Source organism: Telmatherina bonti, assembly GCF_933228915.1.
Source record: "Telmatherina bonti genome assembly, chromosome: 22".
Classification (NCBI taxonomy): domain Eukaryota; kingdom Metazoa; phylum Chordata; class Actinopteri; order Atheriniformes; family Telmatherinidae; genus Telmatherina; species Telmatherina bonti.
This window is the reverse complement of record NC_136631.1, coordinates 15,737,547-15,788,062: the sequence shown is the minus strand read 5'-3', so window position 1 is coordinate 15,788,062 and position 50,516 is coordinate 15,737,547. Positions and strand designations below refer to the sequence as shown.

Genomic DNA, 50,516 nt, shown 5'->3' with positions numbered 1-50,516 from the left:
GATGTATGAGAGCGGATGAGCAGGGGCTAGGTCTGACACATGACTGACAGCTCATTTGACAGCCCCAGGAAAGTGTGCAGGGAAGTTTCAATCTAATCTAATGCCACTGAAGGAATGAAATTGTGGTGTGAGATTATGTTTTCATGTCATATCCCCTCTAGGACAACACAGACTTGATGGGATGAATATGAGGTGTACGAAGGAGTCAGACGGCACCAAGTCGAGTCCTCCTAACCAGTGACTCTTTTCCCAATGTACGCCAATCCTGAGAATCGGGTTTCTGAAGTTAGAACGAGAACCTGAAACCTTGCTCAAACCTATATCTGTGGGTAAACAAAAACATTTTTGTCATGCATTATCAATCAGCTGTCTCATGGGGCTTTCCAAGCAGGTAATCTCTGTCATTCAATAGCTCCACCGCAGGAGCTGGGTTCTCCAGAAACAGGATAGCCACAAAACAGACATTAATATTAAGTGCAATGGAGATCAGCTTCGGCCTGCTCTAACCTCTCCTTTTTTCATAAGAGCAGAATATCTTGGTTTGCCGCAAGCTTTTGCTTGTTGAAATCAATATTCTTAGTCTATAAGTTTACACTTATTACATTACACATACATATTCTTAATAAAAACACACAAACCCTGACCCACCTTTATTTTTTAATTTTTTTTTATACTGCATGCATTGCAATTGGCAAAAATAGCAATAAAATAGCAATATATATGTATATATATGTATATATACATATATATATATATATATATATATATATATATATATATATATATATATACATATATATTGTGTATATATGTGTGTGTGTGTGTGTGTGTGTGTGTGTGTGTGTGTGTGTGTGTGTGGGTGTGTTTGTGTGTGTGTATGTATATATATAATATATGTATATACTATAGAGGTCACAGAACCCTTCTTAATTACTCCAGAAATGTAAAATTATTTCAGCAGAAAACTATTAAAGCCCAGGAGACTCAAACTTCCCAATGCATGCTCCCACAATGATCAATCATAGAGGGCTAATTAGCCATTTTACAGCTATTAAAAAAAGACACTCAGCCCTTTTCATTATGCTCCATCTATTTTCTCCACATTATGGCCTCTTATTTTTCTGTCTAACTTCTGAAAGTTACTCAAAAGTTCGGCTGCACTTGTGAACAGAAAATTAATTTTCCACATTTGAAGCACCAGTCTTTCTTCCTCTCGGACTACATTTTATTCATGAATGAGGTCAGCAGTTGGCCAGCAAGCATGGAGTGTCAGCTGCTGTTTTTCCATTGAATCAGTCTATCCTCCGGTGTTTAGCCCTCTGACAGGCCTGACGTTGGTCTCCAAGTAGCCCAGTGACCACAGAAACTGATCTCGAACAGTCAAGTAACTGTGTCTGCCTGGTCTAAACACGTCACACACTCTTCACCTCTCCTGGCAGACCTGTCTTTTCCTCCATCCTTTCCCTTCTTTCTCTCTGTTTCAAGGCTTCAGCATCTGCATTTCCCTTTTAATTCTACGGTGGCTCTGCAAATGTTCGTATTGTCTAAGTGATCATTAAAATTTATGGCGAGCTGACTTCATCCAGCTTGCAAGGCCTCGCTGGCATAAGTCATCATTATGTGATGACACTGTAAGACGGAACGTCCACATTGGCCCCTTCATCCAGGCCAGTTAAATGATGTAATTAGCCCACCTAAGAGGTGAATGCTGCAGATTGGATAAGTTATTAAATGTTTGGATGAACCTGATCTCCATTTCCCTAACTATTGCTGTCTTCCTCTCATGCCGCCTTCCTCCATTAGCCCATTAGCAGTTATGTGATACTATATGCTGATGGGGCAGTGGACAGAGAAAGTGGGTAAATTAAGCCTGACCATTGCTTGTATTATGGGCTGCTCTTATAAGGTGCCACTGAAGGACACCACAAGACTAGAATGAGCAGCACATTAGTGAGGGACATGCGACCACCACAGACTTAGTGCTTCGGTAATGTGAGCTCAGCTGAGTTGTAACCTTCGTTATGATCCCACACCGCTTGTTATGCTGATTCATTAAGATCCTATAAAGGTCCTGTGGTTTACTGTTTTTAACCCACAGTGCTATGGAAAATGTCAGTCCTGTGCAACAAACACGGGACAAACATGTCAAATTTAACCCATCAGATTGCTCAATTTGTCCCCAGTTAAGCTGTAATAGAAGGCAGAGCTCTGAGGTTGACAGCACGCCTACTGCTGGGCCCTTGAGCCTTGGTGTGTGTGTGTGTCATTGTGTGCGGGTGTGTGTGTTGTGCTCCACCAGAGGGTGTCACCAAGCGTGACTGTGTGTTATTCACACTGACGAGTTCCACTGTTCACTGTCACCTCTCATTGTGAGGGGAAATAAGCCTGTGGAGAGAGCTGTGGCCGAGGGAGGGTGGTCGACGGAGCAGAGCCCCCTTACAGCTGCAGCACAAAGACTTGTTTCTCTTTCAAGGAGATGCAAGCCAAATATCCTCATATATCGACCCGTATTTGACACGGTGAAGTTAATATTCCTGCAAACTGCACAGTCTGGTTGTGTTTCCAAAACATTCTTCCAGACAGAGATGGAGGCCAAGCCGTTTGTGTGGCCATGTTTAGGGAGGGGTGGGTGTGATGGTGTTTGATTTGTTGTGAAAACTCAAGCAGTGGGACTCAGCAGAGTCCAGGTTGGCTCAGCAGGCCCGCCGAGAGTGACACTTCCTCTCTACGTCTCATCCTGCAGAGAGTCCTGACAGTAGGGGCCTGGTGCTGAGCCGCATCTCCGTTTATCATCACTAGAACCGACCAACCACCCACAACGGGCAGGGAGGGAGGGGGGACTGGGTTATCTGTGTCACCCCACTGTCCCTCCCCCCTCCGCCTCTGTCCCCCCTCCTGTTTCGACTTTGGCTTGTCTCCAGAGAGACCAAAAAGCCAGTCTCTCTCAGCTCGCTGATTGTTTTTGTTCCTGTGAGCAGACAAATAGAGTTTGGCCTCTTACAAAAGAAAATGCCCAAGCTCATCTGATCTTACTGCCCTAAGGAGTGGCCCGGCCTGAAGGGCTAGTGATTGGAAAATTACAGTGCTGCTCCAGCCATATTGTCAGAGTCTTGGCCAGACTCTTTCTGTTTGTATGAAATCAGCAGACAATTGTGAGCTTTTAGCCTTCACCCATCAAAACTGTGAAGGGACTGACTTCAGCTGAAGTGAACCACTCCACGTTTCAGCTCATATTTAGATTATTTTAACTACAACAGCAAAGCAAATTTAACTGATTTGTAAAGGACAGAAACATTTTCTTTGCATCATCTATGCACATTCAATAGTATATGAACTAGCCAGTAAATTCAGGGTAAGACATGAGTCAGAGATTTGGTCTTTTTGTGAGAATACCTGTTGCAGCTCCACAGAGAAGGCGAAGCCTCCTGTTTCTGCCTCACGAGTGGCTCTTTGATAAATGATTAGAATTGGGGGAGAAAGGAGAGGTAAAACAAGAGCCTTGTCAGCACAGACCCTCCAGATCTGAGGTCAATTTCGCCCCCTGATTGCGTCTATTTTTGTGATGTCTGTATGTGCTTGTGTGGGGGAGGGAAAGAGACAGCGAGGCGGGTGAGTTTACTGATGCCTCATTGAAGCCATCATCGTCATCGTCTGAAGAGCAGACACCGAAGCCTGATTTGCCTGTCTGTCAGTTTCATCCTTTTGTTTCTTCCCTTTCTAATATGCTTCCCCCCATCTAAATTTTTCCTTCCCATCATCCCTCCTATCCCTGCTCCTCTTCCACCCCATGGCCCTGGCCCTCATCCTACTTTTTCGCTCCCCCCCTCATGTTCGCAAATCACTTCTTCCCGTGTCAGCAGGTAAATTGTTTTGTCCTCCCATTCCCTGCTTTCATTACCTTGTGTAAATTAAGCGATATGTCGTCCACCGGTGCGCGCCAGAGCACTCACCGCGCCAACGCCAAAATCATGAGATTTGGCATAATAAATGAAGACAAACTGGCAGTAGCAGTGCTCCTCTCTGCACCGGCTCGCCTTCATTATTCGCTTAACTTGCCGGAGAAAATGACTTAACCCTGACCTGTGTATTACGTCCCATATTCACTCCAGATAAAAGCCTTTTTACAGCGCACAACAATTTATATTCTAGCAAAGAGGCTGCTTTTCTCTGTCAGTTTTCCAATCTCAGCTCCTGAACACACGTCATTAAACTTGTCTTGCCTTCCTGTATTTGTCCATCAGTCCTTCTTTTTACATAAAATCTGGCAGCATTATTCTGGGATTTGATGGCACCTACTCATTTTTTTCCCCTTGGAATGTTTGATTGGAAGAAATATAGCCGTGCTGGGGCTATCTCCTCTCTACTGTGGAATCATGCACTTGATGAAATAGTGTTCCCTCAGCAAGAATAATAAAAACAGACTTGTGCATTACAGGGGGCTCTCAATCTGCCAGCAGGCCTGAGCTGAGCGAAAAAGCCCACCCCTACCTCCTGACAGATTTTTATAGTTATTCCAGCAGATAAATGGAAACGGGTGACCAGACTGGGGAAGGCCACTCTGCAGTGGAGAGAGGGTGCAAGGCTGGACAATAGCAAGGTGTGTGTTGTAAACAGTAATGTTCAGCTGCAGACAAGGACGGTGATAATCCTAATTTTTTTTTTTTACTCTTTGCAGCATTTAGGGGGAGAAAACTATGAGAAAATAAACAAAATATCAAACAAAGATGTCATTCTTGTTCCCACTGTATTTGGGTTGCGTCAGCAGCTGTCACTTCTGATGATTACAATATAGAGTTAGCAGAAACTTACAGCTCCATGTAACAATGTGGTCTGGCTCCATTGAGACTTTACTGTTGAAGATGAAAAGGGTGATTGCAACTGTTCTCAGGGCGATGGGTATTCAGCTTTCCAGTTTGGAAGTGTCAGCATTACCACAGTATCCAAGCCAGCTTAAATGTAAAAGGCTGCAGATGTTTTGCATAAAGTGAAGCAGAGCCTGCAGCACTTCATTTTCTGAAGTTTCTGAATATCTGCTCTGTTTTACAGCTTAGCACTGTACTTTTAAATCTGTTGTTGAAGGCTTGTTATAAAGAGCACCATTATGTGCAGCTAACATTATTTTCCTTTTTTAATCAGCTTATTTAACTGGTTGAAGGATGGGATCAACTGTTCAACAGTATTTAGTTTAATAGAATATGTCATTGAAAGCGCTGATATAAAGCACAATGAAGGAATCTAGTAAAACACAAAGAAAGCAAACAGCAGGGAGCCCAGAGATTTTGTTTTATTGATATTAACTTGTTATACTTAATTTTATCTGATACTCAAAATTGTTATCTCTTAATGTTTTAGCTTGCTACTTTATTACTGTTTTGTGTAAAAACAAAACAGAATAAGAGAAAAGTTTAAAATTTTATAACTGAGAAAAAAAAAAAAGTCCACATCTAATTCACCTATAGAAGGCTTGTTTTGATATTTTTAAGAAATACTAAAAGATTTAAAACCCTTTCTCCACATCATGTACAAACAGCCTCTTTTGGAAACCAGACATGTAATCAGGATGATCAAAATTGAAATAAAGAAACAGAAATTCTGTAGGCTTAAATGGAGGTGGAAAAGTTTCACTGGAAATTGCACTTTACGGTTTTACGTTCCGCAAAGATAATCAGACATAAATGGTCCTCGTCTCCACCTAACAGGTCCTGATTAATCAGCCAAGCTGAGCGGGCTAATCAATCTACCTCTAGTGCTTTCTTCACTGGAAAGCTACATGGAGTCTCCTCCTCCTCCTCTGCTGAAGAGCAGTGAAGAGCAATACTGTTGTAAAGGCTGAACCTTAAGGGTCCACAGCTGCAATTTTGTAAAACGTTTCATGTTCTGTATTTACCATTTGAATAATACTCAAAAGTCTCTGTCAAAATGTTTATGTTTTTATGTCATTTTAGTATTAAATCCAGAAGGAATGCTGCTGTTTCAGCTGAGCTGTTTTAATGTAGAGACAAAGTGGGAAACAGAAAATCACAAATTGGTTTGAGATCAAATATTTTATTTTGAATAGTTAATATTTTAACATTTGTATTTGTGGATTTTCTTCATCTTTCCATTTTATAGCTTGGACATAATTATGTGTGTTTCCTGTAATTAACTCCTCTTCTCTCATGTTTTTGAAGACTTTGGGGAGTTCAGAGCTCTGTTGAACAGAAAACATCATGGATTAATCAGAATTATCCATTTTTAGTTAGTTTACTTTTGCCTTCTGAACTGGCTTAATTCCTAATTTCATAGATGCAACAAGGTGTTGGAGACAGTTTTACAAATTTTGGTCCATGTTAACATAGTAGCATCACTGGGTTTATGCAAATCTGTCGGTTGCGCACCCATGATGAGTCTTTCCCTTTTCACCACACCTCAGAGGATCTTTATTGGCTCTGGTGACTGCGGAAGTCATTAGAGTACAGTGTCACATTTAAGACACCAATTACAGATTATTTAAGCTTTGTGACATGGTGTATTGATCTACTGAAAGTAGCCATCAGAAGATGTGTACATTGTGGTCATAAAAATATGGACATTGTCAGCAACAATACTCGGGCAGATTTCACCACATTGGTTATTATGGTTCCCAAAGTGTCCCCCCAAAATATCTGCCACACCATTATAACACCAGCAGCGGCCTGAACTGTTTATACAAGGATGGATCCATGTGTTCATGTTATTTCTGCTAAATTCTGACACAATCTTTTTATGTTTCAGCTGAATTAGAAACTCATAGGAGCAGACAACATTAATCTATCCTCTATTGTCCAGTTACAGTGAGCCTGTGCACATTGTAGCTTCAATTTCATGTTCAGGATACCTATTTTGCATACCTTGTTTGTAACCAGTGGACAATTGAGTTATAGTTGTCTTTTCTTTTCATCTTCAACTATTCTGCACATTCCCTCTCTGACCTTTGATGTCAAACGGGCATTTTGAGTCAGATAATTGCTGCTCACTATATATTTTCTCTTTTACTGTTCTCTCCTAATCCTAAAAATGGTGGTGTGTGAAAATCCAGGTGGAAAAGTTTCTGAAATTCTCAAATCAGTCTGTCTGGTACAAACAACCATGCTGTGTTAAAAGTCACAAAAATACTAATTTAAAGCTTAACCATGTCTACATGATGAAATGCACTGATTCCTGCCATGTGAGTGGCAGAATAGCTATTTGTGTTAGCAAGGAATTAAAGAGCTGTACTGAATAAAATGGCTGGTGATTACATCCATCTGTTAATTACTTTCTAAGTTCTGAACATGGTGAGAAATAATTGGCAAATGTTACATATCTGTTAGTTTCCCCCAAATGTTTTTATCTAGTAAAGTGAAAACTTATGTAATAATTGTGCAGTAATCTAAAATACTGCGATGACACATTTAACCGTTTATAAAAAAAATAAATTAAAAAAAAAACACAATGTTGCTTTTAAAATATCCTATGTAGAATAACAGTAATGTGACACCTTCTCTACTCTTCTGAAGAATCTGTTAACTTCTCCTTTCAAGCCGTGGCGTTATTGGGTTGGCTGTCTGTCCATCTGTCCATAGGGGTTAGCACTGCTGCCTCACAGCAAGAAGGTTCCTGGTTCTGGTTGGAGATGCTGGCTGGAGTGCTTTTGCTGATGTAAGCCCCGACAGACTGTCTCATCTTTGGCATGCACAATCCTCCTCTCAATGCCTCACTTTTCTGTGTGTGTTTTGTTTTCCTCACCCAGTCAATAGGCATACATACATGTATGCTAGGTCAATCCAAATAGTATGCCCAACTGTTGCATCAGTGCTTAACCCTTTAAAACCCAACACAAGAACAGATTGGGCAGAAAATTCTCTTCCTTTTTAATCTGAAGTCTTTCTTTGGTCCTTTCACAAAATGTAAAAAAAAAACGGAGAGTTTTGCATTACCATTTATTACTATGTGAAGTGTAAAGTTAGAGAAAAAAATGTCCACTCGTGGGCAGATGAAAAGTATCAGACTGTGTCCAATAGGTTTTTGAGCAAAGCTTTAACCATAAAGTGATGTAAAGGTCTTTGAAACTGTGTATGTCAAATATGATACATGTGGCATTAAAGGGTTAATGTGTAAGCAGTTTTATTTTGACTGTGGACGTGACTGCCTATTTTATTTGTTTTAGCTCTGACAACGCCATCCCAGTGGTTGCTATAGTTTCAGCTCAGTGCAACCCTGAACAGACTGACTAAAGCTGCTATAAAAATGAAACAACAGCAATATCTTAGAAACTATTCATGAGAAATTATTTAATTTGGCACAAAAAATATCTAGGACGTACTTGTAGGCTGTACCTTCAAATTGTCTAACTGGAGGTGTGCAAAAAGTCAGTAATTCTAAGTTGCAATGGTTTCATAAAAGCAGATAAAACATAAACCAGCTGTACTAAACTTAAATCCACTTTTTAAACTCACTTCTGCAAAGTTGGGTGAAGATGCAGTCATTTCTTATTTCTTAAACTACCATGCTGTGGAAAACTATGTTCCTCTATTTCTGATGGTGTCTTGATGCAGGCAAAAAAAACATGAAGTATATAATGAGACGTATCCATATGTATGTATAAATATATATGTACGTGTAAATACTAGAAACCAAAATGACTACCTTATTTCACCAGGTTTAACATTTAAAGATTGATTCAAAATGGAAGGTGTCATTTTCACACAGAAATTGGCCCCAGCAGTTTATGCAACAGTGAAACTTCTCTATTATTAGTACAGAATTCGATGCTTATATAGCATGTATAAGTTTAAGTGACCTTGTTCTATGTTTCATGAAGACGCTGTTTAGATTGTAAAAATGTACTTGCTTTATTAAACATGGATGTATAGAATGTTGCAGATGTGAAGAATCAAAGTTGCAGTATGAAAGATATCAAAAGATATTTAGCATACACGGGATGACTTTTCTTCTGAGATACTGAACTGATTAAGTAAGAATTTCGAATCTGTGCCGGGTTTGTTCATAAAAAGCTACAGTATTGTAGATGGACAACTGCTTCCCAGCGCTGGAACCCCTCCTCTCTCAAAGGACATGGGAAAGCATGATACAAACAAAGACAAACTTGTATCCAACTCATTTTTTACTGTATAAAAGTTTCACAAGGTCGTTTTGGAGACTAATGTTAACACAACACCTGAATACAGATTTGTTTCCTTGTTCTACAAGACACGGAGACCTGAGTCTTTAAGCGATCATTATTACCATACAAATAGACAGATCTATTTAACAACCCCCTTTTTATCGCATAACACTTCTTCTTTAGTGTTGCTCCCTGAAAGGCGCTGAAATGTGTCTCCCCCCCTTCTTCCTCTCTGTTTTTTTTTTCTATGCAGGGAAATCGTCTCTGGGTTGATAAAGGCTCAGAGCAATAGAAGAAGCAAGGCTGACATCTTCTTAAGAGATGATAGGAGAGCCAAATCAAATAGGATGGAGCAGTCACTCTTTTCACAGATAGGTAGCTCATTTCTGGTGGCTGAGAGTTTGCATCCCTAGTGGCGCTCTGCCTGGGAAAGATAGCTCGCTCGGACCCCATTCATTATTTCATTCCCTGCCTCTTCCTTTCACATCTTGGCTATTTTGTCTTTTTTTTTTTTCTTTGCTTTAATGAGTTGTCTATTTTTCTCAAGTGTTGATGGGAATCTTGAAATTTAGATCTAGAGACAAAATGTTTAATCACAAGCATTTTCATTTGTGAGGAAGAGGCAAAAATCAATTATTTCTATTAGACAATGCTGATTGGAAATGAATGGAAGTGGTAAGATTTTGAAACAAAGGCTCCACGGAGACAGTGATAAGTGTCAGTCTATTCCCCCCAGAGGAATGATATGTGCTTCGGCTTTATAAGGAGTCTGCAAACATTTACCATTAAATCCTCAAAGAGGATGCTGATACAAACACAAGAAAATAATTAACGATAACATTGCTTTTAATTCTGCAATGTGCTATAGAATTGAGCAATATAATATCACAAAGAGCCAGTGCTTCGCTGCAAACCTTTCAAAACAACATTTTTTGCATGTTGATGAATGTCTGTGAAGTATAATTTAATTTAAAATAATAAAACTTAAAGCTAAAATATCAAATAATGTTAAACCTTTTTTAAAAAAATATTTTATATTATTAATTGTGAAGTTTTTGCTTGGAAATATCACTTCCTCATAAACTCCAGTAACTTCTTCCATGCAGTATTTGTTGATACATATAATCAGTTGGCCTTACCTCTTTGGGAAGCGTGCTTTCATATCATATCCCTCACACTCTGTGCAAATCCCTTTGAAAATTATTTATAAAAATTAACTTCTCTTACAGAGGGACCATTGAAAAGAAGAATTACACGACAGATAAAACATTTTATCATCAGTGAAAGCCCAGACAATGTACGTTGAGAAATTGGGAAGATGGCAGAAACAATGAATATTAAGTGCCAAAGAATCTAAAGCTGCTGACTAAATTGAAACCATATATCCTGAGGGGAAAAGGTTTCCAAATTGCTAATTACCGCCTCTGAAAAGGGGGCTGTTTCTGATATGTTTGCTTGTGAAAGGCTTCCATTTAATGAAGCAGTGGCTCAAGGTTTCTCTTTTTTCTATATTCCCACTCTCTACTTTTCAAGACTCTCTCTGGACTTCTTCCCAGACTAGAATAATGGTGGACCCAGGAGCCTAACTTCCCCACAGGCCCCAGCGAGAACAGGCCAGGAGCTGGGTACTCGGGGAGCTGCTCAGCTTGCTGAAATATGGAGGCTACAGATAAGGGGGCAGAGGCACAGAGAGGACCTCTCCCCTGGGCCCAAGGGGAAAGTTGCAGTTATTAAGAGAAGATGAGAGCGATTAAATGGCTTTTGTACTCATTTTCACAGACTTTTCTATATTTCATTGTTTGGGCTACCCCATCTGATAGATGAAGGAAGTGGTAAATTACTTTTCTTTTTGATTCATTCAGCAACAGCACTAGCTGTGAGGAACAATTCTTTATTATACAGAACTGTTAGACATCTTTAAATGTGTCACACACCAACGTTTGGAAATTTATATAAAAATTAATCAGATATGCATGATCACTTTGTGGAATTTAACAAAATTGCATGAACAGCTGTAGAAACAAGAGTGGGTACCTAGCCTTAAGCTTTATTGAGACAGTCTGCAAAGAATTTTTGCTGGTTGGGTATGTGAAGCACATTATATAATATTAACATTGTGATCATGATGCAGATGATTGAGAGCATTTGTTAAGTTGATGTGTTGGATGCAAAAATGACAATGACTCCTTGGAATAAATGCTGGATCAAGTGGTTGCAACACAGATTGCTGAAACATAATGCTAGTTATGATGAAAGTTATGAGTGCAAACTTTTAAGAAGCATGCTCTCTTTCACATCTAGTGGTGCATATGTTTTATTTACCTGGAGAAGTCATGCAGAAATGCAAACTAGTGAAGGCAGTGTGACATTTTGAGCTAAGTGGTACTGAAAACGTAATTCCTAGCATATGGATGATACTTTGAACTGCCTACCTAAACAGTTTCATACCACGTGCAGCCCTTCAGTATGACAATGTTTACTGTTACCAGTGGCTTCTTTCAGCATAATAATATGTCTTCCTTGCCAATGTGTAGAAGTTGTCCAGGAATAATTTTCAAAACATGACAAAGTGAACAAGGTTTTGTTTGACCCCTAAATTCCCGACTGAACACTTATTGGGCATTTGGTCAAGTGCTGGTGGAACAAATCTGACCCATTGAAAACCTTCCTCAATTAAAGTCCCACTACAGTAGTTTATAACTATAAGTTTGTTAAAACAACAAAGGACATAATTATTGATTGCGACTCTAGTCTATTGATGAATTATGAATATGCTCATAAGTTCAGACTGTAAAATTCATTGTGTCATACTAGAAAGAGCCCAACTGTTTCATGCTATTTATTTCCTAGAAAACATGGCAGTTGCAAGGAAACGACCTTGGTGGGCTGCCTTGTTTATGCCACGTGGGAAACTGCAAAATCTATCAGAATTTGTATGACTCCGTATAGTGAAAACAAACATCTAATTTCAAATTAAGTTTTATAACTAAACTGTGGGAAAGCTATTGTAACAAGCTACATTTAATTATAACTTCACTGCATTTGTGAAGCTTTTTTTATTCAGAACGAATATAAATATTACACAAAAAGATTAAAAATGATTATTAATAACAGTAGTGTAAACGTTTCGTTGGATACATGCAACGATGATCAGTGACGGGGGTGTTTTTCTGAGCTTTATCTGCAGCTGCAGGTGCGCAACATACTGGTGTTGCAGTCTGTTTTGAGATGACGTCACAGCAAGGCGGCGTTCTCTGATTGGCTTGACAAGAGACCGGAAGTGCGTCTCTTGTCCCAGCTGTGTGCAAAACAAAACAAGAGAAGCTGCGACTGGTGAGTGCTCAAACACTGTGGACTCAGATTATTACTTTTAAAGATAAATGCTGAGCACACTGTATGTGTGAGAGGCTTGTTGTGTAAAAAGCTCACTAACGGCTCGTTTGGCTCGTAGTTAAAGGGAAGGAGGTGTGTGTCTGTCCTTGTGCTGCGCTCACGTGTCAGATGTTATGTAACACGACAGCACAGAGCATGCAGATACTACAGCCTGCCCCTGCTATTGTTTTGCTGCACCGATGCCGCAAAGCTTCCCAGCTGCTTTCTTCGGTCGTTTAGCAGACGATACAAACCTCCTGCAGCTGCTGATGAAAAGCAAACTTTTTTTTAAAAAGCAGTAATTTGAACACTGATGCAATCAAAGCGAGAGGTAGCTCCCCATAAATCAGCTTCATCAATTCTGTGCTGCTAGACTTAGAGGAGAAATCAGCCTGCTGATATTTTATCACACAGAGACTAACATAGATCTACATAGTGATTGTGTGTGTTAGAGCTTGCTTCCCCCTTTAGCATATTTTGGTTTTGTTCTTGCTTTTGGGTTAAGATATGATTTAACCCCACAAAAGCTGCAAAGCTGGGGTTATCATCCCTCTTTTGGCCTTCTGGGTGGAATTTGAATTCAATATTCATTTGTGTCCTTTTGCTGCTATTTTTTTTTCTAAAAACACTAGTGAGTAAAAAGATTGGTAAGGGAAAGGAATTACAATATTTTGCTGATTTATATTTTAGTTCTGATGCCTGATGTACACTCTTTCTGTCATATTCTAGATACTCAGCTAATACAGTTAACTGGAATTAGTCTGAAAGATTTAGATTTAAGTGTCATTTAAAAGGCAACACAGTCTTGATGTGAGACTGTCAAATGAAATGCTGCCTTCATTGAACTTGCATCAAGTGAGAATGGAGACCAGATTAAAACTCTGATGGAAATTGTTTTGAACATTTTTCATGGTTCTTCCTTTTCATGGTTAACTTGGAATTGCTTCCTGTCCTTGTAAAGCCAAACTCCCAACTGATCAGCATCCAATGTACTTTTTAACTTTGTGGAGGACAATATGTAAGCGCTTCTTTGCCTCTTTGTTGACTGAAATCTTGTGATGTTGTGGTGTTGCTGTAGTTGAGACTACGGTTAGGTGGAAACAGACTTCAGACAGATCTTAAGCCTGACTTCCATGCTGCCAACAAAATTTTGGAGGTTGTCAACAAATGGCCTATTTATGAAACTTGACTATAGGTTTGCAAAATGAGAGCTATGGGTTATAAGTAGACAATCAGAGTGGAAACATAATGGGGAAACCTGCATCATTTACTTTGAGAAATAAAAACATTACTTGACATTTATATGGAGACATCTGACCAGACCAGGAACAAACAAAAGGAATCTACTGATCCAAAACCACTGGGTCTGCTAAAACTGGTCAACTTGTCCTCATAACTTAGAAACATCTTTAAAACAAAGCTAAAAAACTCTACTTATTAAATGCTCACAGTGGATGCATGATCATGCTGGGGTGCACTGCCTGGGAAATCTGGGAAATATCAAGTGAATGCGGGCGACTTGCTGAAAAAAGCCAAGTAAGGGTATACCTTCTGAGAAAATAAAAACCTGCAGATACCTCTTTAACTTTGACATTTAAGTTGATAACTCATTGTTTTCACACTCAGCCAGACATGGACAAAACATGCTATGGACACTCATTTATTGGGAGGATGTAAAAACGTAGTACAACAATAAAACAAGCAAAGAAAAAAAAAAACCTGAATGCTGCAGGTGATTTTAAAGTGACCAGGGTTACACAACTGTATTGCTGTTTCTACCAATTGTTTTGTAGTTTAAATTGACTATTATATTATATTTTTGTTGACAAATAGTGGATTTATATATCTAATTAATCTATAGGGTCAATTCAGTAAATAAACTGCTTGAAAAAAAAAAAAGTCGATTATTAATCATACAGAATCAGTATCAGTGGTCAAAATGCTCCCAAGTATATTATTGTTATGAAGTCAAAGCAGTTAGTTTAATTTAGAAAGATAACCACTGATTAGCATTGATTTGTTCATTTTTTAATTTTTTAAAAACATTTTCTTTCAAGGGAACATTTTAATAATTACAGCTTGTAGGAAAGAATTTGCTGTGACTGTAAATTGTTGATTAAAAATAATGATGCTGAATGATTTATTTTTAATATATTCATGTGTTTTTTTATTGTCATTAGTTTGTGTCTCATGTAAACCAATGACCAGTATGAAACTATTGCAGTTTATTATGATGACATACTGTCATACATAGAAGTTAACTGTTTTCTGTTGTGTTACTGGTTTCCAGCACCATGATGGATGAGCTGGTCCAGGACCTGGTATCTGCACTGGAGCAGGCCTCAGAGCAAAGTAAGCTGGGGGAGCTGTGGGAGGAAATGGTCCTGAGTCCTCTGCAGCATCGACGGCAGATCCGCCGCCGCAGAGGCCGGAAGCGCTTTCGTGAGCCCTCCTTGTATCCAGTGGCGCACAGACGATGCTGGATTGAGGCATCGGAGTCCAGCTTGGATGAAGCTAAAGACTACAGGGAGAATTCGTCCTCTGCATTCGCTGCATCCGTGGCCAACTGCAGTGACTCTGACGACATGACTGCAACTGAACATTGGCGATCCCTCATGAGAGGTCCAGTCAGGACCAGGCAGCCCTCTTGGCCAGAATCCGACTCCTTTACTGAAAATAATCCAGCTCGACCACTCCGGAGGCGGAGGAAGGTCAAACGCATGACCTCAGATGTGACAGTCAGACTACAGCAAAGTTTGAAAGTTTCTGGTGTAGACGGGAAACGGAGGCGCAGACCGTCTAAGGTGCAACGTTTACCTGCATCGAACAGGAGGTCTGGTGGTTGGATGGGAGCAGAAAGACAGACTGAAGGAGGCAGACTGATGGGAAAGGAGTGTTGGAAAAGAAAGATGACAAAGGAACGCAGGGATGCTGCAGATGAAAACATGTCTGAAGGGTAACGTGAAACCTCAACACTCTTAATGTGCATTATCTGAGAATAAAACATTTTAATGGTAAATGCAATGTTTAAAGAATTTGGACTGAAACCTTAGAAATATCTAAAAGACCTTTTTTACCCTTTAAACACAAAGTTGCCACCTATAGCATAAAAGGCACAGGCATCGCTACTATCAGACAAAAGCCGTTAAACAAGATGACATTTAGGATCTATACTGCCTGTCTAAATCGAGCTAGTTGTCAATATTCAGCATGTCCTCAACTAAACCCCCCACCCAACCCAAAAAAAGTATTGCAATCATGCTTCTCTACTTTAAGGTATCGAGCCGACATTAAAAATGAATGATAGAGTTTCTGCATCCTCATCTCTTATAGCTGCAATGATCATCAGGGAGGGATCTTTGATAGTTCCACCTCCGGGTATCTGCCAGCTCATTATTTCCTTTCAAGAAATATTGTCACAAACTTGGTGTGGGATCGATTTGTTTTGAAATGAATTCCGGTCTTTGGCTGGGTAATTAAAGCTGCGCCTGTCCCACAGTCCCAGAGAGCACCATCTTGTGTACATTTTATTTAAAACGAACTGAATGTGGGATTAACTGCCTGCAGAGAAACATCATGCTATTGAGTGAAACAATCATTACAATATGCACTTAATATGTTACAACTGAGCAGGTAGGGGAGAGTCAGATGATAAAAAAAATCACCCAAAAGCTCTTGATTAGAAAATGTAATGTGTTAAACACATACTGGTTAGAATCACACTATATATTATTTTAAAGGTTTGCAGATCTCTGCTCTCTCAAGGTGTATTTCTTTTGCCTATTTCATTATTTTTTGATCACACAAAGTGTTTGAGAAGAAGACAGTTGAAGTAAGCCATAATGGGACAGAAAAAGGCTTTACATCTTCTGGTTTAATTTGTGCTGACCTCCCTAGCCCCTAAACGGTACTTGTTTTCTTACTTTATGGAAAAATCAATAGTCGTTCTGACAGAAAACAGCTCCGGAGAAGAAATAAATGGGAGCACCGTGGCACGCTGTCAATCATTTCTCACTTACACAACGCCAACACTCTTGATTGCTGCTCAGTAGACTGCCACTCTGTAGAGAGGGCTGAACAATCTAACAGTTAAGCCCTGGTAGAGGTAAAGGATATGAACAAATGGCAGCCATCATGAAGGTTTGACAGTGGTACAACAGCAATATGTATACTCCAAAAGCCCACGGTCCATTTGTTGTAAGACACAGATGCCATTGTTGAACTGTTGTTATGAGCTGCTTGGATTTCTTTGGCCTCCATTCATTCCATTAACCTTCTTCATTTGGAGTGTTTGGTCGCTGAAATGTGCCTCGCCTCAAGGTCACACCCCTTATGTGCATACTGAGCAGAGCTTTGCCTTCAGCCACCCAAGTGCAAGGAGAGCAGATGTTGGAGGCTCCAGTTGGACTCCACATCCTTGATTAGGCCTGGCCCAGGCTGCTGGCAGTAGGGCCACCTGGCACCCAGGCTGGCCCAGTAAGCAGGCCTCACCTGTGGGTAGGCGCTGTCCCAGGCTTGGCCTCCATCTCCAGCTGTGTGCTGCTTCTGTTGATGCTAAATTCTTGGAAAACAAAAGGCGTGCAGAGCACATTCAGCTCTATCTTGCCCTAATTTATATTTTGAAAGCTCTAAGAGTAGTTTTTGGGAAGGCAGGGCACATTTGCTGAAGTTAATTTTCATAAATCTCTGAGACTAATCCAATTACTGCAGCTCAGGGAGGGTGGGATAACCTTATAATCAGACACCCATGGAATAGGGCATGGATTTGGGTTGGGGCGGCTTGTTTGAAGAGCCCACAGATCCATTGTTATCAGCACTTTGCCCCCCTCCGACTCTTCTCTTCTTTATTCCTCTGCAGAATGAGCCCAGGCTCAATAAATGGCGGCTTGCCTGTAATCTCTGAGCAAACTGGTCTGCCTCTCCCAGGATCTGAGGATTATGTCCTAATGATTAGTGCTCATCTGGATACTGTGTTTTGCTTCACCTCTTTGGCTTGTACAGAGACAATAGGGCCATGTGGGAAGTTCAGTTCGTCCCTCAACCCTGGAGTTTCTGCCCTTGCCTTTCCTTCACTTAGACATCAAGTTTGCTATTTATTCTAATTATGGTGTCTTCATCTATTATATTATTTCTCTAAGTTAAGTGCTGCGTTGGCTTGCGTTAAAACAGCAAGTAAAAGTCAAAGTTTGTCCATAATCTTTATTAGCTTCTATTGGCAAAGGTCACTGTTGAAGAAAGAATAGGTGTTTCGTCCCATGAAAGATGGGTATTTTAATTATTTATAACCTTAATTAGGCAGTACTTAATGGAAATAGTCTCACATTGGACCCGTCCTGCTCCAAGTAATATTACATTTACACCTTTAAAAAGGACACTTAACTGGTGTCTCACATTATTTATCTCTTATCTGTGATTCTGTGTTTGCATTTGCACAAAATGACTATCATAAATTTAAAAGATGTTCATACTTAAAAAAGGTAAAAAAATAAAAAAAGCAAAAAAAAAAAAAAAGAAAGCAGGGAGCTGAACACTGGTTTTTAACTTGGAATTACAGCCATAACACCAAAACAGCAGGTTGTTTTTTTGGTTTTTTTAATTGTTGAGCTTCTATCCGTGTCCTCCACTGGTGTTGAAGTGCATTGTGCCTCAGATGCCAGCTAATGTGTCCAGAGGTGTTATAGCTCATTGAATCAGTCTGGAGAGACAGAGTCGAAAGGTGGGGATGGCATTAGGGGGATGGGGGGGGTGGTCTGGGGCTGCTTAGTTAGGCCAGACATCTTCCACATTCCCCGGAGAGGCTTGCTCCCCTCTCACATCTGCTTCTCGTGGATGTTCGGGGAGATGATGCTGGACCATCTGGCCAGTCAGGCAGTTTGGATGGACAGTTTCCTGATCCTGCCGTCATTCAGAGGCCTCTGCAATATGGCAAAGCGTCATATCAGCGCGTATCTGACCCTCAAGCTTTCTCCTGCAAGCAAGGTCAGAAATGATAAACAGGAAGCAAACTGCAAGGCAGTCAAGAGAATTAAGCCTGCTCTCTTCCACAGTAACAGTTTGAAGGGGGATTAGTGTTATTTAAGGGGTCGGGCTGCTGCTATTGTCTAAAAATCCCTGAATTTATGGGCTTTGTCCTCAAAGCTAATGGGAAAGCTGAAAAGTCATTTTTAGGTAAGAAAAATAACAATAAAGGTTCAGTGTTGAGCTATTCAAACATGTTTTTTCCAGCTTGATTTAAAGTAAGAATTTATGTTTACTCTTTGTTACCCTGTACATTGAGCTGACAGCGCTCCTACTCCTTCTAAGGTGTGAGAAAGGCAATAAAACACACTAATTTGGGTGGGGTGCAGGGGACAGAGGGCATTGAGGGGGTCTAACAGGGATTTGCCTGAGGGTTTGAAGGGAGACTGGCAATAGGGAAGTAAAGACAGTAAGCAAGAGGCAGCCTGGACAGCAGATGTCGGCCAGTTGTTGTATGGGAACGGCGGCATGTCTGTGGGTGGCTGTGTGTGAGGGGCACACCCAGAGGGAGGGGTGGGCAGGGGAATGTGTTTCTCTCTGCTGTCATCCTCCACAACGCAAGCCAGATTAGATTGGAGCTGACAGCGGCGGATATTCAATTAGATTGTTCATGTCACTCAGTGGTTTCGATCAGAGTCTCTCCTGATGCCTTTGTGTTTGCCGTCGCAACAAGGGAGAACACGGCACGCTCTGTCTTTTTGTGTCATTTCCATTTATGTCGACCTCCAGCTCTGGTCTTCATCATTATTTTTATTATTGAATGCTACATGTTAAATATTGACATTACAGTGGCATGTAAATTTTAATTCATATTGTTCACTTTTCAGATGCTATAACATTGTCTGACCTCAATAGCCCACCAGGCTGGAGATGACAAATCGAAACAGAGTTTTTCCGTCTCAAACATCGTTGATATTAAAGAAGCAGGTCACCTGAAATTTTGTATATTTTTCCTTTGCAGGGAGACCAGCAGCACCTGCAGCAGTGACCCCGGTCTGTTCACCAATGATGAAGGAAGACAAGGTATAAAAAAGCAAATATAACTTAACCTGCTGCATATTGATACTTGTAGGGAACATCCTGATTGGACGATGGCTGTTTGCAGCTCACAGACAGCCTTTTGTGTCATGTAGAGAAAGATGACGAGTTGTCAGGTAGAAGTACTCTGCCTGACTCAAAGTGAATGGTGAAGATTCAGAAGAAGGTTTGGCTACAATGGTTTGGTTGCTGGGCATCCAGGCGACTCTAATAAGACGTTGTCATGTCGTGTTAATGAGCGCTGAAGCCTTTGCTAATCTCATTAGCCGTGGTGGGGCCAGGCGGCCTCTGATTTAACAGTTGTCACTACACCTTGACTGTGAGAGGCATGGTTCCTGTGTGCGCATTGCTGAGTGACAGGTCTGGGAGGTGCTTACTGCCTAGGGAAGAAACTGGCGTCATCTGCCGCCGGATAGTTAAATAAGGACATATATAGAAAATTAAAGTGGAATTGTTGCCATTATTGACACCCAGGAACAATTACACTCAAAACAGCTGATTGAAACTGAATTTCATTTTAATTACGGATCTTTTGCTTCATTGCACAAATGTTTAATAGCCTCTAAATCACACTGCGAATTCAAAGATGCAATGCTTACTTCCTTCTTTCTATATAACTCTTTTAGTATTTTCTAATACACGTGCAGTGGTGACATATTAACAGATACATTTTTCTTTCCCTGCCTGCAGGTGATGATGAGCAGAGTGACTGGTTCTTTGAAGGGGACTGCGGCGTTGGAACAGGTGTGGCCGGCTTGCTGCCCAACTGGGACTCTAACAGCCCACTTTCACTTGAGGAGAGACACACTCCTCCCAACTTCCTGCAACCAGCACGGCTCTCTGACAGAGGTTGTCATGACTTTTTTTTTTTTTTGCTTTATGCAGATATTACAGGTAGATTTAGAATCACTTAAGTCTATTGTCAGTTTAACTATTTATAAAAGATAATTTATCTACCTTAGTTGGTGGAATATTTGTGATATCCCAAATTAAAGAGCCAAGAGAGCTTAGAAAGACTCCATAAAATGATAAAATATAGTAAATACATACCTGGTCTCTAAGGGTTGGGTCAGTTCAGCACATTTCATTTTGATTTTTGTCTGGCACAAAAATAAAGAATTTGATAAAATACCATAATAGAAACATGACCAAGAAAATATTTAGTTTTAGGCTTATTGTGTTTTACAAATTAAACATAAGCTACAGAGTTCAACTATGGTGTTAAGTGGGGAACATTTTCTTGGTTGCAGTTAACAGATTGTGCCACAAGATGTCCGCACATCCCACAGCCTGAACCTTTAAAATGGTTCACCACAAGATTAAAGTGGAATTCAGTTGCTGATAAACAGCTTATTCAGTGAGGAAAACATCATCATCTGAGGAATTTTGTGAATTTATTTTATAAAGAATTTGCACATTTTAAGTTTTTACATTGTAAATCAAATAAATTATTTCAAGTTATTTATTAAAGAATTAGATTTTTATTAAGAAAGAAATAAAATACTCAGACTATAACTTTAAATGTTCCTCATGTTACTAATATTTGAGATTTGTCTGGCAGAAAAATTCAAGGTGAGAATGTTTTTGAGAGGTGGTACATATGCTGGTATGTTAATAATTTTACTGCTATTTGTATAACCTGTTTTAGCTCAGTATATTTCTTTACTTTATTATATTCTTATTTTTCTATCCAGTTTATTATTGCACTGTTCTCAGGAATGTGATCTTATTCTATTGTACATTGTGTAGTGAACAATGCTAATTTTATTTGTCCTATCAGTGTCAGAATTTACCTTCTCTCTGATGTTGGAACATAATTCCTGTTTCCTTGATCATGTTTTTTTCTGGTAATCTGGCAGGACAGTAAGATTAAGTTTGTTTTGTTTCATTGCAGGATATCATTCACGGCTTAAAAGGCTGCCTGGCTCTGCTGCCTGCTGCCTCAGGAGGGACAGGAGGCGGCTTCCCAGGAAGGTTAAGAAAACCTAAATTCTTGTTCTAACTAATTTACCAGATGATGAGAAGCACTATGTAGCTATAATATTTGTTTCTTACTGTGTGTTTGTGTTGAACAGGGTAACAACATGCCAGTTTTTGTAGAAAGACTGCGACACTTCTCGCAAGATCATTACCAGAGAGAGTAAGTTAATATTATATAGAAATCTTTTTAAATCCATGCATTTCCATCATGCTTAGCCTATTATCTTCTTTTAGCTTTTGGTTGCCTTCTGTTGGGAAACGAGACCGAAGTCAGGTATGTTACCACAGCCGATCTTGTTATAAAATGCTGAAAATGTTAATGGTCAAACTGTAAAATTACAGTTTTTATGAAACTTTAAATTTCCAGTTGAACCCTCTGTGCCCATTACCAGTGTGTCCTATGGACATGATGTCAGAGAGCTCCCACCTCAGATGTTCCTCGTCAGTCTTCAGAAACAGGTACAGTTAAAGCATGAACCAGTCACTTGGGTCTGCTGGAGAAACTGTTCACTCTAGTCGGTCAGAGCGTTATGTTGACGGGCTGCACAGCCCATCAATTTTCGATTCATTTAAATGAGTCAAAGCTAAAACTGCGTCTAGCTAAGTTAACCTGTGTGTGTGTGTGTGTGTGTGTGTGTGTGTGTGTGTGTGTGTCTGTGTGTGTGTGTGTGTGTGGGCAGGCCTGTGTGGTGGGTTGGGCCAAACATTATTCTCATTAAAATCAGATTAAGCTCAGTGTGTGTTCAAGTCTTCTTATTACCAGTAAACCTGAGGGAAATTTTTACTTGTTACCTGATGCATGCTTGATGTGTATGTATATGATTTGGCTGACTAAATATGTACTTTTTTGTTTGCAAGTTATTAGGAGAGCTGCTACTTAAAAACTGCTGTCATCAGCTGGAGAGGCTCAAAACACTTGCCTTATGTTGTGCATTAAGTTCACAAATGTTAACTTAATCTTGAGGGCAGTCCTGTATTAAATACTAACTCTTTGCAGCAAATCTTTCTAGTTTTCAAGGTCAGCACTCCCAAATAGAGAAATACTGTGTTGACGTAATGCAGTTTTAACTTCTGACATTTCTAGGACTGCATAGAAACAAGAAAAGAAAAGAAAAATCCAAAATGTATTTGTCAAAGCGCCTTATTGCTTCCAGCCATCCCTGGAACTGTTGGATCTTCATGGGGGACTATTGAAAAACTGAGCAGCCCTCTTGGCCTTCAGACTGTTGGACTCCTTATTGTATTGTTTCCACTCTGCCTATTTATGGTGCATTCTTAATTTTGTTTCACACACTCCTTTCCCCTCCTCTCTCTTGGGTTATTTCAGAGCATTCCAGCGCTCCTTGATGAGGGGCAAAAACACGACTGCAATGAAAAGCCCCTGACTTCTTAGGGCTTTCTTTTCTAAAGTGCTCCTTTCTTCTCCACCTGAAAGGTTTCTTCAGATTCCAGTTTAAAGCATTGTGAATACTAATTTCTTCTATTAAAAAGCCCTCATATCCCTGCCATGCTCTCATTTGAATGACAGACTCAGGGGAGACCTCTTAATTCCTTTATAGTGGGATTCAAGACCCCTTCACTTCAAAAAGTATAAATCATACTCCCAAATGAATGAGGGAGGGAGGGCGGGGGCTGACGAGAGGCGCTTCTGATGTCTGCCAATGGACAGCGCAAGCTGAATCTGTCTCCCCAAGATGTTCAAATCCACTCTCCAGTGGGACGGCTGCTTTCCTTACGGCCCGGTTCTGCACATGAAACATCCATTTGGCTCATCCAGGTTCAGCCAAAATACACCCAAAAACAGAAACCTTGCTTGTCTGAACCCTTCAAATGTCCATATTTAAAATCTTTCACTTCTTATATCCCAATTATCATTATCTATCATGATTAACATCAAACGCTCCCAAGTCACGTAACTTTTCTTTGTTTTCAACTCCCTTAAAACAAAGGTGTTTTCTTTGCCAAATGATGCTTTATTAGCAGAAGCTGTCAGCAGTTTTGTTGGCATTGGCATGCTCCTTAGCCTTGCATGTCTGTGTGAACAGATGCAATGCTTTGTGAAGTTGTCTTAAGGCCAGTGGCCATGTTAAAATGCATAACTGCCTCCCACTTGAGACGGCCTGCAGCAGCTTTTATCTATTGACTTATTTATTTCTAAATAAGACTTGCGCTGTGAGATAAATCATAGTCTAACACCACTCCCTTCCCAGTTTTCATTTTAATTGTGAGATCACAGTGTCAGCAGTTAGTATATTGGTGTGAGTGGCCTATTGATTATTGATTTGGGGCCATTGATTATGTTCCCTGGGGACCCTAATCCTTTCTGATTCATTTGAATACCTCTATTAATCTTGAGATCCTGCTCACACCTGAAGCACCATGTATTGTAATGAAAATAGATGGCCATTTTGTAACAGCATCTTCTGACTCCTCTTTTGATTTATTATTTTTAATTGATATATTCGCTTTTGGATGTGGGCACCAAAATTACAATTGACCCTGTGTCAGAGTTGTTTTTACTCGGCACCCTAAGGGACTTCATTGCATTTCAAAGTGTCTCATATGACCTGAAAATCTATCCTGGGACACTTTGTTTTCCCTCAATGTCCTTGTGTCTTTGATGAAATTTAGTTGCTGGCCATCTCCAGTCCTTCCAACTTGTTTTTTCATTGTTCGTCGCCTCAAAGTCAATATTTGTTTTCTCGTCACAGTTGCAGCAAATGCAGGCGCAAACATCTGTCAAGCTGTTAAAGCTGATGAAGTAACAGATGTTAAATAATAACAGCAGTGCTTTGCCGCCTTCTTTTTTTTTAAAATCACTCCCATGTAGCCTGCTTATAAAAAGCCTTTAGTTTCTGCTCCGAGATGAATGGTAGTGTTTTGCCTTGGTTAATGAGCCAGCTGATAGTATTCTCATGTTTGATTAGCATTGTGCTGAGTGCCTCAGTAGGCTCCTGATAGCTTCCATGGTGGCTTGGCCCTCTTGTGGGGAAGGGCCCTTGCCTCCCTCCAGGTTGCGAGGGCCCTGGAACGATGGACCTCCTATACATTAAGGCCAAATGCATCAGGGTTTTACTTTTAATACCGCAGGCGTGCCTCGTGAAATAATGCGACGTTTAAATGTGGATCGATTTTGGAATTAAAAAGTTAGTTTGCAAAGATTTACTGTGTGGAGTTCAATGCTTGAGCTCTTTATCAGGGCCGCAAATGGCTGGTTATGTGCTGTCCGACAGAGGTACGATTGAGGGATCGATAGGCACGTGATTTACTAACTGGAGTACAGGTAATCAATAAGTATAAAAGTAAATGAAATATGCATTACTGGGATTTTATTAGAGAGGGGAAGCAGGGGAGAATAACGGTCAGACCATTTATTTTTATATCTATTGATTATACAACATAGGGACTTCGCTCAAAGTGTGCCCTGAACGGCTCTCAACACCCAGCGCCGGCACACCCGTCATGTGATTTATGGGTGTTGAGGTCAGGGAACACGCTGCCAGTTAAAAGGCTGGCTCGACGGGGCATCGTTGCAGCATGTGTCTGTTAGGGTTAGGGGCTTTATGTATAGCTTGCTGTCGGAGGTGGGTGCTTGTTTGCAGAATTCATTGGAGTTTTCAGAGAACATATTATTCTTTTAAATCTCCTTCAAGAAGCAAAAGGAAAAAAAGAATAGAAAATGTCACTATTAAGTTTAAACCTTCATGTTTGTTTTCTTTCTGTGGCTGTTTTCTCCCATACACTAACATATACATAACACTGATAACATCAGTGGCTCCCACCCCCACGGGATAGAGCAGACTTTATAAATATGACCTTAACTCTGCATCTCAGAAGTCAGGGCTATTAAATTGGGGGTGGGGAGCGTGGGGGGGTGGGGTGCTTTCCTATTTCAGGGCTGCTGACATGTGACACACAGTGGACACCTAGAGCAGGGGTAATTTGTTTAGGTGAACTCTGCAGTGACTCAGGCTCAGTGTTGCTCCTCATTGAAGGAGAAAAGATGCATCGGTGGAAAAAAATCTGGACTACACTTAGTGTGCACATTGTGAGATGTATGCTTGTAAATGTGCAGCACTCACTTTATCAACTTATGTAAAATTATTAAAAGTTATACATGTTTCTGTTTGTTGCAGGTAGGGATTAAATTATCATGCTGTGAATCACATTTTTCCCCTTTCTGATTTGTCCCTCCAGGCAGACAAATTTCACTCCAGGAGTGTTAGGCTCAACCGACATCAGGAGGAGGAGGGAAACCGAGGCTACATCCATCACATCAGGTAACAGGTCTCACACATCCACATTTTCTACACCAGTTTGGAGTACTTTAGAGATAGAGATGAGGATATCAAAATGTTGCTTTGTGTTTTAGTCATGCAGATGGCATCCTTGGATGCAGTTTCAAGGCCTCAGTCATAACATGCATATATTTGCCTTTGAAAGTGGTATGTGATTTACGAGTTTATGATTTATGAATTTAAGATTTATGAATCTGTTATAAAATCAATGAATCTCACTTAGAACATCCAAAAACACACTTAAGAGATAAGAGGAGACGGCCAGTGGCATTCATTGCATTGCACAAAGAAGCAAAACGAAACAAAAAAAAAGTATGTCACTTCTCTAAACAGGAAAAAAAAGTAAGGCCCAAAATGTAACTACATTTTTTGAAATAGTCACAAATTAACTGTTGCATCACAAAGGCTATAGAAACAACACTGAAATATCTGAAGTTTGAAAACTTGTCCAGCTGGGTTTGTTTTTTTAAACTTATTTTCTGAGCTAAAATGACACATTTAACATATACAGCTAGTAATTATAATATTTTCCAGATAAAGGTTCTGCTGCAATCTTTGTTGTTTTGGATGGTTGTGCTTCAGACTGGATTTTTTTGTGGGCGTCAATGAGTATTTCTGAATTGCGGTTGTTTTTTCAGTTAAGGTAAAAGAAATGAAAAAAAAAAAAAAGTCTGTTTTGTAATTTAAATGTTTGCTTGCTGAACCTTTGCACCTGAAACTAAATGAGGTGCTGACAAGGACTGAGTTGGTTGTAAACTCTAAGCTGGACAATCAAAGTGGCCTTATAGAAAAAAACCACCTTTAAGAGACATGAGCCATTGTGACCCGTCAGGCTGGATTAAAATAAAAATCTGTTAATCATGCAGATTCTGAAAGAGGTGTAAAATAATATTGTATGTGTATGAAATTAGTTTGATATTTATTTTGTGAAACTGCTTCCAGTTTGTGAGTATTATTAGCATGCTAGCGCCCTAAGCTAGCATGGTAAAACAGTGACCGCTACTGAACATGGACTAATTGTCAGCAAGCATGTTACCATATTGATGTTAACAATGAACTTAAATGAAAACTTTCATTAATAACGTGGCTGGGAGCTCTTCATTTCAGTTTAAAGGGAAGGTTTGTTTATTAACGTAAAATTTCAGTAGAAGAAGTGTTACATAGAGTTTACTGTGCCACAGAAGCCCTATGCAGGCAACAGTGGGTGTGTTAAGGCCAGTGAAGTTGCCTTTTTTTCATTAGACTGATGGCTCAGGTCCTTGTGTCTTCACCGGATTGAAATCTGAATTGGTTTGTCCACCTTTTCTTCTCTGTCCCCTCTCTTTGCACCACTCCTGCAGCTGCTGTTTGTCATTTAAATAACAAATGCTGGTGGTTCCCTGATTTAGTGAGGGGCGCGAGCCTCTGATGTATATTAATATTGCTGCACAGTGCTCTGTACTAGGGTCCATCATTCATTTGGATAAAAGAGGTGGAATTTGAAAACAGCCAATGCTTTACTTGGATACAGATTGCATCCATTTATTGCACTGAGTGATGGAATGGGCAGCAACTCCGTCCTTCACCTTCCCATCGCTGAACCTTTTCCCATAAAAGTAAAAAAGGATTCACCCCTGGCCCCCGAAGGACCCCTCATATTCAACTCGAAGAACCAGGGGCATTCCTCACTTTGTCAACGTTTAACAGATTCAGTCTGCTGTAGGATGTCAAGTGCTTATTTTTTAATGTTGAACGTGGACTTACCTGTTCTCTGTGGATATTTATTTTTTGGCAGTCATTAGGGAAAGATTAGAGTCATGATAATTGTATTATTTATTTGTTTATTTTGTAAATGCATTTGATAGGTTATTACAGCTGATAAACAACAATGTGAAGCTTTGGATCATATAAGTGAAACCCTGAATGGCATAACCCCCCTAAACCCTTTTCAAAGTGTTTTCCTGCCTCTTGAGTCTAGTGCCCCCTGTCCACTATGATTTATCATGCATCCCATGCTGTCCAATGTCAGTTTCTGCAGCTGCAACTGCTCTGTATAAATCTTTATGTTGGCAGCCTGCTGCACCATGTCGCTCCTCAGTAATCTCACCACCACCAGGAGATGCACATTCACCCTGACAAGCTTTCACACTCTCCGTGTAAGAATTTTGGTTTGCTGCCACTCACACGTAAATGTGCACAGCGGCAAAATCAGACTCTGTGATTTACCGAGCGGAGTAGTTTCTTGGTAGACACCTTGTTTGCATGGAGAGATTGTTCTCTGCATTCGTTCGAAAGAATGGCGCGTTGTTCTTAGTGAACACGACAGCCGAGTCTTTGAGCTATCCAGAGGAAGTGGATTGTTGTATGTGTTAGTGGTTGATTTGAAACTCTGTAATCAAGAGTGAAAATAGTCTGTGGCTGAGAGGTATCCTCCAGGGCTCTATGGGGAATTACTGAGACGGTACCCAGCTGTTGCTTTGTCTTCTTTCTTTACCCTTTTAGCACTTCCACAGCAGTGCTGAAGCTGGTTGCGGAAAAAAATACAACAACTTATCAGGCCAGGTATCTGTTTGGATTGGATGACCACTCTATTTCTCAGCCTTTAAATTGGCCTTTTTCTACTTTCCTCCCCACCATCAATCCAGAAATCCAAATCACTTCAACAAGTTCCTATAGATATTGAACAAAGCATTCTTTTTTTAAAGATATTTTTAAAGAACAGATTATGATCAATTAGGAATTTTTTTATATTACATTTAAGGTAACTGCCCACAGTATCAGAAATGTGAAGTATATCAGTATCTATAATATGGTATGTTTGTGAATTATGTTATTTTATTACCCTGTGACTAATTATTTAAATTTGAATAATGAAAACACATTTAACACATTTTTTGTCCTTCATCTTTAATTCTAATAAACATTTATCTCTAATAAGTTGAAGTAAATAAGTACACTTGTAATCAGCTTAGATCTGAATTTTAGCTCATCAAATGGGTGCCACAATTATATGTTGGTCATACGTAGATGGCCAAGTTGAGGGCAGCCCCACGGTCAGCTCTGCTGCCTCTCCTGTCCTCTCGGTCTTCTACGTGTCTCCTTGCCTGAGCAAGACGGCCGTGTGACAGATCACTCTGCGTTGGAGGCCCGCCGTGTTCCTGCCCGGCGGTCCGGCCCCCTCTCATTAATGCCCAGGCTGGTGCGAGGGCCGTATGGCAGCACAAGACAAATAACGCTACCACTCAGCCATCACTTCTGCTGACAGAAATGCAGCCCACCGCACTATTTCGCCCTCTCCGGCTCCACTCCACAACCTGCTCTTGTCCTTCAACCCCCCCCCTCCATATCTCCTCCATCTCCACCTGCACCTGCCTGCGCTGCTCCACCAAACTTTCATGGTGGTGTTTAGCTGTTGCTGGAGGCTGAGCTTAACACTGAAATCCACACAGCTTGACGTACTGTAACCGCTAACCTCCTGGCTTTGTATCCACTAGAACTCTACTCTCACTTTGGGTTTAGCTTTTTGTAGACATGTTTGGTTCTTGCAGCTCATTCAGTCAGGTGCTTCTGGGCTTGCTTGTGGATAAACCCTCTCGCCGGGAGGTCTGATTTGAATGTTCTGTTTCTGCATTTGTGAAAAGAGCATTGTGTGCGTGCGTGCACATCTGTGTGTGTGTGTGAGAGAGAAGGAGAATGAGCAGGAGAGAGAAACACAAAAGCTAATCATTAAAGAGCCATTCAGTCCAGTTCATTTAAGTGTGGGAATCAGCAGGCCCATTACTGTCAATGTGTAATTAGCTGATTAATAAACAGGGGGAAGGGGAGTGCTCCAGGAAGGCCTGTAATGATTGTTTTTAGAGAGCATCACATGAGAGCTTATTAAGATGGTAAGGTGGTTCCATTCAACCTCCCATTATCACCCATAATAAACGTATGTACTGTAATTCTTCCACTGACAGAAAACCTTTCCATTCTAATTTCTTTACTGACCTTGATGTAAAACCACCAGAGTGAAGGTGTTTGTATTGCTTTAATAAAGCCACAAATTGCTTCAGTTTATCATTTTTCAAGCACTTAAATATGAAGATCTTATATTCATGCTATTAAGTACTGACATATATTGCATAGAGCACATGTAAAACTAACACTGAAAAGTAACATTAAAATAAAAAGAATGCTATTAACAGAAGTATTGTTATGAACAAGCAGGGATTTCGTCGCTCTAATCAAATCATTGTTATCTAACACCAGAGCCAGCTTAAGGTAAAAGTGAACTAAGCGGATACTTGGAGCTCCTGCAACAACAAGGGACCCACTAAAGTGTGCTTGAAATACGGAAATATCTTCATTTAAAACAAACTTGTTAACTCTAAATATGTCTTGTCTGTTGAATGTTTTTTCTTAGTTTCAGAGACAAATTCAGTTAAAAAGTTGCATGTTAAAAAGTCCAAATTAAATGGCTAATTTTTTCCCCTTTTGGAATAAAAAAGTAAATGACTGAATGAAATGAAAAATACTTTATTAATCACAAAAAAAAAATCACAAACGTATGATGCACACCAACTTCACATAAAAACATTCATGGATGTGTTTCCTTTACAGTGTATGTATTGATCAAGCTCTGGTAAAAGTTAAGCACCAGTGGGGGTTAGGTCAGGGGTGTCAAACTGCAGTTCTCGCGGGCCGGTATCCTGCAGGTTTTTGTTGGCTCCATGCTCCAACACACCTGACCGAAATTGATAAACAGGTTGACAAGAAGCTCCTGGATCCATTTGATTTGAATCAGCTGTGTTGGTGCAGGGAAACAACAAAAACCTGCCACATACCGGCCCTCAAGGACTGGATTCGTAATGAATGGGAAGATGTCTCCAACCTCTTGACCCATCCCACTGCTGAATATCTTTCTGTACCAAAATACATACTGTTGTTCATACTCACTTAAATTAGAAGAATCACTCAGAGACTGCAGACCTCTGCAAAGCCACGTGTACATTTTTTTAAGCAATGATTGTGGGAATTTTATTTGAGTTAGACATTCTCCACATAGAAACCAATCCTTTAAAAAAAATTCCTAGATCCAGGTGGTGATCCTGACATCCCCCAAAGTCCCATTACTTACTCCGTATTCTATTTCTGAGATTTCCTAAAAATGTAGTCAAAATCCATCCATAATGTTTTGACTTGTGCTGCAAACAGACAGACAGACCAGTGACAAAGAATACAAAATAAATCTTTTAGGAAGCGGGACTTTGAATGTACACCTTTGATCTGTAATAAATAAATCTGTAATAACTTACACAGACATACACTGTAACCCCTACATGGGAACCCTTAAATTCTGCAGCCACATACAGGAGTTATCTCAGTTTGTGTTGGACAGATATAAAGGTTTTATAAAACTACATGTTTAATCATTATCTTTTCTGTTTCTTTGTATCTGTCAAATATGAACGGCTTGAATTTTGATCAAGTCCTTTGACTATGTTTAACCCGAGTGTTTGGGTAGACCTCAGCAACGGTTAGTAATCACTCCCTCCAGAAATATTAATCAATTATCTTGCCCGGCGGATCAGTTTGAAGAAGAAGTCATCTGGAAAGAGGCACACGCAGATATAAGGGAAACAAGCAAAAGCACATGCCAGTGAACGCTGTAATGCCTAATCCTTTGAGACAGCCCAGAGCCACAATGTCACTTCCAGTTCCCTTGTCCTCTGCTGTGGGACCGTTTGGCAAATGTCTTGTGTGACCGCCACTAACATTTTTTTTTTTTTTTTTCTGGGAGATCTGGAAAGATTTATTTATCAAAGTGAAGTAGGAAAAACAGGAACGCATGTTAGGGAGCGCAATTGTTTTAGAGTTCCTCCGTCTCCTGTGAAAATTGGCCCCGGTTCTCTTTCAAATATTTCTCTTCACGTGCACGAAGACGAAGGTGAGTGAGGTCAACAGAAAAGAGGATCTTTAAAGAGCAAGGTAGTCAGTGAGATGTGAAGTGTTATGAATTGAGCTGAAAACATCTACACAGCATAATCCGAAGAAGGGGGAGAAGTTAAGCTGGAAAAAAAAAAGCACAGAATAGCCTTTTAATAACAATGTCCACGAGGCATTTAGGGCCAAATCGATTTGGCTCACATGACCAAAATTTCTTTAATATTTAACCTGTTAGAAGATGATTGCTTCAGTTTTCTTTTTTTTTCAACATACTTAAAACAACTCTGAGATAAATGCATGCTTTTAAACAGATTTATGTGGTTTCTTTTGGTTCGTTCTCAGTGTTGGGTCCAGAATTTTACGTTTTCTTTTCCTTTGCAGCTAGCAACATGTTTCATATAGATCACCAGAAAGAAGAGGCAAAAGGAGGAGCCTGCAACGCATCAATCCCAGACGCCGAGCGGCCAACGCAACAGTCCTCTGCTTCTGCTCAGCCTGCGGGTTCGTCTTTACTCCATGGGGACCATAAGCACACCTGAATGGGGTTTGATGGGCACGTCTAATTCCGACAGAAAGTGTCGAGAAGGAAGCTATTGTGCCAGAGATTGAAAAAGCTTGAACTTCTTTTGCTGCACAAACTTTATAACAAAGAAAAAAAATACAAATCACATCATTAGGCTTCAAATCAGCATGTTCCTGCTAGATTCAGCCCCCTTCCAGGTAGTATATTAAAGCATGACAAATGTTAATGCAATCAAGCCTTGTTAAGCCCTCCTCCATCTCGTAAAGGAAGAAGGCAGCTTCGAGAGACTCCGCGTTTGACTCTGGACTTGGCTGCTCCTCCTGTTTCCACACGATGTCTCCAGGCCACCTGCTACTGCACAATTGAACAATTATGTCCACTCTAGTAGCGCAGCACTTGTCAGCAGGAACCTTCGAAAGATGACCAGTTGAGGCTTAGTGGCCAGGGGGGAGTCTGCTCTACTTTAGGACAGGCAACAATGGCTGTACAGCAGTTGGTTCTAAGGCAGAAGAGCATCACAATGTTTAGCTACCACATGCTGCTGCAGAGTTCAGAGAGGCGACCACCGGTGGAAAGCCACACAAAGTACAGACCTCCTATTAGCATGGATTTAAAAAGCTACAGTTGTTACAAAGGTGCTCATTAGCACAACACAGAGGGAGTGTAGTCGCAGTCCTCCCAGGGCTGCCTCTGTTCTCTTCAGGTTACTTTCTATATTTAAATTTTCCCAAACATATTTAAAGTTCAAGGCCAGCCGCAAGTGTGTTTGAACAGACTGTTATTTAGCTGTGGTGAACTTGTCGCCTTTGGAGCGTACAGAAAGTGGATGGAAGCCAGCTGAGAGGAGTTGGAGGAGCTGTTGGAAACAGGAGAGGAGACTCATACGCTGTATTTTCACCTAACCTGGGGGTATACAGTTCCCTGTCTCCATCACCATCAGATGCATTAAAAGATCAATGGCAGCATACAATGAGATCAAACACAACAGTTTGAGTCAAGCTGGTAAACAAGCAGTATTTACAGAAGAACATAATGTAAACAGTGATATATACCTATAAATCATATTGGTGAAAAAATTCCAACCTGCAAAAGCAATAAAAACATACTCACAGACAACCTACCTCACTGGTGAAAATAAGCTGAAGAAGATATTTTGTCACAGAATTGCAACCTGAAGCAGTTTTTAAATGAAACATTTCCAAAATTCAACATGCATCAAACATCATATACATATTTTATATAATTAAAACTTTCTGAAAAATGAATCTCACACTCCCTACCTACATAACACGTCTACACACTTTAAAGCCTTTTTTAAGAGAAGAATAGCATTTAATAGAATGAGATTTGCCAATTAATATGAGTTATATGTCTGCAATAATCCATCTGAGAAGACTTTATGCGATCATGTTGGAGAGGGATGACATTTATAAATGCTGTGTGTGCACACTAGTCCAAATGGATGCCTCACACAAGACATCCTGCCACTTGAAATCAGTCAAAGTGTTGAGGCAGGGAAGGCCCCCAACCCCCTCAGCAACTGATGCTTCTCTTCTTGCATCTTGACTGTAGGCTCTTTTCACTCTGAATATACACCTGATTAATAGGAGTTGCTCCGTTTGGGACTCATTATTAGACAAAAAAAAAAGAAAAGCTTTTGATAAAAATATTGATGGGTTCTTGGAGATATGTGCCCCTTAACTTGCTGACAAGTATTGACTGTGTGGTGTTTTAAGGAGAGCTTTGTGCTGCTGCCATGTCTGACAGTCTTGTGTTTTGGTGCCAAGGTACTGACAGGAAAGGAAGATGCATCAGTTCATGTACAACAGGAGGAGAGGAATATCTCACCTGCCACTATGTAATTAGCAGTTTCCATAATGACAACTCAATCAGACCTTATGGTCCAAAATGAATTTCCAATGGCAAGGAAATTGGGAGGAATGGCATCCATACAGCCAGTCAATTGTCCTGTTACAGTTAAGGAATCCAGCAGGCTGGTACCACTCATATTTCATCCCAGGTAAAGATTACCTGTCAGGCCCATGGGAGATGTATTGATCTGTTTTCCTTTTTCCGCCAGCAATCACCTGACAAAGGCACCTAGGCGGTGAGTGAATGAGTGATGCCTGGTCTGTCTGCTCCAGCCTGGTGGCTTCTAGTGTCCACCGATGGGTGGAGAGGGAATGAGGAAGAAGAGAGACAATGCAGTCATAAACTTTTTTTTAACCTCATCCATATGCATGCAGGGCAAGCCCCCTTTGAGCCCAGGTCAGTGGGGAATTAGCTGTTTTTAGGGCTGTGTTCTTGTCAGTCATATGTTCCCGCGGTGTAGCACGTACTAAAGATAGAAATGCATGCAAAAGAGCCCTCGTGGTTCCTGCTGACAAATGCGCGACGAGTCAATGTAGTTTAGCTCATTTTGGATTTCAGGAGTGATCCAATTGATGTGGACACCGTTTAAACAAGGAAATCCAGCGTTGTGTGATTCATTGTTTCTGTGTCTCTGACAATGATCAATATCTTTCACAATATCATCCATTTTTTGGCAGCTAACAGTATTTATGTATTTGCCTTGTTCAGTGGAATGTCAGTATATATTAATCATGATGCCACACATTTAAAGTGATGCTCTATTAAAAAAAAGTCTAGTATTTAGGCTGTGATCATTATAGATCCATTAATTGAGGATTTAAGTCTGATGACATTTAATTTGTGAATGAAGTTACATGATAGATAGTACTGTAGATATGTCTGGGTTTTTTTTTGGTTTTTTTTATCATATTTTTTCAATTTAATTTACAGGGATTTATAAATCTTGGTGATATCAGGGCTCCAAGGCAGCTAGCCACATTCGATATGTCGTACAAATGTCATCTTATCTCTTAAGGCTGTTATCTTTATGCTTAATAGCAGCAGTGGAGGCATGCCTAATTGCTTTCCAAATGATCTAAAGAGGATTACTTCTCCCTTAGAAAGTCTACACCATGTCACTGAATGTGTGAGAGACATTACAAAGAAAAAGTCACTGAAACTTGCAGTGCAGTGTTTCTGCAGTAGCTCAGTTTTCTGGGATCATCAACTGGTGTTATGTCAAATAAATTCCAGGAGAAGGTGGATTCAGCGCTCTGAACGACTGGAATATACAAGATGCTGTTTTAAGATTGTCTAATTTTAAGTCTTTTGTGTATTTTATAGTTAAAGGTTTTTAAAGGTCTTGCATTCATGTTATTAGTGATGTTATATTTATTCCTTCATGTCATGAATATTTAAGAGAACCCTCAGTATCTATACATTTCAAATATTAAATTCATGTGCAATAAATTCATTTTGGTGATCACAGTTATGTCCAGTGTTATTGAATTACACATAGTTTCAAGTCATGAGACATTAAATGCAACCTGGTCCTGTATAGTGTTTGCCAGCACTGATTGGGAGCAACAAAACACAAATACTATATAATGACTTTTCTTGTTTTTGTACAATATTGTAGGGAGTTCATTTTCATCCAATGTTTTAGTTTAGTTTCAGTTTGTTCCTATTTTTTAAGGGTCATGCATTATAAAAAGCATTAACTGTAAATATGCAAAATTATAGCAAACTTCATTTCCATGTAAGGGAAGGCAAGGCAAGTTTATTTGTATAGCACCTTTCACATACAAGACAATTCAAAGTGCTTTACATGAAACATTAAAAACATTACAGATGGGGGAAAAAACGGGTGATGGTGTTTGGGCTGGTCAAGTAACAATAAGAAGAAAATAAAATATGAATTTACCAGACACATTTCAGCACAAACATATGCAATTTGTGCTCTTTACAAGTTTAAAACATGCTAGTTTTGAAAATTTCCATCACTTTTTATTTAAAATCACTGAGCAAAGAGCACTTTTAGTAGGAGTTTGCCTTACAACTAGTGAGAGATCTCTGATAATCTCTCTCTTTTGGATTCCCTCTGCCAGTTTGTGGATCATATCCAGAGTTAATCAACTACTATTCATTTCCCAAATCTTTGCAACTTCCTCTTTCAGACTATGTATTTTTCAAGTTTCTTTTGTTCCTGCTTCTTCTTGGGATTGTCACTGCTTTGTGTCGTTCACGCACCACCACAATGTCCAGTTCTTCCACCATCACCATTTAATCAGTCTGAATGCGGAAGTTTCAGAACAACAAAGAGAAAAAACAAAAAATAGTTCATAATAAAAACAAGTTTTTTGGTAGCCTAAGTAACAAAGCAGGAGATAAAGTTTAGACAGCAGCTGCACCGTCCAATCTTCACTAAAGACTTTGTTTCACTCCACCATGAAGATCTTTGTCCACTTTTAGTGTGGTGTCATTCATAAATGAGCTAATTCAATTCAATTCAATTCAACTTTATTTATATAGCGTCAAATCACGGCAATGCCATCTCAAGACGCTTTACAGACAGAGGGGAAAACATAATGAAGGCCAATTCATAATAGCCTGTATAAGGAAACCAACAGATTGAGTTGAGTCCAACTCAATCTCCCATCCTGAGCAAGCACACTGGCAACAGTGGGAAGGAAAAAACTCCCTTTTAACAGGAAGGAAACCTCCGGAAGAACCCGGCTCAAGAACAGGCAGCCATCTGCCTCTGCTGTGTGGGGGGGAAGAGGACAGAAAGACAACAGACAACAGGAACTGCTACTCCCGGCCGGGGAGACCTGCTGAGACAGGAGACATACATGTTAATGATGCAACACTGTTATGGAGGGGGGATAAAAGAGAGAGATAAAGAGAAAAAGAAAGAAGCTCAGTGTGTCAGGAAATGTCCCTCAGCAGTCTAAACCTATAGCAGCATAAGTAAGGGATGCGCAGCTAAATGAGCTAGTGACTATCTAAGAGTAAAGAATCTATAGAATTGGCTGCACTTTATTTGAACTAACTGGTTTTCTGTACAACATCTGTCTTTGATACATAGCTTATATTAATAATCTCTTATCAAAGCACTCAATTGTAAAACAATCATCAGCAGACGTGGTAGCAGCTTTGTGAGATCGTGGACACACTGGCACTTTTTTATCAAATATCAATATGGCATTATAGTCCAAACAACAAACATGGTTAATTTCACAAACATTCAGTCTCCAGCCTGTAACATTTAAATATTTTGTACGCATCATCCTGATATGTGTTTATCAAGAGGTAATCTAGAAAATATATATTTAAACAATTCATCAAAAAGATATTGTTTAGTCGCTGCCTTATAGCACTTTTCAAAATTTCATAAAACAGTCCAAAAAACGTGATAGTGGTCCTGTCCAATACAAATGTTAGTTTGGCTGCAGTGTGGCTGACAGAGAAAATACTCCCTTGGCCGCTGGAGATTATCAGTCGATCCCCTGCTGTTAATCTTCCAGCTGAATGCCGAGGACTGCAGTAGTCACTTTGCCACATGTTGAGAGTCGGAGCAATTCTCTCTGCCTACTGGTGGTCCACGGTTACAAATCACATCATCAGCTGTCTGAGCACCCACAGCCACCTCTTCACCACCAGATTGATGGTGAAATGGAGGAAAAATCAATGACTTCCTCACGTCAGAAAAAGCCAGCTCTGTCATGTTTGGGAGTTTGATGTTAGCCTCTCTTGCTTTCTCTCCACTATGGGAAATTGAAAGCTCAGTTTGGACAAACTGACACACATGGAGTCTCTCGAGTCGATATAATGACCGATTTCAATCTGCTACCTTACTTGTAAGGTATTGTTGCTGCCTTCTAAAAACACTTCCACGCCACTGGAGAAGATTACATTGATCAGGTTGAGTTGGTTTCTAGTAAATGATGGTTAGTTTTCAAACTCATTCAAAGGCTTCTGTGTAGGTGACCCTGTGAGTAACAGCAGTCAGTTTTCATAGTGGCCCCCTCAGGAGTCTCCCTCCATTATTTCATCCTTATCATCACTATGACACACTGCAGCTGTGAAGCAAGGTGTCCATTCAATGCCTTCTGTGAAACGAGCGAGCATCACTGAGTTTTTTCTCTCCGACACATATTTCCCCTCTAATGGGAAATTCAAATATCACATATCAGCTGAATGCAATATTCACTAAGTGAGAGATAACACTCTGCCTGATGTGTCTCATGTATCCAGTTCAGAATAGGCACAGCTCAGTCTCTGACACCAGATCTCACTGTGAAACTGTCCGTATAAATTCTGGCGGAAGCTCGAGTGCACTCTGTGCTTTATTGGTGCATGTGTTGGTCCTCTTGTATTCCCTCGTGTATTTGAGGCAGAGCAGATTCCAGGGCATCTGTGCTTGTCCTGCTGCCTCTCGTGAGTCTTTACAGCAGTACCATCCCTTTTCATTTCTGCTGGCATTCTAATCAAAGCATTATGAGCTTCAGCGGGTGAAGTACGCAGAAAGTTGTGTTTCCTGACAGCCAATAAAAACCTTATAATGTTCCTGATTCAAGTGTCCCATTTAAAAAAAAAAAATACTAACTAGTGCTATCACTCACACCACCTCCCTCCCATTTCTTTAATGTCCTTTTTTATTTAATATATAGCCCATGAAAAATGAGAGACTCCCGCTTTGCTGTGTAGATATTTTGTTGCTGATGATGCGAGACGAATTTCCATCACAGCTTTGTTTCCAGAGGTTGAGCGGATAATCTTTTACAGTGCAGGGAGGGAGGGCACCACTTCCATCAATCTCCAGGGCTTATAGCTGCTTCATGGTTGCCTCACCTTACTGGAAAGCCTGCAAAGCAACACAGCAGTGGCCCACCAAGGGTCAGGAGCCACCAGGGGATGTGACTTCACCGTAAGCTCCCGAACCCCCCTCTAACCTTAAGAACAATGCATCATTGCTGTTCCATTAGTCCTGTCATTGTTATTATGTCATTTTTCTAACAAGGCAGTCACATCTGAGAGAGCAGCATTGCTTTGCTGCTGACAGCCCAGTGAAACTATGTTTTTTAGCCTCAGCTGCTCCTTCCAGCGGGAGGTTTCATCCCTCTCTGCTTCTCAGCTGTGTGCACTACGTGTTGTAAAGCAAAAAGGTCTCAGTTTTAGTAGTGGCATTCTGCCCAGGCAGCCTCTTGAGAGGAGCCCGTGGTGGCCTTGTGCCAGTGCAGGGGCTGGCAGGCATGCTGCATGCTTTTCTATGCACCCCACTGCCCTGACAATCGTCTGCTCCACAGCTCGTCCCGTAGAGACGATGCCTCTCTGATTGACAATAATGGGAAGTGGCAGAATCAATGGGAGACAAGAAAGGGGTGTGCGTGAGGAGCTTCCAGTCACAGACCAGGAGCTCTGGCACCACTCACCCGTCATCCCTGCAGTACCAGGACTAGGCCCTGTGACAGTGGAAGCAGTCAGAAAGATGCTGCGGTCATCATCGCCAATGACAACATGGAAAAAAAGGTCTTCTTTATACAGTATATAACACATATTTATAGTGTACAGCTAAAAGTATAAGGTACATATACAGTATTTCCTGTTATTAGAAGCAAAGTGTTGTTTTTTTTATTGCAGCAATGAAATGATTCTTATTGTTGATGTCCTTTTGCATGTCTCCAACAGGATGCTGTACGACTTCTCTTCTGCAGCAGTCTGCATTTTACTCAGACTTTTGACACGACTAAAGTTTAGACTTAGACTGGTTTAGACTGGGGTAATCCTAAAGGTTTGATATGAATTAATATAAAACCTTCAGGTTTATTTTTGAATATTGTTTTTTGTTGGACACTCCTTTATCTATAGTTAAGTTTCTCTACAGAAAGCTGTGTTTTCCTTTGATCCAAATATTTAGATCCAGAGGAAAATTATTGCCCAAGGTCCAAGAATCTTTAACTGAAGCCATACTGGTGAATCAGAAAATGTTTGGTCTGGTTAAACCAGACACTGCAAAATGCTGACATATATCAAGACATCCAGCACAATAAAATTCAATGAATTCATTAGGAAAAATTGGTTTTGTGGTTACATGAGACAAAAAGAAAGAGGCTCAGGAACTGGTGAAAGGAGAAGTAATCACGTCTAAATACCCATTCCACAGCAAAGCATGGTGGTGACAGAATCATGTTTTAGAGATCTTTGTCAGAAAGTTAGCCTGGAAACATTTCTCAAGCTAAAACAGTCACATGAGAACAAAGCCAATAAAGATCTCGTGTGGAATTTTTAATGTAAGCGTGTCTGACGAGTAAAAACAAAGCTGCAAATTGTAGCCAGGTTACCACAAATCCCCCTAAATAAACATCATCACATAGTAAGAAAGTCCTGTCTGTATTTAGATAGACTGAAATCGGTTAAGGTTGTTTTAGCAGGTGTGACAACAGAATTGACTCAGAATCGCACATTTTTCACCAAAAATCTGAAACAGATATTTTGTCACATCTGTTTAGTATGTTTGATGTTGCTGTTCAAGGAACACAACACTACAACCGGCAAGCTTCTCCAAACTTATCCTGTTTAAAGCCCTTGGACTTTTTTTTTTTTTTTACTTAATTTCAAGTAACAGCTCGTTTACAAACCTTGTTAAACAGTCTTTGGTAAATTTAAAATTTAATTTAAAAGTTTTTTACATTATAATGATGGCTAGCAAACTGTGGGCATATTTTACTGCATTTTCCAAATTGTAGCCCTTTGATTACTTTGATTACTGTGGGCCTGTGGGGAAAAAAACCTTCCTCTGATGATCGTTCAGTGGCCATTAGACATGTCTGAGTGGTGAATAAGAGGGACTCTGTTCATTATGATGATGAACACACGCAGACAGATTCTTGCTTTTTTCAAGACATTTTTACACTGACATACGGTATTACGTTTCTACCAAAACATTATTTTAAACCTTACACAACAAAGAAACAAACAACAACAACAACAACAAAAAAAGCCTAGTTAGTAGGGCTGTGACGATACACTTTTGTCCCGATTCGATTCGATTCCGATTGTTTGGTTGCCGATTCGATTTAAATTGCGATTCTCACAATTCTTTGATATTGCTGATTTTTGTAGATTAAAAACAAAATAAATGTATAAAACTTATTTTTTTGCTCGTAATATTTCTTGATTTCAATTAGAAAAAAAAAACACAGTAGCCAGACCATCATTCTGCTTCTTTAATACCCAAGAAGACAAGTAAAAACAATAAAACCAATAAAAATGACAACATTTTTATCCTGCATTATTTTTATTTGTTTGAAAAAAATCGATTTTAAAATTGTGAAGCAAAAAAAATCCAGATTTTTGATTTTTCGATTTGATTTTCTCACCCCTACTAGTTAGCAGTATAATAATTTTGGAGTGGCCCAACTGGAGTCGAAAACCTGAAACCCATCTATTTCCTGTCAGGGAAGCATTTTAAATAAAATAAAATTTGACTAGAGATAAAAACTTTCCACTAGTGTGAATAACTTAAAGCAGACTGTCTTACATCTGCATGTGCAGATTGTAAACATTCATTTAAAAATGACTGAAACTCTACATGAACATAACAAGTTGGCTGTGGGCTAAACCTGAAAGAAGTTAGTGGCAATGAGACAGCATGCTTTTAAAAGAGTATCTAATTTCAAGTATTAAAATAGCCATTCACCTTGTGGCTGAACTGTGGAAACGTGTGTGTGTGTGTGTTTTTGTAGCAGTGGATGGAGGGCAGGTGTCATGACAGTAGGGGCACTCCATTCTCTAATTGATCTGCAAAAGATGCACATGAAGAAGACGTTAAAGCAAAATGAAGTCATAGCAGTGGATTGAGACATTTATAAAGTCAGACGAAAGGCCCTCAGAAACGCTGAGATTGTTTATTGATTTTTGTGTTTTGGCTGGCTGCACAGGAGTAATCGCTCGTGATGCTGTAGCGGAGGCTACAGAGACTCAAGCACAACCAAATGCCTGCCTGGAGGTGCTGACTTCCTCCTAAAAGAAGTGATTTTATCCATCAGAACATTCTTTGTTATGACTTGTTCCATAATCTAAATAGGAGTTCTGACTTAATGTTCTGGCAGTCTAACGTTGACAATGCCAGTTGCTATTGCTTCATGAGAAATTACTTTTAGCAGGACTGTGTTGCTGATATGTTGGCAGGAGCTTCTCCAATTTACTGGATTAATAAAGTTTTTTCCACATGAGATACAATTCAGATCTTTTGATCACTGCTCCTTTAAGTCTTTTGCTTATCAAACCTAAAAGAATAAGCACAGTTTCTACATTAGTTTAAAAAAAAAAAATCAGAATAAAAACAGGAAATGAACAACTACTTGTAATTTTCAAGAGATTTTTTTTTAATATTCTAAATGCTAAGCTTTATGTCTCACTTTATTTTACATCCTTGTCAAACTAATATGTTACACAAACAGAACAATTGGTCTTATTGATTTATTGGAATATTTGGATTATTTTCAGGCTTGTGTATTATATTTATACATATTATTGGTTCCACTCAGAGTTTTTATGATTTCTCTGGAAGGAAAGGCAGAGAAAAATTATTTCCCTGTTTCAATACTGTACTGCAGCACACACACGTGTGTGTGTGGGATGTTAGGCAGAGTTCAACCATACTGGTGACATCAATCTGCCTGTTCTTTATTAGACGGAGCAGTGAGGTGTAACTGACTGCATTGTCTACAGATGGACTGGGGCCCATAGCACACGGGACCCTGGTCAGCCACCCTGACAATACAATCAATAACCACACACTCACTACAGGAGCCTTGCCTACCTGCCCCACAGAGCTTCCCCACGTTCCTCCTCATTTTTAACTCTCTCCTTCATTATCATCCTCTATTTTCACTAAGTGTATCTTTGAAGTTTACTTTGTTGGTTTTCTGTGTCCTCTGGGCATCACTTTTCACTGCACAATGAAACAATTGCACAATTGTATGAAAGGATGCCTGAAAGTCCCTGCTGAAGCAACTCTGCTGCAATATTCCAGACTTGACAATAGTGGATGACAGTGATCCAGCATGGAGCCTCAGGCCTATAAATGGTAATGCCCTCCACTTGCCTTCCTCATAAAGCATAATAAAAGGAGGTTATAAATCCTACCAATTAGCTGCGTCCATCAGTCGCCTTAATTGGAGTGTCGTGACTGGCTAGGAGATGACCTTGTGCGCCAGAGAACCAAGACAGACGATGGGGCCAGGGGGGACATCTAAGTAAATGTGGAGGACTTGGACTTCTTTAAATCAGATAAGTGCAACAGGCAATTCTGCTTTTAAAAGCGGGGACATATGGTGGTAAGACGTCTACCCTGACTGACTATGCTAATGCCTGAATTTAGAAACTTTTTTGTATTTTTGATGATAGAAATATGATGACTAACATATTGACAAACTCAAAGAGTCATATATTTCCTTTGAACAGTGAGCACAGGTGTTCTGAATTCAATAGGCCCCACTCATCCTGTTGTGCTGCACATCTAACCTCCGTCCTCCTGCAGGCTTGGACACCACACCTCTCCTCTCAACACTTCAGTCAAATGCTCTCTGTGGCCACTCAAACATGAGACCTCGGCTTCCGCTCCAGCTACGAGCATCCACTATCTCATGACACCGCAGTCCCCCAGAGGAAACACTGAGCTCGTTTGTCTGTGGAGAACTCCGTGTGCAGACACTGATGTGTGTCCTCTCACTGTTCCCATCCCTCCACCTCAGGATTAGGCAGTAAAGACCAGTTAACCAACCAGCTGTCAGGGAAGAGTTTCTCTCCGGCTGACTGAAAGCTGCCGACAGTTGTTTCCTTTCTCTCTCACCGTCCGGAGATAATTCAGTCAACAGACTTTGAACTGCAGATAAGGGAGGAAGAGGATGATCCGAGGGAAGGGGCTGCTGTATGTGGGGCAGGGGCAGAGAAGTGAAAGGGGATGTGGGGGTAGGAGGTAGGTGTATGGGAACTGGGCAGGGCCAAGTAAGATAAGACCTGAGACACATGCAACAGTCCAATTTGTCCCACACTTTGATTGCATGGTACAAAGTGGGTAAAATTTAGTCAGGGTTCAAATGAGCTCAATAAATTTTATGATCACATATCATAGAAACTTTCAAAAGCGGAAAAATACAGAATCAGATTTATTATTATTATGTGTCTGCCTAATGATCAGAATTTTAAATATCATTTATTAATTAATACAGTTTCTTATGTCTGCTTCATCAAAGTATTTACATCATCCAACGCGTCTCGTCACCACTGAGTGCTGCCCCAGCTCATCTTGTTCCTTTCCGTTCTGCCTGTTATGAAATGTGAAAAGATGGAAGAGAGGAAATTCATTTCCAATAAAGGGTTGACAGAGTGGCTTTTGTTTTGTCTTGGGCACGTGGGTCTACGTACCTGCCAGGTGTTGTGCAGCACAACCTCCCCCTCTATCCCCCGTGGTCCATGGCAAGGTGCATGTTGAAAAGTCCCGGGTGGCCCATCAAAGGGCCCATTGAGTTTCAGCCATGAGCAGGACAGAGAGACATAGTGTGGACCTCAGAAATTTGACACTGTCTGACAGAAGCTCCATACAGGAGGGCCACGCTGACAACCTCGCGCAGTGACTCACTGCCTGCTGACCCTGAGCAGAGAGAAAGAGCTGTGAAGAACATGATTATGCAGATTATCATGATCCATAAAACTGCTTTCAATAAAAACAACTGTTTTTCATAATTAATACTGTAAGAATTCTTTCTGTTTTATCAGCAACTGCAGTTATCATTACAAGATTTAATACTGAAATATCAGGCTTCTTCCTTCTCACGTTGCTGTGTGGATTCATTGCGAAAATATAATACCCAAAGAAGCATGTCAAATGACATAAACTTAACACTTTAATGCCCAACCTGGGAACAACAGGGCAGAAATGTCCCATTTTTTAATCTGAAGTCTTTATTTTGCTCTTTAACAAAACCTGAAATTAACAAAACAGTATTTTTACCATTCATTACCATGTGATAGGTCAAAATTATCGTAGTGCAATCTTCTGCTTTGTTGTATCCACCAGGGGGCAGGGGACTAGGATCTTTTGGTGTACAGCAGGGTTTTGAATAAAGTTTTAATTATGAAGTGATGCAAAATGTTGCAGAAACTGTATAAAATATGATACGTTTGGCTTTATAGGGTTAAAGGCTATGCCACAGATAACACATATCTAAGCCAAGGCTTTCCATTAATGGAATTATAGTTGTATCCAGATGACAAAAATAAAAAAGCCAATCATGCCAGGTAGTATCTAATATTTGTACTATTTTGTTTGAACAAATCACTTTTGCCGTTTGCTAGAGACTTAAAGATTGTGAAACTTGGTCTAAAACATGCACAAAAGTATAACAGATAAAACATGTTATTCAAACCACATACTATACTTTGTGTTGCTGCTACAAAATTAAAAGCTCATTCCTGGCTGAGGTGAAAGCAAAGAGTGGTTATCTTTACATACATGCATGCCTCTAGCATGACTGTGATTGATTAACGCAATTTAAAGTTAAAATAAGAAAACCGTACTAATACCAAACAATGTTGTTTCTTTCTTTAGCATATTTATGTACAGATATCTGTACACAGAGGTTATCTTTACACTTCATCAAGACAGCCGAGGACTATCAGATTGTATATAATCAACATCACCTAATCTGATTAAAAAATACAGATGCACAACGGCTGGAAACTCATTGCTGTAGGGCCTCAGCTGATGTCCTCCCATTTTCTCTGACTTCTTTCTTCCCTCCACTCACGAACAAAAGCCACTTGAGCTAAAAGATAATAAGTATTTTGGAAAGATTTGGATTGGTTTGTAATTGAAAGTGTGACATGTTTTAAATTCTATGCAAAGAAGCAACAGGCAACTTACTGACCTTGTTCTAAAATATGCAAATGTGCATTTAGACTGTAACGCAGTTACCTCAAGACTTTCAGAAGTCTTTCCTTATCCAAGCTTTGTCGCTAACACCCCTCACATCCACTTATTCACATCCTCAAAGTTGAGGATCTATCAGCAGAATGATCTTATTAACCAAGTACCCCCTGAATATCCTGCACAGATAAAAGTGAAGCGTGATTTAATGAAGTGTAATATAATTTTAACTGTGAGTCACTCAAATTAGCAGTGGACGGGTCCTCTCAGTGATTCTCCTTAAATAGGCCTCACCTGTCAGGCAGTAAAAGAGCACAGAGACTCCTTCAATCACCCGCAAATGAGCAGTAGACAGGTCACTGTCCACAAGTCCACAACAACAGGTATTAACAGACACAAGGCATGAGAAACACAAACCTCTGCAGGAACCTGGGTTTGCTTAGTTTATATTACCTTTCATTTTCTCTAAACCGTGTCATGTAAAAAGAAAGAAGAAAAAAAAACATAATTCAATTCATCAGCTGCTAAAATCTCATAATTAATACAAACATCACAGCTGCCCGCATCTTGATTCCAACATCCGATTCATTCAAGCTCATCACCTTTAAAAAACACAGCTTTAAATAAACACAGTTGTATATGTTGGTCCCCTCGCTGATGTTTTTCTGCTCAGCAATAGATTGCATCAGCAGAGCAGTTGTCTCGGTTCTGCACCTGCACCAGCCATTCAGTCTAAAGTCTATAAATCCCTGTTCAGCGAGGAGTCGGGGAGCTGCTCCCTGGATCTCAGGGTTGCCTCCTCTGTCACCTAACACCATGTGAACCCTCAGATATGTGGTTTTGTTAGTGCATATATGTTTTGTCTGTGGATGCTGGGAGCTTAGCAGTGGCGGTGCTTTGATTCACCGCCCTTGCCACACGAGCAGATTCCACTCGTGATCCTCCCCCCTCCCACGAAACTCACACCCAGCCCCCAGCCCACCATTCCACATGCCAGCAGACTGTGCATATACAAATCACTACAGCCTTTTTAGCATAGTTTAGTGAAGATGTCAGCTTTACGAGGGCCAGGATGCTTGCTATGCGTGTCAGGGACAACAGGGGAGGGGCTGACCTGCGATGGAGGGGGGGGGGGGGGGGGGGGGGGGGGATTGCAGTGGGATGCAAGAGACCTGCACTGTAAATTTAGGTCTGAGGAATGGGATGCTGTGAAATGACGGGCCCAGGCCTCTGTGGAACTGTGTGAACCCATGCTGCTCTATGTGATTTATCAGAGTCACATCAGAATGGGTAAAAAAAAAAAGAGCTTAATGTTTTCTTATAAATCACATCATAAATAATAACTTTAATAGATCACAGAAAATGCCTTTTCTTGCACTCATAATCAAAGCTACAATAAATGAACATTTGCGCATGAGCGTTGTTTTATGTGTGTGAGTGCATTTGTGTGTAGGTTTGGGGAGGGGTTTGTTGGCATCATTAGAGTGTTAATCTCATTTCCTCTCTGATGATTGAAAATGGAGAGAGGCTCTGAGTTTATCAGGCAGATAAATGGACGGCCCATCCTCTGAGAAGATCTAATCTGTCATGCGTCAAGGCCGGGGTTCACCTGCCGCCAGATAATAACCATGTCGAAGGGCACTGATGATTTAGGAGCGCTCGGCTCTTTGTTTGCCTTTGCAAACATCTGATGGTTTCATTAATTAACCGGCCCTCAATTAGCAGCTCACGTCACGCCAGGTAGACTCCTTCTGGAGAGATATTAAAAAGCACGGAAGAACTCCATTAGAGCTGACCTTTCAGTGTGAAATTTTTTGCTCTTTGAGATTTCCTTCCTAATTCGATGAGAACTTCATTTTTATTGTTACAGCTGAGGCCCTTTCTGTCTGTAATCTGAAACGGGGTCTCCTGCAGCCTGCAAGCCATTAATTATGAATTTATTAATTAAATTAAGAAGGATTTCACAGCTTTTTTTTTTTTTTTATCTTCCTGTACAGGTTAAAGAGTAGATAAGATATTTATCATTTCTTGAAAGATGGGAAAAAATATGGCCTTTACATATTAATTATATACACCAAAGTCTCATTTTGCTTCCTACTTTATGTATTTCTATTTAAAAAATTTCATATTGTCATTGTGCTTGTGAGTTTTTTTTTTTTTTTTTCAAGCAATCTTCTTCTGAGGTGAGAAGCAGTTATTTACTTATTGGTTGGTTTAAACCTTCAGTAGCTGGAGACAGTCTTGACACATGACAGATGTGGACCCTGGGACAGGACACATGATGTAACTCTGAGGAAATACATCCTGATAAAAATACCTTTAGCTGGATTAAGCTGTCTTGTCACACCGTGATATCTTCAGATTTTTACATATAAAAAGGTTAAAGTTGTGACCTCACACTATTTTCCCATTTTTATGTTTTGTTTGTTTTCTATTTACAAAAAACAACAACAACAAAAAAAAAAAAAAACAACCAAAAAAAAACAACCCATCATTGTTTATTTTCCTTCTCCTCCTCCATGCTCATGCTTTTCTCCACATCAGGACCACTGCATTTTCCCTTTTCCTTTCACTTCACTTCTCCCCCAAACACACACTCTACATGCACACGTACACACACATGCACACACAGACCCGTTGCCACCCGCGTGCATTTATTTATTCGTTATATTTCCTAATTCAGTTTGACGAATGAGTGACAGCTTGACACTTCATTCGGCAAGATTAATAGAACGACACAATATTTACGTGGCAGAGACAGCCAATTATCCCACCATCTATCATCCAGATTATCTTTCTGATTGAAAACTACTCGTCCATGTAATCGGAATTATTTGGAATTAGAAGTGAATTTATGGCTTCTTGTGTCACTTTTCCTGGACGGTGCTAAATTAGAAATATTAGATACATAAAGGGAGTATAGGAAAAGGGATAAATAGAGGCCACACATTTACATTTTATTTTATTTTTTTTCCCTGTCACTGTGGCCCTGGATGAACCCCATTTTCAGTTATCATCACATATTATAAAACATACACTGTAGGCTACATTTTGTGTTGATAATACTTGTAATTATTTCTTATACAGAAGACTTGTCATTACAATTTTTTTTTAAAGGATGTAGATATGTTTGACTGAGCAGGGAGTCATTTTAATCTGAATGCAACATTAACTGCTTTTAACTTTGAAGACAGTAATGGATAGATCTTATCAGCACCGATAGTCTTGGTTGTATTGATCTCTGCCTATGTTTTTTAAATGTCCATCTTACAGCAGAACCTACATTAGTTTACTCCTTCAACCTCTGTCCTTCAGCCTCTCTTGATTAATTCACTCGACTCTTCTCTATCTCACCTTACAATGCTTTGTATTCTATTTCCATACATCACCTTTTTGTAGCACTCTCTTCTCAAACTTTCATCACTTGATTAATTTACCTAATCTCTTAGCTCTGCTTAATGTCTTTGAATATCTACTTTTCATAGGAAAACCACAATTTCATTCTCTGCATAATGAAAATCACAAGAACAGAACAAATGAAGTAATCCAGTGGCGCACGGTGCAGGTATGATGATGTGGTTGTCAGGACGTGTGAAATCAGCTATGACACATTGGATGGACACGTCTGACAGTGAAGCTCCAACTCAATGCTGGAATCAATATGCTTCACTTCTGCAGGATTTGAAACTTGTTTTTAAACAACTATATCGTAAATTAAAATAGATTTATAATGTAATCTGTTGGCAAAGGGGTCAATAACTGAACCAAAAATAAATGTATCTAATATTTGTTATGGTACATGAATTGACTTGGCTTTTTTTTGTTGTTGCAGGTCTTTAGTAATGAAATTTGGAAAGTGACGTTTCATCCATTTAGTAAATCCTGGCAGTCTAAAAGCCTGGCTCTCAGTCATTTCTTGTTTTAGAAATGGTGAAAATTGCCACATATAACAATGTTGCTGGGGTCTGATTTTATTGGCCAGAGTGTGTTCAGACTTGTAAATGGGATTATGCCATCCCAATATAGTACTTCAACAACTAGCTTGTTTATTTTTATCCTCTTATTAGGGGAGTTGAATCCTTAAAGGGTGCCAAAATTATCCTACAAAAAGCTGACAGGGAAAAATGAAAGGTCTCTAACGGTTATTATAAGCAATCTGTCTGCATTGAAGCACAATGTGACTGCTGCGCTTGCGATACCAACGAGGTGACCTCAGTGAGATGAGGAGGAGAGGCATGTTGAAAGTCAGACACACCGTCTGGATGGGACCACCAGGAATATGCCCACATTCACTCCACACGCAAAAGGAAATGAGCCAGGAACTGTAGAAGTATTCACTTGGTTCATAATACATATTTCATATGAGACTAAAGACTTTCAAGTCTATAAGTATTGTTTATATATATATATATATATATATATATATATATATATATATATATATATATATATATATATATATATATATAT

General features: G+C 39.9%; 1 protein-coding gene across 1 annotated transcript; it reads left to right on the top strand.

Annotated features, from left to right (window-relative positions):
- Positions 1 to 14,790: 14,790 nt before the first annotated feature.
- On the top strand, positions 14,791 to 32,319 carry LOC306772798 (G patch domain-containing protein 2-like; the record flags this gene model as incomplete). Its single annotated transcript, XM_079262420.1, has 9 exons — positions 14,791 to 15,452; positions 19,476 to 19,537; positions 20,243 to 20,401; positions 21,447 to 21,526; positions 21,628 to 21,692; positions 21,767 to 21,806; positions 21,900 to 21,991; positions 25,730 to 25,812; positions 32,119 to 32,319. The coding sequence occupies 9 exons, from the start codon at positions 14,791 to 14,793 to the stop codon at positions 32,274 to 32,276; spliced, it is 1,401 nt and encodes a 466-aa protein (XP_079118546.1). The 3' UTR covers positions 32,277 to 32,319.
- Positions 32,320 to 50,516: the final 18,197 nt, after the last annotated feature.